Genomic DNA, 72,089 nt, shown 5'->3' with positions numbered 1-72,089 from the left:
TTCATCAGGAAATACTTGTGAGGTATTTTCAAATGGGAGGGCAGACATCAAATATCTATTCAGGTTGTGGCTGTTGAATGAAAATTCATCTCATTATTACTGAATTCTCTTAGTCTAGAAGGAAATCAGAATGACAATTTAACTTCATTCTTCCTTACCTGCATCAATAAAGATTATTTTAAGTGCAAATCTCCAAAACTAAAGAGATCCCTCCTTCCTCATAGAACTTTCCCATGCACTCATCACAAAGGAAAACACTGGACACATTCATTGTTAATACAGGTTTGGAGAGTCGTTTTTATGCTCCCCTCTCATCAACCCCACTACCATCTGTCTTTGGGGCCTAGATTCTCCCCAAACAGGGATGGGGATGAAAAGGAGAATTTTTCTCCAGTAAAGTAATCAACAATTCAGTTAGTACTCTACTGAAACCACCATGGTAATAATTGATTCAGTAGAGTACTAACTGAATTGTTAGTTGATCTAGTTGAAAACAGACTAATATCTAGGCATTTTTCAAAAACATTTCAGATTTCCAGAGTTTATTTAGCTTTTGTTGGAATTTAAATTTGTTTTAATGTTTAATTTAGAGAGAGAGAGAGAGAGAGAGAGAGAGAGAGAGAGAGCGCACGCGCAGGGGAGGGGCAGAGAGAGAGGAGACACAGAATCTAAAGCAGGCTCCAGGCTCCAAGCTGTCAGCATAGAGCCTGATGCAATGTGGGGCTCGAACTCACAAGCTCACGACCTGAGCTGAAATCGGACACTTAACTGACACAGCCACCCTTAGCTGTGCCCTTAGCTTTTGTCGAAATTTAAAAGAATGATTTTTGCCCAATGGACAGCTAGCTCTCTTCTCTTTCATGTTATCCCAAGTTCCAGGGCCTGGAGAGCTCATGTTTACCTTCAAAAAAAACAAAACAAAACAAAACTTGTTGGACACTTTCTGTTTTTCACAAACCAAGGAACAGCCTGACACTTTATAGTACTAATAATTCTTACACGGGGCGCCTGGGTGGCGCAGTCGGTTAAGCGTCCGACTTCAGCCAGGTCACGATCTCACGGTCCGTGAGTTCGAGCCCCGCGTCAGGCTCTGGGCTGATGGCTCGGAAACTGGAGCCTGTTTCCGATTCTGTGTCTCCCTCTCTCTCTGCCCCTCCCCCGTTCATGCTCTGTCTCTCTCTACTGTCTCTCTAGTTTGGGTTCTTGCATGTAAAATACAATAAATAAATGAACAAACAAACAAACAAAAATAATAATAATTCTTACAAATGGTTTCTGACATTTCCTTTTATTTTGAGCAGTGCGAGAGTGTTCTTTTTCCAATCTAAGAAGCAGCGTAAGCACACCATCACCATATGATGCATGGTACATACTGGGGATTCGTGAGGGCAAAATGGGGCGCTGCTCCAGTCTTTACTCACATCATTTGGTGTGCTCCAACTTACAGGATTAAAGCTAGAGATGTTTGTCTTAAACAAAGGTATACATTCATAGATATTAACACTCTGCAAATAATTGAGAAAAGTTCAGAGACTCCTTGAGTCCTACTCTTCAATCCCAGGTTCAAAACCCACATTCACAAATAAGATTTTCTGGCTTCAAATCTCAGGTCCACCTCTTATGGGCTATGGATCCTGGGAAGTTACTTAACCTCTCCAGGCTTTCCGTTTTATCTATCAAAGGTGATCCTATTAGTACTAGCCTCAAAGTGTTGTGGTGAGGATTTAGAAAAAGCGCCTGGCACATGATATCTGCTTACAAATTTTAGCTGTTGCTGGCTGCTGTCACATATTTCCTTTTTAAAATCTTCCTGTTAAAATTCTGCCACAGCTCCTTGTGCCTACAGAACAGAGTCCAAGCAAACTGTCATTAAATCCCTCTAAAATAAGATCCTGATGTACTTTTCCAGTCTTATCTTACAATGCTCTGCACTCACCCATCCCGCTCCTTGCAGTACTTATCCCCTGTACCTTCTTGCCTCGGCATCTTTGCTTATACTGTCCTCTCTCTTTGGAACCACCCTAATCGTGTTCCTCTGCCCTGCTACCTACCTACTCCCAAGTGTACCCTTTCCAGGTTCATGTTAAATTCAAGCTCTTGTATAGAAGTGAGCAGGCTAGAAATAACCTCATTCTTTTTTGTGCTACCACAGCACTACCTGTAATAAGTGTACGTTTTATCCTGTTTTACAGAAATGTGCTTTCATGTCCTTCCCTCCCACTAGACAAAAGCCCCTGTGTTCTGCTTATCTTTTCTTTTCATGCTCCAAAGCCCCTGGCCCTGTTTCTTGGACATAGTAGCTCCGTGATAAATATTTGGTGAAATGAATGGTTAATCTGCAGGAAATAACAGCAACAGATAATATCTGAAATTGCACGTTGTTTCCTCTCATATAAAATTTAACTAGCTTCTACTTTAATTAAATCTAGTTCCTGGATATTTATACTGGGGGCCAGGGAGCATGGTGTAGTGTAGATGTTTCCTGAGTGGAAAAGCTCAGTTTTACCCATCAGACAAAGCTAGTTAACAAGAGAACTGTCACATCTTTCTATTTGTCTGAGTACAAACTGATATCCTATCCTCTCTTTTTTACTTAAAACGATTTTTTTTTAAGTCTTCGTATTTCCGAATCCTCCAGACAATGTCTAAATTCATTCACCCACTCAACTACATTTACGGAACATAACATGCTACAGGCTGAGAGGCTATGCACAAAGATGATTCGATAGACCTTTCCCTTAAAGAGCTCGTACTTGTAGGGGGGATGGGCATCTTGCCAGACACAGCACAGGGGAAGATCTGGGAGGAGCAGACAACATTGGCAACGACACTGTGCAAAAGCCAAAAGTCCTAAAGGGCATGCGTGGGAGACAGTGAAAAGTCTAGTTCCGCCGCCGAGCACAGGATGATGTCCTTCAGTGCAAGGGTAAGAGACAGAAGCTGGAAATGCAGGGATGGAGCCAGATCACTAAGGAGTTTTGAATTGTATCTTACGAGGAGAATGAAATTCTGAAGCAAGACACTGAGATGATTAAATCATGTTCTAGAAAGGCTTCTGATAACAGCAGTGTGGAAGGGGGACTGAAGAGGAGAGAAGTTGGTAGCAGGAATATGAGCAAAAAAGCCAAGAAAGAAACTGCTCCGTGGTGAGATGGAAGAAGGAATCAAATGCTGATTTAGCCCTTAAGTAGTCTTCTCAGTATGGTTGGCAGTACTCCTATTCCGCTCTCAGCCCAGCTGCAATATCCCCCATGCTACCCCAGCTCCTAGACTCTACTTCCTCTGACATTTAGTAAGCATTTACATGAGTTAATTTAATAAATGCAGGAGGCAGGAAGTTAGCTAAGCTGAAAAGATGCATCAGATTCCAAAGGTGCCCTGAAGTAGACTGTCAGATAATACCAAGCAGATTTCTCCTCGCTCTTTCCTTCATTCGTTCATTTTAGTACTCATTCACCCACTGGGGTTCCACTATGTGCTGGCCATTATTACCTTTCATGTCAAGGACACGGGGATACACAAGCCATTGCTCCTTTTCTCTACATGTTCAAAGCCTGGCTATAGTGTTGTCACTTGTTCAACAATAGGAATCACCAATTGGGCAAGTTGTCCTTAACAGTCTTCATATTAGCAGAGGCTGTTTAAAAATGTGTTCTGGATAGTGGTCACAGTACCAACTTGAAACTTATTTTTACCTTAAATGATTGGTTTGGTACACACTCTGTAGAGCTGGACTAAAAAGGGTTCCCGCCACAATAATTGGGATTACTTTTCTCATGTCACACAGTAGATATTGTGGATTTGCCCACTAACAAAAATGTATTTGTAAACCCAAAATCAGTACTCGTGGTGTTTTCATGGGCATTCCTGGACAAGCACAGAGCAGTAAAAAATTTGAGTTGCCTGTGAACACGGTCCCAGCTGAAGGTGAATAAGGCAATGCTCTCCCTTCTTATTTCAGATCAGCATTCATATTACAAACAAGTGTTTATAGGGCTGAGGTGCTGTCTAGTGTTCCCAAGTGAAAGAGGCTGTGACGTGCCTTGCAGAGAAAAACGGATGTGTTAGATAAGCTTTGTTTAGGCATATGTTATAGCACTGTTGATTGCGAGTTCATTGTTAATGAATCAACAATATTAAATAGGTGCCTTAAAGAGATGAAGACTATACATTGATCAACTGAGAAAATGTGACAGAAGCTCACAGGAACCTAAACTTATATACCCACCAGGGCCAATGGCTCAGTATTTGCTAATTCAGTATTTGCGGTGACCTTATAGAATGTAACTACCACAAATAACGAGAATCGACTGTATCGTGTTAAAGAGTGCAAAGAACCAACCACACATAACACATTGATTTTTTTCAGCTCTACCTTCTGAGGACCCAGGAGGACCCCCAAGTGAGGAAGCAGAAATCGCTTTCTGAATCCTACAACATTCCATTAGAATTACTCGGTATTTTCTATTCCTCTAAAATCACTCCACACAGACTCACAGAGAAGTGTTGCTGCTTGTGCTGGCTAACAAGGGGAGGAAAGAGAAAGGGTCAACAGGCCAGGAGGCACTGTGGGTCAACGCAAACAGGTGTTTTGGCTGTCGCTCTGCTCTTCTTGGGACAAGTCTTATGTCTGAAGGCCCACTACTCCTTGAAGGCCACTTATTTCCTGCTTGATACTTCTTTTTTTCACTCTCCCAAGAACACAGAAAGCTCCGTCTCTGGGTGCCAGGCTTCTGAAAAGGGGTGTTCTGTGCCAGACCTCAGTCAAGACCAATTCAGACTATGAAGAACCAAAAGGCCCACCTCTCTAAGCAAATAATCCATTCTTTAATTTTTTTTTTTAATTTTTTTTTTTTAATGTTTATTTATTTTGGACAGAGAGAGAGACAGAGCATGAGCGGGGGAGGGGCAGAGAGAGTGGGAGACACAGAATCCGAAGCAGGCTCTAGGCTCTGAGCTGTCAGCACAGAGCCCGACGTGGGGCTCGAACTCACAGACCATGAGATCATGACCTGAGCCAAAGTCGGATGCTCAACTGACTGAGCCACCCAGGTGCCCCCCATTCTTTAATTTCTAAAAATTTACAGACAGTAAGACCATTTAAATCTTACAAATCAGGAGCACCTGGGTGGCTCAGTCGGTTGAGGTTCCGACTTCAGCTCAGGTCATGATCTCACAGCTCATGAGTTCGAGCCCCGCATCACACTCTGTGCAGACAGCTCAGAGCCCAGAGCCTGCTTCAGATTCTGTCTGAAGATTCTGTCTCCCTCTCTCTCTCTGCCCCTTGCCTGCTCACACTCTGTCTCTGCCTCTCAAAAATAAATAAACATTGAAAAAATAAAATCTCACAAATCATCCAAAACTTTTGCAAATGCCCAGGATTCATGTTTCCCACTGTAAAGGCTAATCTCCTCAAGCAGGAAACAACTTCTGGAAATTGGTGTACTGGAAACTAGCTTCCCTGCTCCAGGAATTCCTTGCATTAGAACCAGAAGCATTAATGGACAGAGTTCCATCCTGTGTCTGTCTCTACCCCCCAAGGTTGACATCAAGTTTATTTGTTAAACAAAACAGTCATCCAAGTTCAGACCTATTGAAAAGCTTCCAAGCAAGATGAGAGGCCACGGCCAGGAGGAGGAACAGCTAATCAGAAATCAAGGGCAGGAAAAGCTGGACCCAAAATAAATATAGTACAAAATGCCCAGAATAGCCCAGAAAGACAGCTGATGACCTTTTCTTCTAAAATCTCTTAATATCCCAGTATCAAATAGCCACGTACCTAAAACCAAGCACATAACGACTACCATGAAGGTAAGGAATAAAGTGAAAACAAATATAAAAATAAGAAAAGCTGATGGTACAGTGACAACTCGTGTTTTGAAAGACAAACTAAAACACAGACAACAAATATAATTATTGCATGGTACTGAGGAGTCCGTCATTGGCGAGGGATTATACCGGAGTTTGAGGTAATAGCAAGTTGTTGAAGCTATCTCAAGCTCTGAGAGCTACCATAATTTCTTAAGAGACAGCATGTATTATTTTTTGCCTAAAGACTAAATGGGTCCTGCTACAGTGGCTGTAAATTACCACACCCCTAATTTAAGTGTCCTCTAGGTTGAACAAGCTCTGGGCTGTGACTCTTCAGGGGGAAGGCAGCATTTGGGTATTCCAGGAACACAGAACACACCCTGGGGACACAACCTCATTTCTTTGACTATGATGCACAAAGCCTCCAGCTACTGCTAAATAATAGATTTAAGAATGACTGAAATCCTTTCTCCCACTTCCTTGCCCCCTAAGCCATGGAGAGCCTTGGCTAATTGAAATTCTGATGCCAGAACCATGCATTTCAAAAAATGCCATAATATTAAACCATAGATCCACTAAATGAGATCCACTAAAATTCCCTTGGACCTTCTTCCTTCTTAAAAAACTGCTGAAACTATATGCCTAAAGTGCCGTCCGAAGTGCTAAGTTCTTCTAATTAAACAAACACATAGCACTTAAAAGAACCACCTGTCCAGTTATAGAGCCAATGCATGTGCACACACACACACACACACCCTCCACATGATTTGGTTATTTATTTGCAAAATGTGTAAACATTTCCTTTCTCTCCACGTTACACCCATGCATATCTGTATTAAGAAGGGGAAAAAAAAATCAGTCACTGACTGCCAATTTCCTAACGGGGTGGGGAAAAAACAAAGCAACTGAGAATAAAGACTGCTAAGGCTTAGCAAATAGCTTCAAGCTACCCTCCAACTCCATTGCACCTCACACACAAAGGAAGCCTCTGCTTAAAGGAATAGTTCTAAAACCCCAACCACATCTCCCTTGGATTGTAAAGGAGATCCTAGTTACTTGGTAAAAGAGGGAGAGATCACTAGAGGGGGAAAAAAATGGAAATCAAAATCTTTTAATGGAAATTCATTTACATATTGTCTCAAGTTATAACGGACCAATAAAACACAAAACACATATGTGACACATGATTCCAAATAAGATTGCCAATCCCAAGCAGTATTTTGAGAATTACCCAGGAGGTAGAAAACATCAACACCATATGATAAAGTGAACAAGACTACCAGGGTATGGAGAAAGAGAGCCCAAAGGGCCAGAGCTACGGGGGCTGCTTTTCTTTAGGGGCAACATCATCTCAGCGACTACAAAATGCCTGTTCAGAAACCACTACATGACAAGGTGCAGCGATTATATAAGCAGGCCTGAGTAATAAAGTGCACAGTCCCACGGCCTTCCTCAGCCTGAAGAAGACAGGGCAGTAACAAAGCCAGATGAGAGGCCCCACCTCATTCCTGTGCCTGGGTCCATCCAGCCTCCAAAGTGGCATAACCAGACAGCTTTCACCACCACCATCCCGTGACCTCAAGAACCATGAGCACAATGTAGAGAGAAGGGTGTTGCCTGGGCTCTGAGACAAATGATACTTCTTGTTTGCCAGTTGCCAGAACATCTAAATGCCGGAAAGTACAAACATCCCAAAGTTTTTGGTTTAATTCTTTCCTATATGCCCTCCTGCATCAGCTGCATGTAGATACCCCTGGGTATAAGAGGATCGAGGTCGGAACTTAAAAGTAATAATTAAGTAGGGGCGCCTGGGTGGCTCAGTCGGATGAGTGTCCAACTCTTGATTTCAGCTCAGGTGTCAAGATCTCACAGTTCATGGGATCGACCCCCACATCGGCTTGGCTCCAACAATGCGGAGCCTGCTTGGGATATTCTCTCTCTCTCTCTCTCTCTCTCTCTCTCTCTCTCTCTCTCTTCCTCCCCCACTCACACTCTTGTCTCTCTCAAAATAAATAAATAAACTTAAAAAAATAAGTAATAACACTATTTGGTACTTATTTGATTAATTTAATTAATCTAATATTTAATTTCTATGACAATTATTCAATGTTTTTTAGTAAATATTTGCTTTGACATCAGGAACAACAAAACAAACCCAATTTTGGGGGCAGGGTGACACTCCCAAAGATGTAATGTGGGAAGTGGGAATTTAAATAGAGATATGAGAGAAAGCCAAATACAGCTTTCATAATCTAGCTATGCCATATATTTAAATACATGTCTTATATATTTGTGTAGTTGATATATATATACACCCTTTCATGAATAGAGCATGTGTATTAGAGCTTGTTAAAGCAAATGCTGCTGTGAAAATAAATGTAGATATATTCTTACAACCTTAAATCAGTTACCTCACTTTAGTCATTTAATGTTTTATCTGATATGGATAGTAACTATTTGGTGAACTTAGGTCATATCTTAAAACTGCTCCTTCATCTACTATCGTAAGTACCAACATATGCTGTCAAAGGATTCTGACTTGGAATGAACCTGTCAAAGAATCTAGCATTTAGAAAAATATAAATATTGGGGCGCTGGGGTGGCTCAGTCAGTTGAGCAACCGACTCTTGATTTTGGCTCAGGTCAATGATCTCACACTGAGCGTGAAGTCTGCTTAAGATTTCTCTCTCCCTCTGCCCCTCTCCCCTGCTCGCATACTCTCCCTAAAAAAAAAAAATACACTCCCAAACTAGGTATGACATTTAGAGGATTCACAGAACTCCCCTCTGCCTCAAAGTACCAATCTAAACTATTCCTGATTTTACAGATGAGGAAACAGAGGCCCATGGCAAATGATATAGCAGAAGTGCCAAAGCTAGTACTAGAAAAATCAGAAGTAGAATTTCAGAGTTTTGGGTAAATTGTTCTCCTGGCTCAAATCACTCTAAAAGTTTTTTCAGAACTTTGATTCATTTGTTTGATCATAATCTCACCGAGGTCAGGGGCGTCTGAGTGGCTCAGCTGGCTGAGCGTCCGACTCTTGATTTCGGCTCAGGTCATGATCTCATGGCTTGTGAGTTCAAGCCCCACATCGGGCTCCACATTGACAGCGAGGGGCCTGCTTGGGCTTCTGTCTCTCTCCCTCTCTTTCTGTCCCTCCCCTGCTCAAGCTATTTCTCCCTCTCTCAAAATAAACAAACTTAAAATAAATTTTTTTTTATAAAAATAATCTCACCGAGGGCAAAATCAAGCTTAATCGATACCATATGTCTTAATAGCTAGTACAGAATCACTAATGGGTGAAAAGACGTGGCCAACCACAACCAGTTGGGAAGCATACCCTATACTGGGTGTGGTGGTATGTAGTAAGTCACCCACAGAGCCTCTCACCACAGTCCCCTGGTAAATAAGGACACCTTATTTACATTTGCAAAATGCCTGCCAAGAATTGAGAGTCCAACAAAAATTCTGATTTTCCTTTGTCCGAAATGACCCAACTTCCCCATGAATCTCAGCTCCACTGGCTTCTTCTTGAATTAACCGAGTAAAGGAGTTCCAACAACCAACAGTGTCTTCACTGACTCACCCTGGGGAGGGCCTGGCCAAGAACACATGGACAAATGTTTCCTTTCATCTTTCCTCTGATTTCAGTTTAAGGCGAGGCAAGTCGGAAAATACTTATTAGTGTTCACCATACTTAAAAAAGAAACTAGCTAGTCTTTTGTTTTTAAAAAAATCACCTGAAAACTCTTATGAAGTCTCAGCTACTGAGTCAAACAGGCAACATCCATAAGAAGATTCCGAAAAATAGTAAGAATAATGGCTGTCATTATTGGGTGTACAACACACCCAAATGCACACTGCAGACATTATGGCAGTAAACTGTCACAGCAAACCTATTAGGTAAGCACATTAATATCCCTACTTTACAGAGGAAAGAGCTAACCTGGGGAGATGGTCGGAAGAGGCAGGAGCTGTGACCTGAACACAGAATGGTCACACGGCAAGACCCTCACACCCACACCCCACATTTGTTTGAAAATACATTTGTTTCCTAGTTTGGTAATTCTATTGAGTAAGTCCGGGTCGGCTCAAGATTCATACAGTAGGAACTGGTTTTTCAAAGCTTCCTCAAAACAAAATTAGACTTAAAAAGAAATTTGGCCAACATTAGAATAAATTCGTTCAGAAAATGCTTTGAGAGCTCCTTCTGAGATTCAGCCTGCCTGCCTGCAACAATAGTTCTTTTTTTTTTTTTTAAGTTTATTTATTTTTGAGAAGAGGGGAGGGAGGTGGGTGGGGGAGGGGCAGAGCGACATAATCCCAAGCAGCTTTCCCCCTGATGTGGGGCTCGATCCCATGAACCATGAGATCGTGACCTGAGCCAAGACCAAGAGTCAGAAGCTTAAGCGACTGAGCCACCCAGGCGCCCCTCATTATTTATTTCTTTATTCATCTCCCCAAACTCTTCAGTCTCACAATACAGATTCTTCCCCTGGGTTGTCAGTTTTTAAGGCCCTTGATCAGGTTGATGAGATCTCCTAATCATTTCTAGGGTAGCCGAGCCATCTCTCTTTTCTGGATTTACGGCCTCTTCCCCTCTGTAACCATTTCCTGGACCCAACCAAAGCCCTTCTCTGCCAGGAGAGCAAGCCTTACCACACCACACACGTATCAAGGAAGGCTTCCACCTGGCCACACTCTCAATCTACAAGAGCAATATACAAAAGCATCTTTATCTGTTTCCGACTAGCATGTTTGGACCATCAGGCTGAGCCAGACAAATCACCTGGCTACCTAAAAACAACTTGTCTGCTTTCAAAGACATTTATTTAGTTCAACATCACTCCCCAGATCTGCAGAATCTAAATCACTGAGTAGTCTCTGAACAAAATACAAACACCAGAAGATATGTGCAAAAATATTCATCAAAGCACTATTCGTTATTCATCCAAACTGGATAGCACCTAAATGTCCAGCAACTTTAAAAGAGATATATAGGGGCGCCTGGGTGGCTCAGTCGGTTGGGCATCCGACTTCGGCTCAGGTCATGATCTCGCGGTCTGTGAGTTGGAGCCCCGCGTCGGGCTCTGTGCTGACAGCTCAGAGCCTGGAGCCTGTTTCAGATTCTGTGTCTCCCTCTCTCTCTGACCCTCCCCCATTCATGCTGTCTCTCCCTGTCTCAAAAATAAACGTTAAATTAAAAAAAAAAAAAAAAAAGAGAGATATAATTGAATACCATTAAGAGCAAGGAAAATGAAATAAAACAAACTTATGCAATACTGTAGAAGAATTTCACAAATACAGTAAGAAAAATAAGCCAGACACAAAAGAATATATAGTACATGATTCTATTCACACGAATTTTTTCAACAGGCAAACTTATCAATGGCATTAGAAATCATGGAATCAGTTACCTCCAGGAACATTAGAAGAGGAGGGTTCTGGGGTGCCGGCAATTTTCTGTTAATCTGAGTGCTGTGGCAAAGGTGTGTCCATTTTGTGACAATTATTCCCTCAAGCCATCCACTTATGATTTGTGCACTTTCCTTCGTAATTTATTTCCATAAAGAGCTGACTGAAAGAGACCCCAGAGAACGTCTGGTCTGCTCTCCTCAGTTGGCATAAATAAAAGTAACTGTTTCCCATGTATGTTAACTATCTCAAGGACACACAGGAAATCCATGGAAGGTCTGGGACTAGACATTTTATCTCTTAACTCCCCATCTAGGTACCAAAGCTACCTCTCAAAAGTGGGAGGATGTTTCTCTAATTTCCTTCCTTGTGCTATGGCCAAACTTTAGAAGGATTAGGCTCATATTCCTGTTAAGAATACAACCCAGAAGGTTCTAGTCTCCTACCAAAAGCAGTGCCAAGAAAAGCATTTTAAACACCATTTACATAGGATATGGCCAATCAAAAAATGTCAGCACCAAATTCACACAGTGGGTTTTGCCACTTAACAGTTGTGTGCCGGTCAGCAAACTCCCTACCCTTCTCTGAACCTTAGTATCCTCATGCAGATCACTGAAATGTTAACTCCAACCTTGCAAGATTGCCATGACAATATAAGATCATAGTATCAGAGCAGTGCCTGGCACGTTGCAAACACTGGAAAAAGTATTTGTTAAATGAATACTGATTGCATTGAATGAATCAAGTACCTATCACTTGGAAGATGCTCAACAAATAGCTAAGTATTATTATTACTGAACAAGAATAACGGGGAGGAAGAGAGTAAATAAGCTTATGTGAAAACACCTCATGTTTCTAAACGTACAGGGTCATTAAGGGGTTGACCAAATTCTCACTGGCTTCAATACAGCACTGAGATGGTCTGTGGGACAAAGAGCCATCAAGGATTGAGAAGAGGGTGGTGCTTTTTCTGTGCTAGCAGGTCTGTGTTTTTCTTCTCGCTGCCAACCAGATTTGCTCACTGACTGCCATAACACATCTAAATTCTACAATCACCTATGTTAGTCATAGCACTTTTAGAATTGAAAAACTTTTCCAGAGGGGGGTGGGTCATCAATTGTCACAGACTTAATGAGTAGACGGACACAGTTGAGTAACTTTACTACTGGGAAAAAATTTACACACTCAATATACAGAAAGGTAATTACAGGCTTTACAAGTGTTGGAAATAAACAATGCAGAGGAGAAAGTTTACTCACATTTTTAAAAGCAAGTTTAATAGTGATTTTTTTTCTTCAGCTCTTCAAATTTTCCATGTACTTCTTAGCAAACTGATCCATAAAATTCTTCTATACTGAAAAGAAACAAATATAAAAAAGATAAAATTAATTTCAAATTATAGCACACCAGAAAAAAAATACAGCCTATAAGATGGTCAAGTATTGTATAAGCAAAGAGCATCAAACTAGATAACACATGTGTAATTAAAAACATGAAAATGTGTTAAGGACCAACAGATTTAACTAACTTCCTTCCAGTTCTTTCTTTGCTTCCTCCCCCTTTTTTCCTCCCCTTGCCCCCAGCATTCCCTTCTCCTTCTTCCTTACTTCCCCAGTTGCTGGACAACCTCAAATATTCCTTGAAGCCTGAGTTTCAGCAGAAAACCACCATCATTCATTTTTATAGCACAAAGTACCTGGCACATGTTAGGTACTCTATGAATGTTTGTTGAGTAAATGAACAAATCATAACTTGACAATATTTGGTGGCTAAGGTTAAAAAAAAAAAGGAAATTATTTTCTTGTCCAACGAGACCAATCAATATGCAGACAATATGGCAGAAACATATATACCGTTTTCTAGGCTTGCAATTAGACTTGACTGATTTCCTTACCTCCTGTAAATAACAAATACTTAGAAAAAAAATTTCCAGTACTATATGTATGGGCATGTATATCCTCACCATTACAGTAATAACATATTTTGGTCGTTAAGGAATATTTAGGAATAGAAGTTCCTTTAGAGGTGCTCACTACTCAAATGAGAAAGCAAAAGTATCTCCAAGTTAAATACCAGATATGTTACCTTACATGTGTTTCTCAAATCTATATATGGTCAGAGCCAGTCCCGGATAAAATTATGAAGGAGCAGTGTGGTTCCTTCCTTCTTTAATCTGTCCTTTTGAGGAGCCAGTGACCCCAGATGTTTAAGGAAGGAAGGAAAGAATAGGATCAGATCTGTGGCTCAAACAGCTTAACGCATATCCTTCCTAAGGACATTTGCATTTGAAAAAGACCTTCAAAAGAGGCAGGTGCTTAACACGGAAATAAAATGCATTACTGACAACAGAATTTCAGGTATGAATGGGGGATAGTGGCTGTCTTAAAGAAATCTCTCCACTCAGGTAAGCATCTGCCCATTCTGTCTCCCCTAAAGCTGGCTTCATGTATGACCCACACAGACACACCAATCCAGGTGAATTTTAAGCGATTAATGATGCACGCATAAGCCAGCCTAATTTTAAGACTAGTCTGTGCTCCAAAAGTAAACAGTTGTATTAGTCAACAGCTTTCCACATGAGTGTTTAGGAACCCTACTCCATAGGTGCTTCTGAGAAAGGCAGGAGTGAGCGACGTGTGGCAGCAAGTACAGCAGCTTCTCTCTTGTCTGTTGTAGACTTAGATCCAAGATTGGGGTTAGGGAAGGGGTTTCCTTGAGCGCTCATGAAAGGGCTGAAATTGATGATTACATTAGCAACTAGCACAGAAAATCCCAATGAGTTCATAACCGAACAGATATAAAATCATCATCACACCAAAATCCTGTTAGAAAACACCATTTCTAACAGGGCCTTTGTGGGGGAATGTGAGTTCTACGCGGGGTCCCAGAGCCCAGGTCAACCCGGGTCTGAGCAGGCAAGAGCCTCGCCTGTGCTTTCAAGTCCCGCCCTGCAACCAACAGCAGAAGGAAGGGATCAACAGTGAGGGACAAGACTACAGTGGGGACAACCTGAGGATGTTCCAGAGGTGGGGAAACAAAGGCCTCCAGCAGGGAGGAAGACACAGAGGGTTTCTGTGAGTCAGCTACGTCCCCAGGCCCCTTCCCAATCCCCATGAGCCTCGTTGCTAGAAATTACACGTGCAAGGTTTAGACTTCACCATAGGTCAGGGCCTATCAGGTACAAATGAGGACAGAAAAATCAGTGGAACGGGTTTAAAGAGAAGAAAAAAATACATACCTATATTCTGTAAGACCCAATTCAAAACATATAAAATAAAAAAATTTTAAAGAGAATTGTAAGCAAGTGTTCCCTGAACTTGCTCCAGACGATTCTATTCAATTGAGAAACACTGAGTATTTTCAATCCCTCCCTCTGCACAGAGCTCTGATTATTTGGCCCAACCAAGAATGAATACATAAAAACATTTATAAACATGAACCATTGGATTTTTTGAGTTTCCATCATGAGCCTTGTTTAAGTAAGTCAAAGATGTCCTTTGTTACACAGTTTTGATCGAATGCAAGAGAATGTAGTCATTTCCTCAGAAACAGACGTAAGTTATAAATATGAACTAACCAACAAAGCCACTCACAAAAAAGGTTCACTGACAAGTTTAATTTAAAAAGAACACTTTATTAAACTGAAAAGTAAGCCAGAAAAACATCCAAACCCATGCAAACAACATTCCTAGCAGAAAAACCTGTTGTGTAATGACAAGGATAATTATAAATAGCATGTTATCTGACTCACATATTTTTCCTACACAGAAATTACAAAAAAAAAAAGACAAAAAACCAAACAACAGTCTGTATTTGTGTTCTTTTAATAAAACAACCCTTATCATCCTGCCCAAATCACAGATTTCAAATTCTAAGAAAAATCCTCCAGGCCATTACATCAGCAACTTCTATACATCTCTTTGAGATGGGAAAACACATTTATTACTATTGGTGACTTTCTAAATCCTTTAGATCTTCTCAAGCATGACCATCACAACTGAGAATAACACATTAAACATAATCATTTGGAGGCGAAGTTATTGTTTATTATAATAATACCTGGGTTGTAGTTTGAGGTGTTAGGGTTCAGAGCCTACAGCCAAGAAAGAATTCTTGAGATTCGGTGCAAAAAGGTGATTTTATTAAAGCACAGGGACAGAACCCATGGGCAGAAAGAGCTGCACTGGAATTGGGTCAGGTGACTGGTTATATAGCTTCAAGTTGGGAGGGGGTAAGCCTCCTCCAAAGAATTTGGAAACAAGGTTTCCAGGACCTTGAGGGGGCTAGCTATTGCTTGGAAAAGGTCATTTACTACTGTTTAGTAAAAACTCGGTCCCTTTGATTACTCAAAAGGTCTCATCTGAGGGCCTTCAGATGTATATCAGGGGGCCATAAGCTTGCAGTAAGACTGCCAACATATATGGGGAGGGGAAGGGGAAGGCGGGCAGACATAAAAGAAGTTTCCAAAGGATTTTTTTATATGTTCAAGTAGACAGACTTACAGGATGCTGAGGGTCAGGATAATGTTAAGTTCAGATTCCCTTTTGCCCCTAGCAAAGTGTCATCAAGGCACCTGAGCTTGCAGAGGAATGTCACTCTGCCTGTCTCAAGAACTTGTCAATGGGCTGTAGGGAAATTTGTTTTTTCTTCTGCCTTCCTTTCCCACAGCAATACCTATTTCATAGATTAAAACTAAATGGAATGCAAAGTCTCTATTCAGGTATAACTTAAGCATCTGAAGCATAGGTCTACACAAACAGTCTGCAACCTGTTTTTTTTTTTTTTTTTAATTTTTTTTTCCCAACATTTATTTATTTTTAAGACAGAGACAGAGCATGAACGGGGGAGGGGCAGAGAGAGAGGGAGACACAGAATCGGAAACAGGCTCCAGGCTCTGAGCCATCAGCCCCGAGCCTGACGCGGGGCTCGAACTCGCGGACCGCGAGATCGTGACCTGGCTGAAGTCGGACGCTTAACCGACTGCGCCACCCAGGCGCCCCTGCAACCTGTTTTTATAAATAAAGTTTTACTGGAACACAGCCATACCTTATCAATTACAGCTTCTGCAAGACACAATGACAGAGCTGAGTAGTTGTAGAAGAGACTGTAAGTCCTGCAAAGTATAAAATACTTATTAACTGATCTGTCCCCTTAAGAAAAAATTTCCTGACCTCTGGTCTCTATATCAGTATAGTACAGTCGACCAGTTAAATACACTCAGTTGACTAAATCTTGAAATAAGAAACACTAATCCTGGTTTAACCATCTTGCTAGATAACTACCTAAGTCACTTGATCTTTAGCTGCTTTAATTTTCTCATTTACAATAATAGATATATTTTTTGGGAATTTATGTACTAGGGACCATTCTAAGGGCTTTACTTTTAGTAAATGAACAATGAATTCATTCATTTAATTCTGGCAAAAATGCTCAAAGTAAATGATTACCTCCATATTACAGATGAGGAAACTGAGGTAGGGGAGTTAAATAATTTGCCCAAAGTCCATTGCTATTGAGCGGAAAAATCAGGATCAGAACTTGGGCAATTTGGGTACAGAGCTGGTATTATTAATCTCTGTGCTATACTGATAATAATTTTAAAAGTTACAGATAATAAAAAGAAATCTCAACAGGTTTGTAGGTTAGAAATGTTAGGAAAAGGCAGTAAAGTATACCTCTGCACAGTTTAGGATAAGGTACCTAAAATAAGGTACTTATTTACATACATCATATATATATATCATATATATATATCAGATATATATCAGATATATCACATATCATATATATCAGGTATATATCACATATATATATCATAAATATATATATATCATATATACATATATCATAAATATATATATTTATATAATGGACTTCCACAGATTTGCAAGAATCTTCTGATTCTAAGATTAGGCTTACCATGGGGGTATGGGGAATATAAAAATCCAAAATACCTTTTTTTTTTAACCAAGGTAATCAAAGAACCAAACTGACCAATGTCTATCTTCCCCTTGGTAAGCTAAGGCCTGTCTAGACACTTTAGGACTTTCAAAAAGACTTCTGAATAAAGACTTACCAGGGACCCTAAATCTTCCAAATTTGTTCCCATCTAGTCTCATCCTGTGCTTGGTTTCCCAAGTCTTGGGAAAAGGCAGAGCAAACATCCACATAAATTATGGAAAGACTTCTTCACAGCCTGGCAAGAACAACTGTGTCCAGATACCAATCGCTGCATGGATCAGGAAGACGTCCCCTAGTGAATCATCCCCACCACTTCCTGAAGTTCACCAGGATGTCTGGAGGAAATGTGTCACCTAAATGTAACCCAGTGCTCTTTTGTACTGAAAGACAGGTTTACACAATCCAAATAAAACAAAGGGAAAATATATGTACTGCCAAGTTACTCATCACCAACTTCACATTTAGATAGAGATGGTCATAGCCATCTTTTCAGTCAGGCTAGTCTTTCATTGGCTCACAGTGTCTACAGAGTCAAGACCAAATCCTTGACTTTGACATTCAAGACCTTTCTCATCTTATCCCTTAGCTACTTTTCAAATCTTACCCCCTTTTATTTTCAGTCTTTCATGTAACAAGGATAGCCTGTTTCTCCCTCTCACATCACCTCTATTCCTGCTTCTGAGCCATACTCACTCTGTACTCCTTTTTCTCTTCTTTTTTTTTTTTAATTTTTTTTTCAACGTTTTATTTTATTTTTGGGACAGAGAGAGACAGAGCATGAACGGACGAGGGGCAGAGAGAGAAGGAGACACAGAATCGGAAACAGGCTCCAGGCTCTGAGCCATCAGCCCAGAGCCCGACGCGGGGCTCGAACTCACGGACCGCGAGATCGTGACCTGGCTGAAGTCGGACGCTTAACCGACTGCGCCACCCAGGCACCCCTCCATTTTCTCTTCTATTATCAACACCACATCCACGGCAAAGGCCAAATCTCTGTGCTCAATATTGTGGGATATAATTTGTACTTCATGTGAGTACTGGATCCCCAGAATCCCAGGGGAAAGAGGTACTCAAAAGACTAAAGTAAAGCTGTATATTAAAGGTGTGAAAGTGCTACAGGACATAGATTACAGGATCCAAAATGACTTTACAGAGAGCCTAAAGTTGCAGGGGTACCCAAATGGGATAAAGGTTTACACCACGCACTTCAGAGCTGTTTAGGCCTATGTCCAAAATCCTGGCTCCCTGTGACTGGAAACAGAGTGCAGGCGTTACAATCAAACAAGTTAGTTTGATGCCTAACCATGCTCAAAACCGTATTTGTAGCCAATTCTCCTGTCTTGCTCAATCAAATCTCTCGTATTCTCCTTTTCTCACTGCCAACGGGATTGAGTGTTTCGACCTATTCATTCATTTGGGCATTTAATCACATATTGATTTTCACTGTTTAAATATTCCAGAAGTGCATTTTGCCTCCTCAAGAAGACTTTGTTATCAAAGAATGGATTCTTTCAAATAGACCCTTGGCATTTTCAAATTTTAGGTTCAAGGTCCCTGACAAGTAGTACTAGCTTAGCTGAGAAGCAATTTAAATCATAAGGGTGGGCTGTCTGGGTAGTTACATAGGGCCAGTCAACCATAAACATCCGTATTCCAGCACAGCTTTGTGTTCTGCCTATAAAGTAACTCATATGAACAGACTTAAAACTTATTTCTTTCTGGGATGCTCAGAAAAAAAAGCTCAAGGCTAGGGCTAATGATAGAAGTAAAGATCAAGTTAAGCGGTACAAGAAAGGGAAGGCTCTTAACCAAAAAAATAGACACTAAAGAGTTGAAGAAATTACATGTTGTAGTATATTTGCAAATCTGAGGTTGGACAAATGGCTTGGAATCCATCCTTATGCTCTAAAAGGGTTCAGTGTACATCATACAGTGTTCTCACAATACCGAGCACCACGCGGTAAATACTAGCTGAGTGGATAATCTGATAATCTCTGATGTGCCAAAATCTTCAGTGAACCCATTTTCTAAGCCAACATCAAATTCAATGTAGTCAGATTTCCAGTAGGGTTCCAAGATCTCAGTATTTGCAGTGTGTACTGCCTTATTACATCAAATAAAGCCCACATGGTTTTAAATTAACATGTTGCTTCACAATCATATTTGTAGCGTTTAGTAATGGCTTGCCTTTTTTTTTTTTTTTATTTTAACATTTTCATGCACAGCTTTCTTGGCCAACACTGGCAAATTATTTTTTTGCTTCCCACAGAAAGATTCTAACTCAAAGATTCTAAGCAATTTTGGAATTCAAAAGTTGTTATTCTTTGAAAGTTTTGACTGAGTTGATTGAAATGACTAAGGCCTGCCATGAAGTTTTATATAAAAATAAACATGCACAGTTGCTTGCGACATGAGACAGTGGGGCGAGGGTGAAGGAATGAACATGGCTCAGTTTCCTAACACACCAACTGTCCTTTGTTGCAAACACTTTTTCATACAAAAACTATCATGGGCTGAAGTTAAATTTTACATAACAATATATTCCAACTTTACATAACAAATATTATGGGCTATAATGTGAATTTTACCCAACAATATATTTTAAACAGTTGACTTCAATTAAATTTTGGGCAGGAAGTTTAAAGTAGACATTCCCATTACTTACACATTTCTTGGAGCCTAAGCATAGTTTTATAGAAATCAGAGATTGCTGATTATAGTCAGTCATGTCTTCAGTGGGAAAAATATTCTATAAATGTTCTGAAATATGTTCTATCCCTATTGAAGGTGTAGGAGAAACAACTGCACGGCCCTAAAATCTTGGCCCCCATACCCAAGAAATGTTATAGAACCAAGTACTTCTACCTATATCATTAACTAACATGTTACCGCAAATATCACTCAAAAAATCACTCTGATCCCACAAGCATTCTTAAAGAGCATTCTGAACTAATGTGAATTTGTATAGTAATTGTTTGAATACAAACAATGACTTCAGTCCATTGGTATATAACACGTTATCATGGCAGTAGAACTCTGTGAACCAACATACCCCAGGGCGCTCATCATAGCTCTGGAAAGTAGGCTGGCCTCTAATGAACTCTGTCACTGCTGACCCAGCAGAACAGTAAGGACTCTTTCCCTTAAATTGCCCCACGTAGAATCAATCTATTTTCATTGTCAGACTAGGGCCATGATCTCTGCATCACGTGTATTTTAGAAATACATGTGGGTTGACCGACATGTCCTAAGAATTAAGCTAGTGAATTATAAGAAATTATTAAAAGAAAAAAACCTCTCTCTCTTTCTTGGCCTGCTTTCTTATTGTAACAGAGCCACATTGGAAGACGCTTTTTTCCAGGGTAGAATGGCACTGGCAATGGTTTACAAAAGCCCGAAAAGTCTTTTAGCCTTTGACCTAGCGTGTCATATTATTTAAGCTAAAGTAAATAAATTGGGCAAATGAGCAAATAATTTATATATATAATATTCACAATATTATTTATAAGAAAAAAATGGCAACCATTTAAATGTCTAACAATAGTGCCACTGAGGTACATCCATCAAACAGACTATTAAGCAGGCCAAAGTTGTAGAGGTGATTACCAATGGTTAATGACACAGGACATTCATGATGTATTAGTTGATCCATTTTTTGTTTTTTTTTTAATTTTTTTTTCAACGTTTATTTATTTTTGGGACAGAGAGAGACAGAGCACGAACGGGGGAGGGGCAGAGAGAGAGGGAGACACAGAATCTGAAACAGGCTCCAGGCTCTGAGCCATCAGCCCAGAGCCCGACGCGGGGCTCGAACTCACGGACCGCAAGATCGTGACCTGGCTGAAGTCGGACGCTTAACCGACTGCGCCACCCAGGCGCCCCAGTTGATCCATTTTTTGTAAACATACACATTAAACGTCAGGAAGGATACTGTCTATGGTTTTCAACACCTTCTCCTTCATCACTGAGCCTACAGTAGTCTACCAGTCCACATCTTTAGACAGGGGTGAGGTGTGTGGGATGAAGAGAGAGGTACACACGTTTTTTCAAAACTTCCCCCACACCCAGGGTCCCTGCTGGGTCTTCTGCCTTTCTCTGGATACACGATCATACTCCAACCTGCTCACAGTGGTATTCTCTGCAAGGCAGAATTTCAGATGAATGTGATTATTTTCCTGTTTTGCTTATCTATATTTTATAATTTTCTTTTTAATTTTTTTAACGTTTTATTTATTTTTGAGAGAGACAGAGTGTGAGTGGGGGAAGGGCAGAGAGAGACGGAGTCACAGAATCTGAAGCAGGCTCCAGGCTCCAAGCTGTCCGCACAGAGCCCGATGCGGGGCTCGAACTCACAAACCGTGAGATCATGACCTGAGCTGAAGTCGGACGCTTAACCGACGGAGCCACCCAGGCACCCCTATGTTTTATAATTTTACAATAAAGAGTATTTCTGCCAAAGGGAGCATGATGACTAACAGTGTAGAATATGGGACAGATCAGCCTGGGTTTAAATTTTTGGCTACATGATCAAATTACTTAACCTAAGTTTCCCATTTGACAAATGGGCAAAATAATATTACAGCAGTCTTTTTATTAGAGAAGTTAATAGAAACTCCATATTGGATAAAGGAAATGATTATTATGTACTATATAATACAAATTTAAGTGTTTACACCTTAAAGAAAAAAATAAATCCAAACCCCAGTCTCATGGGGAAAAAAAATACCAACAAAAACATGGGAAAAATTTTATTTGCAATGGTAACAAAAATGCCTATTTAGCAGCCCCAAGTTGCCATTTTACATATACCAAACAAAAATGCCCAATGCTCAGTTTCAATGCTGTAGTGAAACTGCTGGTCATTCATTGTTAGCAGCACTATATTTAATATGAATCTTTTAGGAAAGCATTTAGGCTCTATTGTAGTAAGAGTAATTCCTCCAACGAATTTATCTGCAGGAAATATGTGCCTAAAGCAAAAAGTAATATGCAAAAAGATGTTCATAACAGAATCTTACATAACAGTAAGTAACTGGAAATATTTGAATATCCACTGTTAAAGGGACAGTAAACGTCATACTGAAGATCATGGAGAAACAAAATACACCTTCAAGTGAAAACAACAATTCAAAATATCTATACTCTACCCCTATATAAAACACTTAGACCTGAGCACAAGAATAACTGAGGTGATGGAGGTGCGTGGGGAATAGGGAGGAGAGGCTTCTAGACAGAGGGGCAGTGAGTACAAAAGCGGAGTTATAGCTCAACATGGCGCCCTCAACAGTTGGATAAGACACAGTCAGTGGGCCATGTCAACTATGTCCATTGCACGGTAGATAATACCAGACTTCCTATTTCTAAGGAAGGAAGACCAGATTTTACTAGTAATTTCATGAATGGATTGAAGCCAGCTAGTCACACAAAAGAGGTCTCTGAAGGAAGCCTGGGAGCTCCACTGCCATGAGGCATCCTCCATTCCTGGTGTCCTGCCAACGACTGCAAAGTATTACAGTTTACATATACCCAGGCATGTGGATGGACGGATGTTATTATAATTTAACCAAAACAATCTCCATGAAATGGACAAGTGGTTTTATAGGACCCACAGATGGATGATAGTATCAATAAGGTAATAAGCGCAAGTGAACATAAACTCGTGAATCTGATACCTCTACTTGTTCAAACCACACAACCATACAGTAGTCCTTGTCCCTCTAAAGATGACATTGTCACAGTGAGAAAGTTTTCTCAAAGAAACATGTGCATTCGGAAAATAGAACTTTGAAAATATTTCCATCGTTATGACATTTTCCTCGCAAATAATGTCACATCCATCAACTGCTCCTATCTGTACTCTCTAAAAATGTAGACACAGAATTTTCTAATCTGCCTTACAACTTACAAAATTAGGACTTTTAGTTTTTAAAGTCCTATTAAAAATAGGAAAACGCAGCATGTTCCCATTCTTTCATAAAGAAATGATTGAAGTTCTTTCTTAAAAGGGCAAATAATAGTTGCCATGTATTGAGGGCTTACTGTTTATTGGGTCAGGCACTGTTCTCAGGGCTCGATGTGTGTTAATCGCTCAGTCTTTAACACTATCCCTGATGCAGAGACTATAATTATTACAATAATCTTATTTCAGAGATACAGAGACTGAGACACAGATTATACAAATTCCAATCTGGTAAATAAACAAGACAGGATTCTAATCTACATAACTGAAGGTCTGTTCTTAACCACTCTGAATACTGCACTAGGTTACAATTTACTGGCTGATTTCAACCAAACCTTTGTGCAGCTGATGGATAAAAATGAACAAGCAGTGAAAAATGCATGTCTCCCATTTGGATCCGCATGTACTTAAAGATAAACTAACTTTTTCAATGATGACAACTGAAAAAATAAGTATATGAATAAACTGAACTTAGAAACAGCGTAATTAGTGTATCACAAAGTGGAAATAGATTTTTAAAACTAAGGCAGCAAATGCAATCATATTATTCTCACTAAAATTATCACTCAGAAAAAAAATGCCAAAAATTAGAACACTGAACATTAATGAAGCTAAAACTATTTTTCAAACATAGTTTTATGTCCTTTGAATTCCTACTTTTGTGTTTACAATATCTAATATGTTAGTGTGATAATGTATATGTTAATTATATAATAAGTACATGTACTGGAGGAGAGGCTCACAAATTTAATGACAGCAGTACCCTGGCTCAAAAGTTTAGAGATACTGCAGAAGGTTTTAAAGCAGGAGAAAACAATCAAATTTGCACTTCAAAAAGCTCTTTCTGAAGGCAACATCAGAGGATGAATTTGCCGCAGGGGTGCAGCTACTGGTTCCTGAAGGCCTGAGCTTGGCAGTGACAGGGAGAGGAAAGCTGAGAAAAGCATTTAGGACACTCATCAGTCATGAAGGAACAGAAGTCAATGATGACTCTATGGTTTCTGACTTGTGGTGACAGGGAATTCAGAAGAGAATATAAAATCAAGTGTATGTGTTGGGATGGGGGGGAAGGGGAGCAATGATAATTAAACTCTGATCGCATTGAGATCACAATGCCCTGGAACCATGGGGTGAATGCATCCGAGGTAACTGGAAAAACGGGGCTGGAAAGTTCAGGAAAGAGCCTGGGCTCATTCATGGGGAGCTTCATCTGTTTATAAGTGGTCACTGACAAGGTAAGTTTCCAGAAGCTCTGGAACACTTAACACATTTAAGAGGTTGAAAGAGATGAGCTTGGTAAAGAAACACATAGTATTGGCAGCCTTACGTTCTACAGGAATAAGTGAATAAACATAATCAAGTTACAATTAAGCTGTCATACACAACATACCATCTCATTATAAGAAAAAGTACATTTTCCCTATAAACCTTGATTTTAAATAGTCAACAAGTAAAAAGAATATAAAAGTGCCTAATGGGATTAAGAATAAAACCTCCCTAGCACCCAGAAAACACAAAAAAATAACTTCTGATGCTACTCTTGCTACATTTGATTAACTGCCTGGCCAACACTGATGATTCCTCTTTCCCATCAGGACCCTACCAGGCCTCCTTTGTCGTGATATAAAGATCGACTTTGGCTTTTTGAGGCAACTATGGATACATTCAATGTCTTCTCGTAAAGGGAAATAAAATCTCAACTGAAAGCAAACTTTACTACATTTCCATTGCCCTTCAAATTTTTTATAATGTAGAATTTCTCCATAATGATAAAAGGATATAAACTTGATCTTAGGTCTTAGTGTCCTGACGAGGATAAAACCTCAGGGAGGCTAATCAACCCTCTCTGACTTAAAAATAGTACCACATGTTGAATTTACCAGCTCTTTTTTTCCACAAGTTTTTATTATGGACAATTTTAAAGATCTACAAACATAAGTGGATTAATACAATGAATGCCATGCACCCATTACCAGCTTCAACAATCACTCCTCATGGTCAATACTGTTTCATCTATGTTCTCTCCCACCCATACCTCCCATATTACCTCAAGGCAAGTCCCAGAACCTGTATCATTTCTTCCACAAATATTTCAGTATATGTCTCTAAAAGATAACATAAAAGTTTAAGATTATTATCCTAAAATTAGTAATTAATTCTTAATGTTAGGAAAAGGAATTTCTATTTCAATACCATCACATTTCCAGTCAATGATCACATTTCCAATGGCCCTTTGAAAGTCATGTTTTATTTATTTTTTTAATTTATTTGGAGAGACAGAGATAGTGTGCACGTGTGCATATGTGAGCGGGGGAGGGGCAGAGAGAGAGAAAGAGAGAATCCCAAGTAGGCTCCATGCTGCCAGCACAGAGCCGAACATGGGGCTCAAACTCATGAAGCATGAGATCATGACCTGAGCTGAGATCAAGAGTCAGACACTTAACCAACTGAGCCACGCTGTCACCCCTAATAGTCATATTTTAAAAAACCACTTGTTTGTTTGCATTAGGATCTCATCAGGGTTTACCACTATGGTTGACTGATAGGTCTGTTAAGAATTTTTTAATCTACAGGTTTCCCCCTTCATCTCTTTTCTTTCTCCTTGAAGATTGCTAGGTTGAAGAAACTGGATTTGTCCTGCAGAGTATCCCACAGTCTGGCTGCATTGGCAGTACAATTTAACAATTTTAGTTCACCTTTAAAATTCAGGTGGTGAAATTTTTTCCTGCCTCTTGTTGATATAGATACCCCACGGTGCAGTGAACAAAACCAGCATGCTTTTCTATTCTACTGACATTAAGTAATATGGAAAACAACCTGAGAGACACTATTTAAGGATGCTATAAAATTATCTTTGGGGCAGAAACAGAAGTTGGGCCCTGGACTTCTAAAGTCATATTTAGGTCATAGGAACAGGCACAGGTAACAAATGTTCCAGACCTTCCCCTTCCAACTCCCCCTAATAGTATAAAGAGGTCAGGGTGGGCTCTAGAACAAGCAGGTTAGGGTGATTCTCAGCCCCACCACTCTCCAGCTGTGTGGTCTAAAACACACTTCCTTAACTTCCCTGTGCTTCAGGGCCCTTATCCATAAAATGCACATAACATACTCCACACCTACTGTGTGAAAATACAGCAAGCTAATTCAGAGAAGGAGCTTGGCATTCAACAAGCTCCCCCCAAAAAGTTGTCATCATGATTGTTTTTAAGTTACTGTCCCTAATTAAAAGTGAAAATCTCCCTCTCAAAACTAAAGCTCAACTTCGAGGTACCACCTCTTTTCTTCCCCCACTATGGGAAGACTCTAAATTGAGTGTTATCCTAAAGACTTTTTGCCTCACATGAGTTCCTGCCAATTTCTGTCTATAATGGTACTTCAGAAGAAAAACTACCCCTGCTGTGGGATAATACATCATCCATATTTTGCAAACAGCAGGAGAATCAGCTGTCTTTGAACAGTCAGAGAACTAATCTTCTTGGCTGTTTAAAACGCATTCAAGTGAGAGACAGATTTTTTTCCCTTAGACTACCATGTGCCAAACATGGCATTTAGCACAAGCAACTTCATGAATCCTAATCTGTTGGGTTTTAAAAGGGGAAAATCGAATGGTTTCATGTTTTAATTATTAAGAACCTGAAAGTTTTCATTTAAAGTATGTATTCAGCGCCTACTACTGGGTCACATGCTATGGGGGGTTAAAAATTAATAACAGGGCACAGCCTCTGGGAAAAAAAGTCCAGTAGGAGAGAGGAGGGGTTTACTAATGATCTATAATGTAATAGAACATAATACAATGATAAGTGTCATATGAGACAGTCAAATGAAATGCTAGGAGAAAAATCAGGTGGGAAAAATAAATGAGGGTAGATAAGGGGAGCATTTTAAGGAGGTAATAGGTAAGATGAAAGACCGGACAATGTGTAGGACTTCAATATGCCAGAAGAAGGATTGGGAGAAGCAAAAAGAGAATTTCAGACAAAGGAAACAGGAGCAGGGGGGCTGAAGGGTGGGGGCATTCAAGGAACAGCAGTAGCTCTGGCTGGAGTGTAGGATGTGTGAAAGGCAATGAGAAAGGAGGCTAAGAGGACTTAATGGGACTGGATCCTAAAAGCTCTCAATGAGCAGTGGTGAGGAAGCTGGATGGATAAGTAACCAAGAGGTTTTGAGGTTTTCTGAACCAGTGACTGGCAGTTAGAGCTGTGTTTCATATAAATTAATACAGATGCACAGAGGTGAAGGGAGACGGCCATCTGTATCCTAATTCAGAAGTCAGGCACCTCCGAGTCAAGTCAAGAAGAAAGCAAGCTACAAATACCAGCTATACTTTGGACAGAGAAAATAGGACTTGGTGACTCAAATGACAGACCTGAAAAAGAACTCAAAGTCAGCTCCAAAGCTTTGAACCTAAATGTCTGAAAAAATAGTGGCACCGTTAATGAAACTGTAAGTCAGTTCAAAGAGCTGGGATTGGAAAGCAGTGACACAATGAATCCCATTGGAATATGCTGACTTTGATGTCCCAGCAGAACACACACACCAGGCCACCATAACCAACAGCAAAAGTGTGCAGAGAGGGCCAGTGAGAGAGTCTTGGAGAAGTAATACGCATAGGATACCTCTCCTCACTTCATGTCACCACACAGGCATTTTATCATCTCACATCCTCACAAGAAGGGGGGTACAGCACGGGAAGAATTTTGAGACCACATTCATTTAACTTATTACAACATATTGTCATAATTGTCCTATTTTATTATCAGTGGTTGTAATTAATCTCTCACCGTGCCAAATTTATAAGTTAAACTTTAACCATAAGTATGTACATACAGGGGAAAAAATAGCATATACAGGGTTCAGTACTATCTGTGGTTTCAGGCAACTACTTGAGGTCTTGGAATACATACCCTGTGGATAAGAAGCACCTACTGTGTTAGGTTTTCTAGGAAAGGACATTCTGAATATTTTAATGCAAATAAAAGGGAGTGGAGAGGAAACAACTGAACACCTGCTTGGGATTCTCTCTCCCCCTCTCTCTGCCCCTCTCCCTGAGGCAAGAAAGAAAATGAGTGGCCCTGGAGACAATAAATGGTGGCCAGTGAAAATACTGAAATATGAAATACATTGGGGGGTGGGGAGGGAAGGAAAGCGGAGCTTGAAAACCACGATGACTAGGTGTCATATTTGTTTTGTCGGCCTATAGAGAGTTTCAAACACTGTGACTGAGACTTGCAGAGATTTCACCTAGAAAATCAGAGATCTGATTCTTCTAGAGAACACAGAACATGGGCCAACTGGGCCCCAGCTTCCATAGGCCAACAATTGCTGCTACCCACACCTGAGGCGTGGCTGGCACCCTGCGGTTCACCACAGTCCCAGCCTGCCACCACATCCATTTTAGTCATTTCAATGGCTCCTGTAGGCAACGGCTTTGTGACCCCTGACCCACATCTTTTCAACAAAAGAAGGCGATGATGTCATCCTTACAAAGTCAGTCGGGGAGTATAGACTGAGACTTGAAAACTGTGAAAAAATATTGTAATAGTCATGGAAGGAAATGGGTTAGGAAGTCCACGGGAGATGAATTGTTATCTATTAGTCTGATGAAAGGGAGCAGTGATTCATCACTTTGCCTGGCAGTGCCCTACAGCCTGGACACAGAGGTCACGGGGCAGTCCTGGTATTAGGCAGGAAGATTAAGTCTGGGGTGCTGGGGAGACCTCGGTGAGAAGACTGGCTAGGACCTACCCTTGGGTGGGGGAAAGGGAGGTCCGATGGTGCTGGTGGCCTGGGAGAACAAAGACACATCATGGGAGCAAAGAGAGACCTGGAAGGTAAGGTAAGGGTTTTCCCAGAATTTTTCTGGCAGGAACTTGGAAGTATCATCTGTATAAAAACATTAGAGGACAGACAGACATCAGAGGCTAAGTGGAAGAACTGAGAGACTTGGGAAGGAAAGTAAAAGCAAGTATAAATAGTGCAAAAGGGAAAAGTTAGCCTTGCAAAAATTTACCTTTAGTGGATCTTCACCTCCCTGCTGTTCAACTCCTAGAAATTACATGGAATAGATTTCCACTTATGGAAAGGAAAAAAACAAAAACAAAACCAGTGAAACATGACCAGACTTCATAAATCATAATGAAGTAAGTTCAGAGAATTATATTTTTGTGAAATGAGGCATATCAATGTTAAAGACGACAATTTTTAAACTACACACTTGACTTCCCTTCAAATATCCGCAGGTACGATTTTGAAGATAAAAAGTACACTCATTCTGGGTGCCTGAGTGGCTTAGTCGGTTAAACGTCTGACTCTTGATTTGGGCTCAGGTCATGATCTCACTGTGACATGGAGCCCCATGTCGGGCTCTGCACTGACAGTGCGGAGCCTGCTTGGAATTCTCTCTCCCCCTCTCTCTCTGCCCCTCCCTCACTTTCGCTCAAAATAAACATGTAAAAGTAATACAGTCATTCTTTGTCCTTAAACACAGAGGATTGTATACATTATCTTGAGTTTTAAAAAAGGAAGGAGATCAGAAGTTCAACATTTAACAAATTCACAATGTCTCACACAGCAAATGCATGTAAAAAGGGAAGAAACCCAGTGTTCATGACCTGCCCAGTGCCTGAACCTTTAGGGTCTGTATATTCCTTAAGTCCCTTTATGTTTAAAAGAAACACACACACACACACCCCAAAATGTTAAATGCAGAGAATAATTCTAGAGGGTTACACCCAGACCAGTAGTCTGGCAGCTCTGGGCAGAGAACAGTAATGGGTGGAGGTGCCATGACAGAGCACAGTGGGGGACCTTAAGCCTCCACCTTCAATGCCAGTTACTTATTTCTACAGTGAGAATGCATTTCCAAATTTAAAAAAAAATTTTAAACTTTAATAAAATGAAGCTAAAGCAACCTTTCTAATAATCAAAGAAATGGAAATCAAAACAAGACCCTTTCTGGGGCGCCTGGGTGGCTCAGTGGGTTAAGCACCCCACTTCGACTCAGGTCATGATCTCGCAGTTCGTGGGTTCGAGCCCCGCATCGGGCTCTGTGCTGACAGCTCAGAGCCTGGAGCCTGCTTCAGATTCTGGGTCTCCTTCTCTCTCTGCCCCTCCTCCACTCACACTCTGTCTCTCTCCCTCTCAAAAAATAAACATTAAAAAATTAAAAAAAAAAAAAAAAAACCAACACGACCCTTTCACGGGCTTGAAAGCCTACCGTACAATATTTGCAAAGGCGTGGGAAAACAGGAAGTCTAACAGTGTTGCTGCAGTTGTTCTTCTCTGACAGATAATGCAAGCCCATGGCACAAAATTTAGAAGGTACAAAGGACCTCTTCTCAAAATTGAGTCTCCTTCCCTCCCCTATGCACCAGACACTCAGTTCCCCTCCTTGGAACCAACTACTGGTAAGAGTTTCCTGGGTGTCCTTCAGAGGACCCACTAAATCACGGGAGGGAGTGTAAAACAATACCCTTTATTGAATGACAGTTTAGCAGCATCTATCAACATTTAAAATACACACATACCTGTTGCCTAGCAACTCCATCTATGTGCCTACATGCTCACTGCAACATTTTAGAGGTAATGAGTAACTAGACACCATTTAAATGTAAATAAAGAGAGTACACCCACCCAATGGAACACTATGTAGTCATTACAAAAATGAGAGAGGGAAAAGAGGACGCTGCTAAACAAAATACCAATATGAAAGCATTTTTATAAACCAACCAAAATTTCTGGATATACGTATGTGTGTTTGGCCATTGTCATGTCTGGGAGGATATTCAAACCATTTCTGTTAATTACAGACCATTAGAAATGAGAAAGGAGTGACAGAAAAGAGAAGGCTTTCATTTTTTAATACTATATTACTATGTGGATTTCACAATGAAGACAGACTGCTTTGGTGACTTAAGAGTTTTAAGAATTGGGGTGCCTGGGTGGCTCAGTCAGTTAAGTGCCCAACTCTCAGTTTCAGCTCAGGTCATGATGTCACTCTTTGTTATTAAGTTCGAGCCCCACGTCCAGCTGCGTGCTGATGGTGTGGAGCCTGCTTCGGATGTCCTCCCCCTCTCTCTCTGCCCCTACCCCACTTGTGCTCTCTCCTTCTCTCTCTCTCAAAATAAACAAACTTAAAAAAGAAAATATTAAATGCTCAACATCACTCATCATCAGGGAAACACAAATCAAAACCACAATGAGATACCACCTTACACTTGTCAGAATGGCTAATAACTCGGGCAAAAACAGATGTTGGCGAGGACACAGAGAAAGAGGATCTCTTTTGCATTTCTGGTGGCAGTGCAAGCTGGTGCAGCCACTCTGGAAAACAGTATGGAGGTTCCTCAAAAAACTAAAAATAGAACTACCCTATGACCCAGCAATTGCACTACTAGGCATTTATCCAAGGGATACACGTATGCTGTTTCGAAGGGACACATGCACCCCCATGTTTATAGCAGCACTATCAACAATAGCCAAAGTATGGAAAGAGCCCAAATGTCCATCGAGGGATGAGTGGATAAAGATGTGGTAGATATATACAATGGAGTATTACTCAGCAATCAAAAAGAATGAAATCTTGCCATTTGCAGCTACGTGGATGGAACTGGAGGGTATTATGTTAAGCGCAATTAGTCAGAGAAAGACAAATATCATGTGACTTCATTCATATGAAGACTTTAAGATACAAAACAGATGAGCATAAGGGGAGGGAAGCAAAAATAATATATAAACAGGAAGGGGGACAAAACAGAAGAGACTCTTAAATATGGAGAACAAACAGAGGGTTGCTGGAGGGGTTGAGGGAGGGGGGATGGTTAAATGGGCAAGGGGCATTAAGGAATCTACTCCTGAAATCACTGTTGCACTATATGCTAACTTGGATGTAAATTAAAAAATGAATAATTTATTAAAAAAAAGAATTTTAAGAATTAAAATAAAGCTAACAGAAATCCATATTGCATAGATGAAGCTGGCATCTGTAACAACATCCTGCGTGTATGTTATTAAAAAGACAAAGATACGGTAGGTGCACACTTGAATATCCAAGGACTGGCCCAGTGAACGAATGCACGATTATACAAAGGATGAATGGGAATCCTGTGTGCAGAGGAGTGCAAGAGTCCCAGAGCTGGTGAGGGAGGCAAGAATGGCCTAGCCACCCATAACATGCAAGTTTCTTTCTCTTCTTATAGACCCAGATTCAACTTCCATGAAGTGACTAAAAATATTGGGGGTGGACAAAGAAAGGTGACAGGCATGGCAAGAAAGACATCTAATAAAAGTATTCTTTGGGGCACCTAGTTGGCTCAGACTGTAGAGTGAGTACACACAACTCTTGACCTCAAGGTTGTAAGTTCGAGCCCCATGCAGATATCACTCAAAAATAAAATCTTAAAAGAAAAAAAAAGGGGGGGGGTGGTATTCTTGAACACAGGAATTCCAAAAGATCTCCAGGAATCTTCCTAAGTCCACTTTCTAAATTTTAGCCAGAAGCCAAACTTCCTTCCTGAAAAGGTGGGCATCAAGTGTAGAAGATAAACTTTAATCCAAGAACATGCAGTACATTTGTCACGAGGACGTGCAGCAGAGATGAAAAGGCTGACAAGGCAGAGTTAGACTACTAGAATGTATCAGTGTCCCTCTATCTCCAGTGCTGATCAAGGGAAAGGATGCATTCACTGATTCCATGGAAGTTTCCCAGTCTTGCCGGCAGATAAACCCCTGAAAAGCAGAATGCCCAACAAGGCAACATTCATTCAGAATCGGATGAAGGTTGGTAAATGTCTTTTCCGCAGCTATGCCCCAACGCTCTTCAGATGTTGGTCTTCTCTCTCACACTCCCTGGATTAGTTTTCTGTTGCTGCCACAACAAATGACCACAGATTTAGCTGCCTAAATACCATTTATTTGTTATCTCACAGTTTCTGTGGGTCAGCAGTCTATGGCCCAGCTGGGTCCCCGCTCCAAGCTTCACAGGCAGAAATCAATGTGGTGGCAGGGCTGTGTTCCTTTCTGGAATCTCTGGAGATGAGCTCATTCAGATTGTTGGCAGCATTAATCCCATGTGGCTGTAAGACTGAGATCCCCTTTTCCTTGTTGGCTGTGGGCTGTGGGCTGGGGGTTGGCCACTTGGCTTGCAGCCTCCTTCAAAGTCGGCAATAGCAAGTGAGCCCCCTTCATGTTCCTCCCCGTGGGTCCCCCTCCCTCCACTGCCTCCCTCTCTGCCCCATCTCTCTGACTGAATCTTCAGCTTTCCAAGGCTTATTAATTACTTACCTTGGGTTCACCTGGATAATTAAGGCTACCCTCCCTATCTTAAGGTCAGCTGACTACTGATCTTCACTCCATCTGCAAAGCTCCTACACAGCAATACCCAGATTAGTGTTTGCCAGAACAACCAGGAGACAGGCAGGGCATCCTAGGAGGGCGTCTTTAGAATGACGCCTACCACGTTCGTTTATACTCTGAAGTGGAAAAAATAATGACCCAAGGGTTCCAATCTACCTGGATTTTTCAGAGTATGATAATGAACTGGCACTGGTTTTACATGAATTATTTTGATCAAACCTACAAATAACTCTGAATAAATATTATTACAAACACCTTTATAATCAACAAAACTATGGCTTAGAAGTTAAGTGAGAACACAAGAGCTGGAAGTAGAATCAGAATGAAATCTGGTTTCAGCTATCTAAAATAGCTCATTTCCTTTGATATTTCAGAAAGCATGGCACAATTGTGACTTTAAAAAAGGAGTGGCTGCAGGGCGCATGGATGGCTCAGTTGGCTAAACGTCTGACGTCGGTTCAGGTCACGATCTCACGGTCCGGAGTTCGAGCCCCACATGGGGTTCTTTGCTGACGCCCAGAGCCTGGAGCCTGCATCAGATTCTGTGTCTCTGTCTCTCTCTGCCCCTCCCCCATTCACGCTCTGTCTTGCTCTCAAAAAAATGAATAAACATTAAAAATAAACAAAAATAAAAAAGGAGTGGCTTAGTAAGGATACTGATAAGGATACTGATACTTAACAGGACTTAGTAACTAGGTGGCTCTATAAGTCAAAGATGGAGGACAAAATAAAATCAAGCCCAGCTACCACTTAAAGGACAAACTGAGGATTAAGAATTAATTTAGGGGGGGTCACCTGGGTGGCTCAGTCGGGTAAGCATCTGACTTCAACTCAAGTCATGATGTCGCAGTCCATGGGTTCGAGCCCTGCATCGGGCTCTGTGCTGACAGCTCGGAGCCTGAAGCCTGCTTTAGATTCTGTGTCTCCCTCTCTCTCTGACCCTCCCCTCCTTGCTGTTTCTCAAGAATAAATGTTTTAAAAAAAAATTTTTTTTAAAGAAATTAATTTAGGGGCCCCTGGTTGGCTCAGTCGGTTAAGCGTCTGACTCTTGATTTGGGCTCAGGTCGTGATCTTTCTGTTCGTGAGATCGAGCCCCACATCAGGCTCTGTGCTGATAGAGTGGAGCCTGCTTGAGATTCTCTCTCTCCCACTCTCTCTGCCCCTTTCCCACTCATGCTCTCTCTCTCTCCCTCTCTCTCTCTCTCTCAGAAATAAACACTAAAAAATTAATGTAAAACTTATTCAAAATTTAAAAATTACAAAATAGCCATATAATGGGATACTAGTCCTAACGCTAAGGAGGCCGCAAAATACCGTGTATATGACTGTGCATGTGTCTGTGCACAGGCATGTATATATGCTCACACACACACACTCACTTCCACTTACTTTTTATTCAACAAATAGTTATGCAGCATCTCCTAAGTATCAGACAGTTGTTAGTTGCTAGGCATAAAGCAATAAACAAAGCCAAGTCCTGCCTAGAAACAGCAAATAAATAAACAAGTGAAAATATAAGAGACAGTGATAATTCCATGCAGAGAAGAAAGCAGAGTGAGGGAAGAGGGAGCTCAGAAAGGAGGGATGTTATAAGCTGGTCAAGGAAAGCTGCATTGATGTAGTGCCAGCAGAACACAGTCCTCAAGAAAACGAGTGAGCCATTCAATTCTACAGGCAGAAGGAACAGAAATTGCAAATGCCCTGGGGCAGGAGTAGCTAGCAGAATTAGAGGAAAAGAAAGGAGGCCATTGTGGCTGCAACAAAATAAAGGAGGAGGGGAGGAGCTGGAGGAGAGGTCAGGAAGTTAGGGAAGGTGGGGGTGGGAGAAGATGCAGGAATTATGTGTCACTGTAAAGACTTTGGATGGGATTTCCTACTGAGGAAGATGAAACCTCATCAGAGAGTTCTGCACAAAAGAAAAATGGCACCATTTTTCCACAAATAAAGAACTGAAGTTCAAAACACCATATCTAGTAATAATTACCTCCCTACGATGAGATGATTATTTACAGACTTCCATTTTCCAGTTGTACTTATTATTTTCAAAGAAAAGTTTTGGTGCATAGGATCTCAAGTTAGTTTTTAAGGGTTCCAAAGTGAACCTCACAGTGGCTCTCGTGGGACAGAATGGTTAGGTTCTCCAGCTCTGGACCAGGAGGGCTGGATTTGGTTACTGATTCCGTGCCCATTCAAGTTGCCTGATGACTATCCATCTCACTACACTTAGCTTCACACTGAGGTACTAATGCCCGCCTCATCTGACTGTCTACAGGTAAGTCAAACCCTCACACAGTACTCAGCTCATAAGAGCACCCCCCCCACCACCTCCCGCAGAATGGTATCTGTATTACCTCCAACCATGTTCCAACCAGATCTGCTTTAAGGAACAGCTAATATGTTAGGAGTAATTGAGAGCATGCATTGGGCACAGACCATGTGTTAACCTGGGCTGTTTCCTTTCATCTACTCTCTGCAAGCTGCTCTCAAGGATGATACCAGGGTAATCTAACTTAATACCAAAAACCCAGACTGACAGAATCCATTTGGCAACAAACACCAAATCAAACCAGCAAGACAAACAGACTCACTTTGCGTTCAATTCATCCTTAAGGTTTTGTGAACTCATCTCTGAGGCAAATCTTTCCATTCCTCTCAAGTTTTTCAGACAAGATTTAAAAAACAGCCAATAGTTTGAACTGAAAATGCAGGATAACAGACAGCTACTTGAAAACCGAGGGGAAAACCTCAGATTTTCCAAGACTGACAAAAACAATAACATCATTTTACACAAGAACAAACTTCTGACTACAAAATTTGAAAACACTCAAATACACAGAAATTTCCACGTATAATACATACCTATCATGTCAACACAGATTCTCTTGGCAGATAAAGAATATTACACAGACTTTATTCTATCACTACAGAAAGCCTCAGTCACTGTCATCCGACATTCTAGTTTAAATGGCGATTTTAGTGCTTTGTTTTCTGAGGAGGAGGAATAAACAACTTTACCATCTCCTGGTCTATGTGTCTGCTCTAGACAATGTCAACTTGGCCCAATTACATTTCTTTCTCATGTAGGGAAATAGCAGGGTTTGTACCACACTGGTGCTGTATGTGTGCAGAGAAATTTCACCATTTAATTTTCATGTCTGGAAGGAAAGGAGCTTATAATCATGCTGCGAGGTATAACTATAATTAGGTTTCAAATACCACAGGTATCCCTATGATCCAATTTAAAAATAACAGAGAGTTCTGGTACTGTATTATTGGGTTGGCTTTTTTTTTTCCCCCTTGAACCATCACATTCCTCAAACCTCAGGAATCACGAGAAAACCTTATCGCTGAAAAAGTGTTTTTAATTAAAAAAAAAAAAACTAACACAAACTGTTATTAATATTTAGCACCAATAACAATTTCATACATACTTGTAGATGCTTAAAAATCATCATTATGGCTGAGTTATACCCAGCAAAATAGGTTAATGGCAAGTTTAAATTAATAAGCTTAACTTTATTACCTCTGGTGATGCTAATAAGATTTTACAATAACACAGCTTCCTAACTGTGAGGCCACACGGTGTACATTATACATGCTCCTTTACACTTATATTTTGCAGAAGATGAAACACTTATACAAATTTATAGGTCTTACTCAAGTCTAAGCAGCAGTTTTGTGTTTGTGTGTTTTTTGTGGGAGGAAGGGGAGGAGTATATACTCAAATGTTTTTCCCCAACCACATTCAAAAATTGAGTAAGAGGGGCGCCTGGGTGGCGCAGTCGGTTAAGCGTCCGACTTCAGCCAGGTCACGATCTCGCGGTCCGTGAGTTCGAGCCCCGCGTCAGGCTCTGGGCTGATGGCTCGGAGCCTGGAGCCTGTTTCCGATTCTGTGTCTCCCTCTCTCTCTGCCCCTCCCCCGTTCATGCTCTGTCTCTCTCTGTCCCAAAAATAAATAAAAAACGTTGAAAAAAAAAAATTAAAAATTGAGTAAGATAGTTCTTGCCCTATATAAGATAGTATGTTTGATACGTAACATGTGATATTCTATATAATTACACATATGCCCACTTTTCTATACTGCTCCCATTCTGGGAAGGAGACAGAAAATGAAAACAAGCACTCCCAATTCTTGGTTGTATGATCTGATTACTAGAAGTAGCCCTGTTCATTTTAAAATCAGTTAGTGTGGGGCGCCCAGGTGGCTCAGTCATTAAGCTGCCAACCTTGGCTCAGGTCATGATCTCGCTGTTTGTGGGTTGGAGCCTCACATCATGCTCTGTGCTAACAGCTCAGAGCCTAGAGACTGCTTCGGATTCTGTGTCTCCTTCTCTCAACCCCTCCCCTACTCACACTGGCTCGCTTGAGCTCTCTCTCTCTCAAAAATGAATAAACTTAAAAAAATTTTTTTTAAATAAATAAAATCAGTTAGTGGTTCTAAACACCAAATAATACTGAAAACACCAGGAAAGCGTCTAGAGAAAAGACAAATCTACAAGACACAGAGTATGTAAGCATGCTAATCAAGCATTTGTAAAATATCAAATGCCTAATAATCTTATTCCAAAATATTTCAAGAGCCAACTTCCACTCAAACATACCCACTGCATTACAAAAATCCCATGAATGTATAAATTGTACACAAATACCCAAAGTCATACAGAGCATGGTAAGGCCTTGTTGACTCAAAAAACTGACTCCAAGAAATAAAGAAATAGAGCTTCAAATAAAATGGGATCCCTTAAATAACTGAGTAATTCCCAGCTCACAAGATTATAAGAAAACAAACAAAATTTGAGAATCTATTTGGAAATCTGTAGGGGAGAGAGAAGTTTCCTGAGCACTTAGAAATTTAAGAAGGCAGTTCACATTCCAGTAATTCCAGGTTTGTCCCCAATAAATCTGTACCACTCATTGTTCATAAAAAAAAAAAAAAAAAAAAAAAAAAACCTATGGGGGGTGGCATTTAACACTTAGATAAAATGTAATATGTCTACAGTGTTGGAAATCTTTTGTGAACTGACCTAACAGTAAAAAATAACATGAGTATATAAGCTAATATTCAAAAGAAAGAGCTCTTTTACGTAACAAATATACCCATGTAAAAATCTCTATCAAGTATCATTCTACAGATGGTTTTAAGTACTTGGTAACCACCTTCACATCTTAATTTTTCAGATTATTCCTGTTCCTTGTACAAAAGTATTAATACCATGATGTTACTCCTCAAAACTTTAGTTTGACACAAAAACACTCAGCAAGAGAAGAAAACATTTTCCTTCATGAATTCAAAAATAACTCAAGCTATGAGATTTCTAAAGCAGACTCCTTTTTCCTTTTCCTAAAATACATATGAAGCCAGTCATGGAGGATTATCAAATAACATGACTTGATGCAATTTCAGATTCTGAGATTAAACAAAATCCAAGCTACTTGGCCAAGTCAGTAAACAACTGGACAAAGCTGAGTTTTGGGGGAGGGGAGAAGTTGCCTAAAAGGGACCTTGGCGATTTTAAGACTCTTAACTCCTTTCACCCCCTTCCCTCCAAATACATATGCCAGAGCAAATGTAAAATAATCACTTCGCTTAGAAATGCAGGCCTACACAGATTAATTTATTAGCCTCCAACAATCCAACAATTCCAAGAAGTAACCAGTTTGAAATCTGAAGCAGAGAGGTTAGATGATTTATTAGTAATTCTGTAAGTCATTCTTCCAACTTGCTCTCTTCTGGTCAACGTTGGATGTTAGGGCTATGTTTGTCTAAAAGTACCATACACAAAGAAAACTGTTCCAAAGCAAGACAAATCTAGACAGAATGAAAGTTTCCTGTTCCTTCGGTAAATGATAATTCTAAATGTGGACAATATTCAAGTCTTGGAAGAAAGAAATAATCAACAGGAGATTCCATTTTGAATTCCTAACTCCTTTAAACCTAACCTCATACAAATCTTTCACAAAATCTGTGTAACTTATAATGCAAGCTAAGCCCACAACAGCTAGTCTTAAACCAATGTTCTGGGTATCATCAGGATAGCTTCTGTTTGGTGATATCTCAAAACTGGTTTTTCAGTCTGTAATAATAAATGTTACCATTGACAGAGAATGGAAATACTGTTAACGATTAAAGTCTCATAGTTCTTTCAGTATTTATGTGTTTTATTAAAACACAAATATGCTCTTTGTCATTCCCAGATGGCCATGGTAATGTCCATATTAGCCATCTGTAGGTCAAAAAACCTTATAGTTAGCCATGTAGGAAATAAAAAAACCTACACTGGACCTTTTGTTTCTCCAGCAGAAACCAGAGTGTGAACCACAACAAGATGAGCAAAAAATGAGCAAAAAATACTTTACTCTAAAAGCAATACATGTACTCAAGGAACAGTTTCAGTCAATGGGCTAATAGTTAATATCAAACTATTCTGTATTCACTATTCATAATTCAACGTAAGTTTTCACAATTTAAGTTCTAAACACTAAATGTAAGTTTAACATTGACAGTTTTTTTTTTCAATGCACAGCCTATTTCAACCATAAGGCTATTTTTTAAGTTATTCATAATTTTATGTAAAATGGTGTTCAAAAAGCTTAAAAGAATAAATACACTTGGGTCAGGAGATAGAGATCAAGACAATTAACATAAAATTGGGGCTTCCTCCTTCCCAAATAATATTTCTGAAAAAGATCTGAGTCAATGAAAATACAAGCTTGCCAACAGGTAAAAAGTTTTAATTCGGTCTTTGCAGTGCTGCATCATAGCCAAGTGACCGTTACTCTTTAGAGAAAGGGGAAAGAGTTGGGTTAAAATATCTTTTGCCTTCAATCCTGATTTACGATTTCCTCCACAGAAAAGCACAATTTCTGCCAAGCAGAGAAACACAAGGCTTAACTTTCCATTGGGGGGGGCCGGAGGGGAGGGTGGACCCGGTAGCAATCTTTTTTTGCATAAAATAATCACTTTTATGTAGCTCACTCATGCAGAACACAAAACCAAACAAAGGCATCAGGGATCTATAGTCCTGGCAGGATCTGCAATAACAAGAAACGAGAAAAGCCATGTTAAGACACATTTCCAGAGCTCTTTCAGCTTTCATCAGAAACCAGCAGTTCTACTTTCCGTGGCCTGTGCCACAGACAAGGGATGCCTTTCTTCCACCACCCTCTCTCTGAATAAAACAATTTTTTAAAAGAACCAGAAGGAACCAGCTATTTTACAAAAGCACAGAACCTTATCAAAGTCTAAATGTTTTCTGATGCATCTCAACGAACCCCCACCACCTCCTTGAAATGACTATACTCACTCGGGTACTGGAAGGGCCTGCCTTCCCTGAGTCATTTTGCCCACCTCACCCCAGCCTCATCTCCCTGGAGGACTGTCCTCAGGGATCAAACAATACAAGCTCTTCTGCTTGGCAAGCTGACAGAAGTTTTATAGTAGCAGTCCTGTCTCCTTTAACTTCCTAGGACATCAAATTCCAGTTCTTCAAAACACTCCTAATAGGTCACAATTTCCAGATCTCTGGTCATAGTATCTCCCCACCCCAAAGCTGGCAACGTTCCAACGTGGCACCATTCCTTAAAATGGAGCGGATGGGGTCTAGCACAAGAATCTCCAACACAGAGCACAAAGGGAATGTTCTCTCCAGGAAACTGGACACTAATTACATTATATCTGCTAAATGTGGTAAGGTTAACTTTCCTCAACTCTCCATTGCCACAGCATCACATTTGTGCTCAGTGACAACCCCCAAGATGCCTTCGTCAAACCAACTCATCTTCATTTTTAGGTTTTTTTTTCTGAAGTTTATTTCTTTCTGAGAGAGAGAGAACGCGCACATGAACAGGGGAGTGGCAGACAGAGAGAGAGAGAGAGAGAGAGAGAGAGAGGGAGAGAATCCCAAGCAGGCTCTGATAGCACGGAGCCTGATGAAGGGCTTGAACTCATGAACCATGAGATGATGACCTGAGCTGAAACCAAGAGTCGAATGCTGAACTGACCGAGTCACCCTGATGCCCCTTTAGTTGCTTTTTTTTTTTAATTTTTTTTTTTAACACTTATTTATTTTTGAGACAGAGAGAGGCAGAGCATGAATGGGGGAGGGTTAGAGAGAGGGAGACACAGAATCTGAAACAGGCTCCAGGCTCTGAGCTGTCAGCACAGAGCCTGACGCGGGGCTCGAACTCACGGACTGTGAGATCATGACCTGAGCTGAAGTCAGCTGCTTAACCAACTGAGCCACCCAGGCGCCCCTTTAGTTGCTTTTTTAAATATAAATTCACAACATAATTTAAGTCACAACATATAGCCCTGTGACTTAAAATAGTACCAGCTTCACTTCACCATACCATCTCATAAGGATTATTTTCTGAATTCTGTTGCCAGTGGTCTCTTCCAGCTTTGTTTCAACCATCACTCCCAATTACTGATAAAAAATGCTGAGTAAAAACTCTGTGGTGAGCACTTCGAAGTACCAAATCATTTCCTCCTAATGCACATCTTTCTTTACCGAAGAAAATATCAGTTTTCCTAAAGCAAGTATTTTAAATAGAATGAACAGCTTCACCAGGCTGAGAAATCTGGTGAATGGCAATATGTAAGGAAGGAATAATCAATTTAAAATCGTTTTTGTTAAACAGAGCATGACAGCTACCTCTACCAGCACAGACGTCTCTACTACAGTTGTCTTGATTACACCAGGCTGTGTGTTAGCTCCAGAATGGAACAGAAGTCTTAACAGGAGTGCCAGCTAATGTCTACAAGTTAACCAGATGGGAACTGTTAAATACTCTCGGGATCAAATTTGTTGAAACACTGGTATTCCCAAAAGTCACCGTCTTGTGCCCTGTTCAGTTCTATGAACAGCAGGTTTATTCGAGGCACAAGCAAGAGCTGCTTATCAATTGCCTCTTTAATTAGTTTTTTAAGTAACACACATACTTCATGGGACGCCCGGGTGGCTCAGTCATTTGAGCACCCGACTCTTGATTTCAGCTCAGGTCTTTCATGATCTCGGTTGGTGAGTTCGAGCCCCGAGTCAGGCTCTGCACTGACAGTGTGAAGCCTGCTTGGGATTCTCTCTCTCTGCCCCTCCCCCCTCAAAATAAATAAATACACATTTATATAAATAAATAACACATATAATTCAGAAAGCACTCTCTAGTTGTTCAATTTGAAGGACTGGAGAAGGGAAGAGAAGTAGGAACTATTATTTGATTTTTGGCCACAGCCAGCTCCATCTCAGCCCTATTCCAACAGAGGATCTCTCCGAAAATGTTCTCAAAGGTATGGAGAATTACTAAGGGAATCAAATGAGGGCCAGCAATGTGAAAGATGTGAATGGCACTCTCTGGAGTCGTGCACGCTGAGTCCCTGAGCATAAGGCCCAAAGTGACCAATGTACTTTTGAAGGGACCTTTTCCTTACCACAGATAAACTGTGTAGACAAGAATTGTTTTTTATTCAGCTTACAAATCACCAATTCATAGGAAACCCATTACCCATAAAGAGTTAGCCACACACCACAAAGTCTCCTTGTGGCGAACTCATCAAGCACCAGGGACTTTTCCAACACATCTCCAGCATTTTGGTGACATCCACAGAGAGAAAACTTTACTGAGCACTCTTGGGTTTCTGCAGGCTGATCCATCAAGTCAGCTCATATAAGCAAATGGGTTATCCAGCAGGAAAGCCAACGGCCTTCATCCTCTGGACAGCTAAGAGAGCAGGAAGCCAGAAAAGGCTGGAGAAGAACACTACACAACAGGTTACAAAACAGCATTCACACAGAGCCCTGAGGAGCACATTCCCCAACCCAGCTGGACTGAGTGATGACAGAGGCAGTATTGAGGGAGAGATCAGACTTGTCAGTCACCCACTCAAAGTTCTGCTCTCTTCCTATCACTGTAAGTCCAAGTTCATCTTTATTTTCAATGTCCCCCAGCCCCCCACCTAGGGCAGTGACCAGGGCCATGCCATAGCATATTAAGTTCAGTGTTACCAGATAGCCCTCAGCCAGAGGAAAGAAGAGCCTTTCACCCCTGTGAGACAGGGACTTGGAGTCACAACTAGAATCCCACCTTGGTACTGTGGGCTGAGTATGAATGCATTTTTCCTCCCCCGTCCTCAGCCCCATCTGAGGGCTCAGTCCCAACCTCAATGTTCCATCCCACAGCTGGGCATCTCTCAAAGCAACCCCAACAGTCTTTCTCTGCTCCGGGCATCCCTCCAATCAACCTATACACGGGGTCAGTGTTCCTGACCGCAGTTCAGAACCGCTTGGCTAGACACTCACTCTGGGAATGACCCTCAAGGATTATCGCAGCAAAAGGGCATCTTGACCCAAAATCAACTGCAGTTCAATTCTCCCATTGACAATAGGTCTGTCTATTCAAAAGATGTGGAAGGAAAATGTTGCTGCCTTTGAAATGCAATCTGCAGGTGATCTGAATTTAAAATATACCAGCCAGGGGCGTGCCTGGGTGGCCCAGTTGGTTAAGCGTCATTGAACTTCAGCTCAGGTCATGATCTCACGGTTCATGGGTTCAAGCCCCACATCAGGCTCTCTGCTGTCAGCACGGGAGCCTGCTTTGAGTCCTCTGCACCCTCCTCTGCCCCTCCCCCACTGGTTCTCTCTCTCTCTTCCTCTCCCTCTCCCTCCCTCCCTCTCTCTCCCTCTCTCTCAAAATAAATAAATAAACTTTAAAAAAAGAGTACCCATCTCAGTTGTCTTAGTGAAGAAGACAATATAACAGTATCCACCTCAGAATAATTGTGAAGAGTCCAATGCTCTTATGAAAGCACTGCCACATCATAAGTAGTCCATAAACACCAACTATTATTACTGCTGCCCTTTCAAGTCCTAACACATTAGCTGTTCTCCTATCTGTGCTTGTTTTATTTCCACCAACCAGATCGACAGCAAGTTCTTGTGTGTGATGGGACAAAAAAATAAAAAATAAAAAAAAATAACATAAGCTTTGAAATTAGGCAAGAATGAGCATCTAAGTTCTTCTATTTACTTCATTACTTAAAAAGATTTTTTTTCACATTCCAACACTGCTGCAATTGGAATGGGTCTTACATTCAGTGAAATTGGGGATTATCTCTGATCTGGAGCAAGTTATTTCATCTCTGTGAAACTGGTAATATCACCTTCCTCTCTCAGTGTTGTAGGAAGGCACGATAACATCATGCAAACCCCAAACACACAGCAGGCAGCCCTGGTATACCGCTTCTGGGTCCACCGTCTTGTATACAAAAGATGCTTAGGAGATGAATAAATATTTACATGTATTTAACCGAGCACCCATTATCCATGGAGATTTAAAAATAGTACCCAGACCCATTCCAAGTCAATGTGTGTGGATGTCCCTGCTGAAGCAGTCTCTAGAAAACATCAAGGGGTTTAAATACGGGAACTTTCCAGAGGTCAGTGTATGGACGTCCAGAGCCCTTGGCAAGGACCTGCAGCTGTTTTTTAATAACCCACCAGAGCCCTGGTAGTGTCTAATTCTCCACAGAAACCAAGCTCAGGTTCAAAGTGTGACAGTGGGCCAGAGAGTGTCAGCATTTTACAAATCCCGTAACAACAGTTTTAAGCTCTTACTTCATTGTGCTCTGCTAAACCCTTCACGATAATCCCATGAAATACAACCAATTTCACCCACATTCCTGTTTTCTGAGGCCCCGAGTTCAAGTCACACCTTAGTAAGTAGCAGATATCTGTGTGGTTCCAAGGCCTGTGTCCTTAACCACTATGTTCTCTCTCTCAGAGAGGTTATGCAACATCAGCTAGAGAAGGAAGCAAGATGCTCCACACTTTGAGGTCTTGCCTTCAAAACAGCCAAATAGCACCCTCCCCAGACTGGTGTCAGACCCTCCTGCTCCAGGTGAATGGAGGCAGAAGCAGGTGGATGGGTGGGGCAGTTCCCTGTAGAGTGGGTTTCCAAGCCCCTTGGTGCTGCCTCGGTCCTCAGACTGCAGTCAGCCCTAACAGGCAATGTTTTCTGTTTGACCTGTCTCCATTTCTCTTCTTCCTGACTTATTTCCCACAGCTCCAGGCAACACCCTCCAGATCACCTCTGGTTTTCCATTTTCTTGATAGAGGCTTCCTCCATCTTGTTCTTTGTTTAAATTCTGGTTCTTCAAAGTTTCTCTTCCAACATCAGTTATTTCTCCCTACACAGTACCACACTACTTGGCAAAGAAACTCTTCTTGATTCATCCTTTTCAGAAGTGAGTCATAACAAAAAGTCGTAGTTGGGAGATTCCCCGTCTGAACTTTCCAGAATGCCAGTGCACATGTGTAGGCATGTCACAAAGACAGAAAAGCCAGAGGAAGACATAGACTACATTATAACTTGCCTTGCCTGCTCCTTGCACTGTGAGATCACCGTAGGCTCTGGGGACCACACTGAGAAAGACCATCCAAGTGGAGAGTTCAAGACGACACAGTGCACGTGTTCGACAGACTCACCTCAGCCCTTCCGGTGCGGCAGAGTCACTATGCTACATTAATTTCCTTCTCATCTGAGGAAACCTTGCAAGTTTGTTTTATGCCATCTCCCATTTCCAGGCAATACGATAAACTGGCTGGCAGCTCATCGACTTGACATGCAATCACCAAATCGCCACATCCCTCCAAGAGGTGAGATGTGTGTCTAACACAGAACCTATCACCATGGCAGCTGCAGTTGTTCAGTTTCTGAATAAGGAACAGTGACCTATTTCTCTCTCCACTACACCTGTAACAGAAACAAACAGGTTAGTAACATCTCGTGTGACTCGCATTACGGAGCTCCCGAGCAAAAAGACAAAGGATACAAGGGTTACATAGGAGCTGACAGGGACTCACTGGGAAGTGAAACCCAGTGGTCAGAACACACACCTTGGCTCTGTGCCAGCCCCAAATCATCAGCCTTCCTTACCTCCAGGCCCCACAACACACTCAAACTACAGAGATGATGGGCCAGCAGAACCCACCACCTCCTTCACTCACTAGAAGATAGAAATGATGAAGAACCATGTTCACTTTTGCAGATATGACTTAATCTGAGGTTGGAAAAGACGCAGGACTTTACCCTTGCTTACCCATCCCAGTTACACCATGCCAGACAGTTTCAGATATTTGCGGAGTACAACTGGCTTTTGGAAATGCCAGAAAACTCATTCATTTTTTTCAAAGCCCATTAACTTATCCTTTGGCAACAGAACTCCTAAATTATCATCCTCAACCACACTAAGATGCCCTGTCAGGTGACCGGAACTTCAACAGAAGCTATATTCTGCCATTATTTCCCCTCCGTCCATAGGGTCCCCTAGAAAGTTCCAGGTCTGATGGTCTGTGTGCCTTAACCTGCTTGCCTGACATTTATGGTGATGAACCACCAATTCTATAAAATCAACTTGAGTTAAATATCCCAGAGACAAATTCATTTATGCACACATAAGATTACTATTCTAAACATGCAGTAATTCATATTTGGGAAAAATTACTCAAGTACAGGTCAGCCATTTCACATATACAGAAGCTGGCCCCAGCTACACCATCAACAGGTACAAATATTACCCAAGCATCTCAAAAATTTCCGAAAGGCTAGAGATCTGTTGATTTGTCATTAACAAAAGGGTATGACCTCTTCCTTCAGTTTTGCTATGGGATCCAAGTTTCTAACTTTGCAGATAAAGAGACTTACCATATATGCTGAGATTTTGGTGTTCTCTATTACTGTTTATTTTTTTAAGGGGTTAGATTCTTTGGGACAGGGGAGTGGACACTGGTGTGCTCCACTCAAATCCCAGTTTTAAAACTTTTATTTATTTATTTTGAGAGAGGCAGAGACAGAGCAAGTAGGGGAGAAGGCATAGAGAAAGGAAGAGAGAATCCCAAGCAGGCTCCATGCTGCCAGCATAGAACCCAACATGAAGCTCGAACTCACGAAACTGTGAGACCATGACCTGAGCCAAAACCAAGAGTCAGAAGCTTAACCGACTGAGCCACCCAGGCACCCCCGAACCCCATTTTTAGATCCAGTTGCACTCCTCCCCAGCTGCTGACAGCTCACAGGGAAAGCCCCCAGCCAGCCGCAGGACACTGCTTCACTCAAGGTTAAGCCACCAGAAGGGGTGCCCAGTTGCCAGCAATGGGGTGATTCAGGGATACACACGTCCAGCTCCTTGCCACCACAGGCCCATCCCAACTCGAGAGTTCCCCTTAAGCACAGCTGGGGCCTCCATTACTGCTGATCAGCTGTATTGCTGCATTGCTGATCAGCTTCTCCTCCACCAAATCCCACTGCCTTTTCCTCACCCTTAAAATCCCTCAGCACCCAACTCCTGGGCTGAGCATGCTTCCAGTGTACCTCAAAGACAGGCTGTTTTCTAAGCTCAGCAAGTTATTTTTAAAATTGTACTGAGGGAGTTACAGGTCCTAGACATGTTCCATCAAGACATGCTATCAGAGGTCCAATGAAGGCCGAAAACAATCTTTGAAAAATATGTGACTTGATTTAATAATTACAGACATTCTGATCATCAATCCCGATCACTTTCTGAACACCAAGCCGATACAGTCAACAGGGACAGGAGTTAAATAATGCCCAGGAGTATCACAGTTCACAAGTAAAGAAGGTGAGACACTGCCAGGCTAGTGACTTGCACGTCACAGCATCACGTGGCACTGAAAACTGACACGAGAGCACGGATGCCAGGTCTGATGTTTGCAACCTTAGCCAATGGAGTACGCCCCTCCCCACATAAGGCACACTTGCTTCATAACCTCAAATCCTAGGAAATCATTCTAAAGCTACTTAAAAAGAACAGTTCTACATGTAAGTATGACATTAAGTCCTAAACACCTTATCCCCAGTATTTCAAACTTTTAATAACAGAGAACTCTTAGAGCTGACAGGTTATTGATGACTTTGTAGTATTTGCTGCATCCCCAAGAAAGCAGACGGCAGACAGGCCTGAGCAAGAATCAAGAGCTACTGCTACAGCGTCGAACAGGAGACAGTACCACTTCCCAGAAAACCCTGAGGAACCATCTACCAGTCACTCAGGCCCCCTAGCCCAGTATAGGGCCCAGAATGGCATTAGGGATGTCACAAAAGTAGAAGTCAGAGCAAAAGCAGATACCTGCACAGTGTCTGTTATCTTATCACCAAAGGTTTGGGTTCAGAAGGTTAAAAATGAAGATAATGTTCTCCATGTGAAAATCTCAACTTAAAATCACACTCCTGCTTAATGTTTTATAGCTTTTTACACATTGTCTCCTTTGACCCTCACAGCTCTCCGTGTAAGGGCAGGGCTGGTATGATTACCTCACTTTTATGACTTACCCGGGATCACACACCTGATCAATGTTGGGATTAGATTGCCAGATTCTTGGTTCAAGATCCTTTCCCATAAAATCTACCCATTTGCAATTTTCCTATGTATTTCTCCAGGATTGTGTGCAAAGCCCCCAAGACTCTGTCTCCCTCCTCCATCGGCCTTTCTGGCTTCCACCTTCATAACTACAGATCTGTTCCATAGGAACATGGATTATCAACAGCAGGTGGTCCTGAACAGGGCCACAAACCACCCTCCAAGGTCTCTCTTTCTCAAGGACTTGAAACAACGCAGATACTCTGTTGGTACCACAACTTCTAAAGTCTAGCTGACAAGAGGCTAAGGAGATCAAGTTATATGACCACAAGGGTTCAGTATCTCTGACTAACCTGGTTCCTATCAGTCGAATACACAAGAGGGCACTGGGGCGGGGAGAGCGAAGAAAAGGCTTTATATTAAAAGGCTCACCACTTTCTTAGACACAGTCATTGTTCTTAGGAAAGCCTTCCACCCTGGTCAGCAGGCTTTGCTACCGTCATTTGAGACACTTGGTGGGTTTTATTCTTGCCAACTTGGCATTCTGTTTCTGCAACGCAAAAATGCTTGTACTGAAGAGATCGATGGGGATTTTCAACGTTTTCAGGAACATCAGGAACAGAAGCAAGCGTCTCTCTGCCTCAGGTGGATGCATTACAGCTTGTGGGAGTGCTAATGAGAGCTAATTACTCTATTTACTCCATAAGCCAGCCAGCCAGCCAGCCAGCCAGCCAGCCAGCCAGCCAGCCAGCCAGCCAGCAACAAGAAATGCCTGGTAAAACTCGCTGGGTTCTCAGGCTTTGTTTCAAAGGGCTGGTGCCAAAACGATCTGGCTGATCCGCAATGGGCTCAGGGCTGCCCAACTGGATTGTTATCTTGTGATCACAAAGCACAATCTTTAGTCCTTTGTATCCTGTTAATTAATAGTCACATCAGCACCAATTTTATTCTTCCAGATTTAATCTACTCTCTCCACCATTATCAACACTCCCACCTCTGCCCCCAAATGTCCACTCTGGCTACAAATTAAGAAATCAAACATTAGGCCCAGAATTTTAGGAAAACAACTGCCTACTGACCATTAAAGTGGAGCATAGCATTTTACAATGTCCTACACTCACTTTGCAATAGTCATGAGATTTGGCCAACAGTGCACTCACTTTGATCCTTGAACTCTAGATATAAGAGGGAACTCAGAAATCATGTAAATTTCACTTAATCATTGATACTTAACTGTATCCATGTGTTATGTAAAGCATATACATATGGCATGAATTATATAAAAATGCAACTAATTTATGACTCTAATTTATGTAACTTATATAAATTACATTAAAAAGAAGCTTTCCCATCCTTGTCTCTCCATTCCTACCATGGCGGGGCCGGGGCGGGGGGGGGGGGGGGGGGGTGGCGGGAATGGAAAAAACATAGGACAACAGATTTAAATTTCCCAGAATAAGAACAAGGTTAGTTATTAACCCACTAAGGCCCCATTCACATTAACCTTTCCCCTTTCCAATACTAAGAGGGTGTATTGTTGAAAATGCAACTGTGGCTTCAGGAACAAAAAATAAATAAGATCCAAGAAACACTTTGAAGAAGATTGCCGAAAGGCATTATCTTTAACTCCATAGAAACAAGGCTGCATTGGATTATAATACAACTCTAAGCTAACATATATAATTACTTGGCTCAATTTATTAAAATGAAAAAGTCTGAATAAACATACAATAGAAGTTAACTGGCAAGACAGTCCTCATGTTGAAACTCTTTAGGCAGAAAGAGGCTTTCTGCCTCTTTAGTGGAGGCTTTTTAGGTGGATGACCAAATCTAGCATAAGGACCAATCAAATCCAACTCACTTTGTACAGGGTCTGAAAAATGAGATTTAATTAACAACTGGTATCCAGAGTTATTTAGCAACTTTCTCTTTTCTCGTGATTTTCTACAACTTTCTTTTTAAGACTACTTTGTTACCTGAATGTTTATAATAACAGGGGACAAGTAACAACTCCATGAAAGATGCCAAAAATCTCAACTATGTGTAAAGGAATGACTGGGTTATGGCCCTTCCAAAAAACGGTCCGTGCTTTTACATAAACATGTAGACAAAACATGTTTTGTTTTGGCTGTGAGTACAGGACTAAGCTGGAGATTCATCACAAAGTTCTCCAAGCAGAAGGATTTCAGAGAGGCAGGTGATATCCACAACAGGGAAGAACATCTACTCAATAGGAAAATAAGCAGGCCAGATAAACAAATGTTTCTTGCACTGAAATATAAATAATATTTACTAAAATTTCACAAGTCTGAGAAGGTTTGCCAGTTATTCTGAAATGCTGGTAACAAAAAAGAACAGTAGCATTTTGAGCCTTGAGACTAGGAAGCAATCATTACCGAGCACCCACAATTAGTGAGCCAGGTACTGTTCTAGGAGTCTTGTATAGATTATCTCAACTTAAACTTTCCAACATCCCTGCAAGGTAGACATTGTTGTTTCCATTTACAGACAAGGAAACCAAGGCTCAGGCTGGTCAAGTAGCAAAGTCACAATATTAAGACATGACTCTCCTGGAATCCCATCCAAGCTATGCCTGATTCCAAAACCTAAAGTTGCTGCTACCTTCTGCCCAATAGCACCACCGAGAAATCACAACCAGAAATCATAATGACAGAACTGTTTCAGAAGCACAGAGGATCAGCTCTGGAGTCAGAAGCTCCAGATTTTAATTATGCTTCTATTGAGTGGTGGTTTCCTCCAAATTAATGGAGATGAAAATAGTACTTAACCTCATAAGGTTGAGGTGAGAAGCATATAAAAAAGCCGTAGTGAAAGCGTTTTGCAAAAGAAGCAAGCACTATTTGTTATGATTACCTTCCTCTTCAAGCTTCAGCTGGTGAACTGCACCTAGGGAGCCCCTCACAGGCCAGGGAGTGACCTTGATGAGGCTGAGCAACACAGAGCCTGGAGCCAAAGAGAATAAAACTTCAGGGGTAAGGAGTGGGGGGGGGGGGGGGGGACTTTGGCCAGCCTCTGCTCAGTATACCTTCTCAGGCACTAGACAAATAAAATAATTGTTGTGGGCCAACTCTGTGCCAGGCACAGCCACCGTTTGCTCAGCAAGCTGCTGGCCCCGGTGACTCAGCCAGGTGAGAACTGTGGAAGCCCCTGCCTTCAGGAAAGCTCGCTTCCACCCTGTGGGAAAGGAAATTAAAACAAAACCAAACAAGCCACGGCCCAACATGAGCCTCAACCTTTCTCATCAACTTTCCCTACTCACACATACCCAACCCACTCACACAGAGACGTGGAGTGTTTTCCATGGTACACAATGGGTGCCCATATAAGACCAAGTTCTTGAAGCCCATTTATCCTCATTAAGAAACTCTATAGCAGTCTACAGTGGGGAGAGAATTTTAAAACACTGACAAGTCAGTATAATCACGTCCAAAATACAAAGGGTTCATTTCAATATAGACAAAAGAAGGTGAAAGATGGTGGAAAAGAAAATCAAGATTTGACTACATAAAAATTTTCTATTTCTATATGACTAAAAACAAAATTGAAAGACAAACCAAATAGAAAATTGAAGGGAAAAAAACGAAGTCAAAATATTTATAATAACAATGATAAAAGGTAAATAAGGATTAAGTAAAACACATAGTTTACGGCAAACAAGAAAGATACTAATTCCCAATAATAAATAATAAGCAGGCAAAGTTCATGAAGTATTAACAGGAAATACAGTCAACAGTCGTATAAACATGTTTGATCTCATTAATATCAAATAAAAAAGAAAAGAAAAACAAAAGTCTTTTCTCCTAGAAAATTGCCAAATATTATTAAAATGAGAAATCATTCTGCTAATGGCAGCAAAACTTAGTACAAACTTTACTGGCAACCAATAGCAATATCAACCAAGATACTCATATGCATGCACATCCTTTGGTTCTACTTCTGGTCATCTATGACAAAGATAAAAAGGATCTGGAGGCACTAGGGTGGCTAAGTCAGTTAAACATCCGACTTCGGCTCAGGTCTTAATCTCACAGTTCATGAGTTCCAGCCCCGCATCAGGCTCGGCACTGAGCGCTTGCTTTGGATCCTCTGTCTCCCTCCTATCTCTCTCTTGCACTCTCGCTGCTCTCTCAAAAATAAACATTAAAAAAAGATAAAAAATGATCTATACAGAAAATGCTGACTGCATAAAGACACTCATCAAATACTGAAAACAGCCTCCTCAATGGGATTAAATCAATCAAGAAACATCCCTATATAGGATACTTTACAGTCTTTAGAGATAGTATTTACAGGGGTGCCTGGGTGGCTCAGTTGGTCAAGCGTCCGACTTCGGCTCAGGTCACGATCTCATGGTCCGTGAACTCAAACCCTGCATCGGGCTCTGTGCTGACAGCTCAGAGCCTGGAACCTGCTTCAGATTGTGTCTCCCTCTCTCTCTCTGCCCCTCCCCTGCTCCCACTCTGTCTCTCTCTCAAAAATAAACAAACATAAAAAAATGTTTTAAAAAAAGAAATAATATTTACACTTATTTTTGTAGGGTGGGGAAGGGCAAATAAAACAATGTTAAATAAAATACAGGGGGGACACAAATCACATACTCAATATTTCAAATATGGGGAAAAGTACAAATAAAAAAATGTAAAGAAACACAGCAACTATAGTTGTACCTTTGTGTGGTAGGATTACTGAAGACTTTTTTTTTTTTTTAACTGTGTCTTTATGGTTGTTCTATGCTACTAAAATCGTCCATAAGGTGCATTATTACTTTTGAAGTCACAAAAGATTTAAATAACCATCTCCCCTGCAAATCTACAACAAACAATTGATGGAAATCCAACAACCTTCCAAACCACTCCCACCAATACCCAAACACTGTGCAGTGGGCAGGTAAGACAGTAAACAGGGGGAAGGGTGGCCTTGTTTTAAATCTAGGACTAGAAAAACATGAGGCTTGTTGATGTGAAAACAAGAACTTTTCACATCCCACTTGCCAAAACATATTTTGGAAATTCATTAACCAGAATATTTTCCATCAGAGAGAGGACTTAAACCCACACACCAAAATTATCATAGAACAAACTAGTTAAGCAAGCAGGAAGTTTACCAGGAACACCCTAAAAATTAACAATTGTTTTCACAGCTCCGATACATGCAGCCAGCTCATGTTAGCACACAGCGTAACACAAACATTCTCCAGTTGAGTCTTCTAAACAGGAGAGCATGAAATCCTTAGAACAAGGGTTTTCCTTGGCAAGGATCACAGATGCCGCTGACACAGAGCCTTTTGGGATTCACCCTCCTCAAGGCTTGATTTTACAATCTTTGAGATGGCATGCATGGTCTGGTTTCATCCTCACAAACCCACAAGGCAGGGTTTCTCACCTTCAGCACCAGCTGTCAGTTTGAGCCGGTAATTTCTGGTTACGTCCCTTGCATTGAAGGGTGTTCAGTGGCATCCCTGGACACTAGTCACTGGACATCAGTCCTCCCTCCATCCCCAGCTGTAACATGAGAAATGTTTCCTGACTCCTACGGGGTGAAATCACCCCAGCTGAAAACCAGCGGTACCAATGATAAGCTATTATTGCCCCCATTTTACAAATGAGGAAACAGACACAGCTAGGCCCATCTAACTTCAAAGCCCAAGATCCAAAACTCTATACTTGTATTTGTGCACAGGTCGGAGGCATACCTTCTAGTATTAACTGCTGCCCACCCATCTCTCCTACTTGATATCCTTTGCATCACCCCCATGGAGCCTTGTCTATGCCTTGGTGCATACTGGCTGAGTAAACCATTTCTCTTGTCACGGAAACATGTATTGACAGTAACAGACACAGCCTGGCAACAAAGGCCCAGTCACAGCCTTCGACAAGTATACAACCTATCTGAAGAAATAAGACATAAGGCAAGGATAAGCTCTTTAGAGCGTCGGTTTTGGAGAAAACCGTTTCCTCATCTGTCAAAGGGAGACCATACTAGTGCTGCCCTCCTAATTCGCTGAGACAGTGCGAATAAAGCTCCTTCCCCAAAGCACAATTTCAAAAACCAACTAGATACTGGCAATAAATAGGCACAGGCACTGGACGAATTAGAGTGTTTCAAAATCATCGGGCCGGAATGGACCCTCAAAAACAACCTGAATGTACTACCCACGTGGTGCTCGAGCATTTAAAAATCCAAAATTTTAATTACCTGCTTCCAGCAGAGTTTGAGGGCTGAGTTTCCACGCAGGCTCTCGGCAACAAGAGCTTCCTGAACTGCCTCAGTTGGGCCTAGAGGAAAGACAAGGAAAGGTTCAAGCAAAGAGCGGAGCAACAAGCGAAGCAGAAAAGGTGGGGCTGGGCTTAAAGCTCTCCAGAGGGGCAGGCCGGGTCTCAGCACAGCAGGACAGGGGAAGACAAGCTTGGAGAAAGAGGTCAAGACCAGACGAGGTCACAAGGTGACCAGTGGGGACGCTGACCAGGTGACACCGAAGAAACATTTCTCCTAAAAAAAGCAAGGGCTGCTACAAAGCATACATTCAACTTCCATTATGCAGGTGGAGAACTTAATTTCTCACACTAAAAGATCAGCTTTCCCTGAGAACAACAGACAGATGCTTGTTTTAAATCTGCATTAAGGGAAAGTGATGATTTTGCCAGAATAATGAGTCAATCTGCCCTAAAAGTAAATCCAAACGTCTTCCTTCCCAAATCCACAGGTCCTCCTGTTCTCTAAGGGCATCAGCCCAACCTAAGGAAACAAGAGCCCAGAGCAGCCAGATTGCCTGCTTTTAAAATCTGCATTTCAATTAGGTGAAATCTCCCAAACTTGAAGTACTGGCTTCAATTTCTTTAAATACTGTGTAGGTCAAACGAAACCTGTCTCCGTTCAGTCTCAACTGAAGGACCACCAGTCTTGCCATTAAAAACTCTTGCCAAGCCCACGGGAGGTCAAGTAAAGCTTTGGGGCTGGCAGGGTGGCCTCAAACCAAAGGTTTATTTTGAAGATCTGTCTGGCAAGGAGATGTACAGTACAGGGTTTTGTTGTACATCTACAAACGAGCTGCAGGGTTTGTAGAGGCCACTTTTAGGCAAACAGGCTTGAGCAATGGAATGTAGGAAGGGCCCCCAGCGACCACCTGGATGAATACAGACAGGCCCATCAGACAAGCTGCTTTTGTTCTGCCTCAGGTGAATTCTTTCACTGCCCACACCACCAGCTTCCACACAATCCCTCATCCAACAGGGAGAGATATCCCATTTAGACACCCAGGGTCTACTTCAGAGCTGATAGGGATGTAAACCAAGGCAATGGCAGAAGCAATGGAGAGTGATTCAAAAATGTATGAAAGGCAAAAATACCAGTGATGATGGCAAGGCGAGGGTCCCTAGGATACCAGACACAAACCTGACCCATTGCAACTTTGATAATGAAGGTGAGTGAATCTTTAAGACCAGAGGCATACAGGCTTAAGAGTGTGCTCTTTGACTTCTGAGAACAGAGCCGTCCTCATGAACTTGTGACCTGTGTAGTTACACAGGACCCTATGTTCAGAAAGGGTCCACACTTGGTTTAATGCTCTGCTGTCGTCATCTTGAGATTCTTTTTTTTTTTTTTTTTTAACACTTATTCATTTTTGAGACATGGAGAGAGACCAAGTGCAAGTGGGGGTGGGGTAGAGAAAGAGGGAGACACAGAATCTGAAGCAGGCTCCAGGCTCTGAGCTGTCAGCACAGAGCCCAATGTAGGGCTCAAACTCACCAACTATGAGATCATGACCCGAGCCAAAGTCAGAAGCTTAACTGTCTAAGCCACCCAGGCGCCCGTTGAGATTCTTAGTTTAACTCTGAACTTGTGTTTTATAAGGGAGGTCTGAAGGGGCAATGTGTGAGCAGAGGAGATCCCATGTAATATGTGTGGCTGCCATTTTTACACCGTGTTTGCAATACCTCAAGAGCACAGAATTTCTGTAGATTCATGATGCATGGGATATTAGCAAGACTAGGTCAAGGTAGCTGTGTTACCAATGTAACCAAATGAGCAGGCAGGTGAATGCTGACAGCTCCCAGAAGCTGTGCTTTCCATTCAAAGAAACCACAACTTGCTCAGCACACAGAAACAAAGCAATGTCTTTCTAAGAAATACAAACAACCAAAGAATCCTATCATATCCTTTTTTATTACTTCCCACTATTAGCCAACCATGTACACCGAAAATAATAGCACAGAAGGAAAAGGAGAGATAGGGCAACCCATGGTTCTCCTTCCTTTCAGTCCTTCCTTCAAGCCAGCCCCTTTCTTCTGTAAGACAAAGCCTGATAGAATGCATGTATCAAGCAGTGAAATAAAAAAGTAGTCAGATAAGGGGCACCTGGGTTAAGCATCGACCTCTTGGTTTCCTCTCAGGTCATGATCACGTAGTTTATTAGATAGAGATCCAGTTCAAGCCTCACGGCCGGCTCTGTGCTGAGAGCACAGAGGTTGTTTGTGATTCTCTCTCTCTCTCTCTCTCTCTCTCTCTCTCTCTCTCTCTCTCAAAATAAATAAATAAACTTAAAAGAAAAAAAGCAGCAGTGAGTTAGTTTTGAACAGTGTTTCCACGTTCTGGTAAGAACAATACACATGTGCATGTACAAATTACAAAATATGAAGTGTGTGATTTCAGTAATTCTGCAGATGTGTCAAATGCTCTTAAATTCTTTTTGTTAATGTTTATTTGTTTCTGAGAGACAGACAAAGCACAAGCAGGGGAGGGGCAGAGATAGAGACACAGAATTCAAAGCAGACTCCAGGCTCTGAGCTGTCAGCACAGAGCCCAACGCAGGGCTCCAACTCACAAGCCATGAAATCTGAGCCGAAGTCAGATGCTTAACGAACTGAGCTACCCAGGCGCCCTTCAAATACTCTTATATTTACACTTAACGCTGGCTGTACCATATAAGAAATAAAAATCATGCTAATAATTTAAATTTTTAATTTTCCTTCACTTAGAATGCTATTAAATAGCAAGCACGAGAACAAGTCAAGAAAGTATAGAAGAAAAGGAAAAGCTTTTCATGTTAGTACCTTTAACATGGATTTTTCCCCCTGCTTTTTGAACGAGGGGCCACACATTTTCATTTTACACAGGGCTCCAAAAATTATGTGGCCAGCCCCACTGAGAACCATTGAACTCAGGAACACCATACCTATCTAAAATGCTACACACACCTGGGTAAGTTCCTCCCGGTATCCTTCAATTTTAGTATATGTGCTGCCGAAGTGAGCACTCCTGATATCCTTCAGAGCAAACCCAGAAATATCCAAGGCTGGACTGATGGGCGTGCTCCATTAGTTCCATGCTCCTAATTACCAAATCCCTTTGGTCCTTTCCCCCCACCCCCTCAGGTCATTACGACAACAAATCTCCTGAGATACTACAACTCAGCATTGTTTCCGACTAAAGATCACTCTAAAATCCATCCGTTAAACCAAAGACTATAGAAGACCGTAACCACAAGCAGCATCCAACACAGACACCTTCTACAGGGTATTTTGCCATGCTTTGGCGGGTCAGTTCTGACCAAACTCAGGCTGTTTCTCACCACTCGGAGCACTTGGGTTTCCCCAGGGAAGTGGTTCTGTGAACAATGAAGTCTGGTGGTCTAAAAATTCCTCCTTCAAATACAGTCAAGTTTTCCTTTGTCTCATTTCATTCTCCTCTTCTTTTTGTAGCCACCACTTTCCACTTCAATAAATTACTTTCCTGCCTGGAGACACATCCCGACAAATGTGTCAGCTTGTATTGTTTAGATGAGAGACTTCGGTCATTCTTTCAAATTTTTCCTCTGCACCAATAATCCCCAAGAGCCAGCCTCTCAGGAGCCTAAGTCGCCTGTCTATGAATTTCCTTTCACTGATTCCTATTACACTGAAAAAAATGCAGACTGCCTGCGGTGAACTTACTCAACTCTTATCGCTTCCAATCACATTTTTTTCTGTTTCCCCCATCCTTTCTTCCATCCTATCTGAAGAAAGTTCTTATGGAGTTCAAGGCTAACCAGGCATTCGCCCCCCTGATTTTTAATCCATCTGTGGCCCCCTCCCCTAGACTTTGTACTCATTCCCCCCCCTTGCTTTTGCTGCTTTCACACTACCCCCTGTACCTGTGCCTGCCTCAAGCCAAGCTGTCGCAGCGTGCTTCTCCTCGTCCGATTCCTTGAAAGTCTGGGCTAATGGGCCACCTGCAGCTCATCTCCTCCCTTGTAATAGCCAGGTTTTTGCACTCTGGATTCCATCTCTACTGGGCTAATGAAAATATAGTAAAACCTTGGTTCACAGCATAAATCGTTCTGGAAACATGCTTGTAATCCAAAGCACTAGTATTTAAGAGTGAATTTCAAGAACCATTGGCTCAGCTGTGATCATGTGACACTTGGCATCACATACGACTCATAGGGCAAGACACTGCTCACTTACCAAATTAACATGTATTAGAGGTGTGCCTGGGTGGCCCAGTCGGTTGAGCATCTGACTTCGCTTCAGGTCATGGTCTCACAGTTCATGAGTTCAAGCCCCATATCAGGCTCTGTGCTGACAGCTCAGATCCTGGAGCCTGCTTCAGATTCTGTGTCTCCCTCTCTCTCTGCCCCTCCCCTGCTTGTGCTCGGTCTCTCTCTCTCTCAAAAATAAGTAAACGTTAAAAAAATGTAAAAACAAATTATTAGAAATGTTTGCTCATCTTGCAGAACACTTGCAGAACAAGTTACCCGCAATCTAAGGTTTTACTGTACACTCGCCAAGTTCACAAATGACCTGGTAGCTGGACCAGTGGCAGTTGACCCGTCCTTGTAACGGGTCTGTTGTGCCAGATGGCAAGGACAGTTCCCTTGTGTAGGGTGTGCTTCTTCCCTTTGCTGTCACCATCTTCCCCTTCTCTGGTGGTTTGCGCTCTATCTCCTTTATAAATTTTCTTTAGCCTCATCATGCCTCAACGCCAAGAGTTCCTTGACGGTTTGTACTTTGCTTCTCTTTTTATTCTGCATCTTCTTTAAAATAGGTGAAGGGGGTAGGGGATAAGAGGTACAAACTTCCAGTTACAAAATAAATAAGTCACAGAGATTAGAAGTGTAGCAGAGGGAACATGGTCAATAACGTTGCAATAACACTGTATGGTGACAGGTGGTACCTACATCTAGTGTGGTGAGAGCACTGCAGAATGTACAGAATTGTCGAATCATTATGTCATGCACCTGAAAATGATAGAATGCTGTATGTCATCTTTCATTAAAAAATTTAAATAAAAAATAAAAAAATTGGGAACATTTGACATATTGTACACAGCCTAACAAATAGCAATAACTAAATTTTTAATTTTGCCTTTTATTTCTTTCTGAAGTATTTTATGGTTTGTTGTGCTTCAGCAAATTATTGGCATCACTCTAGGATTTCCAAAAATAAATCAAATGCAAGATGAACTGTACTCATTATTTATCCATAACAGAGGACATCTTTTCTTGACATTAAAAACTTCCATGGCCTTGGGGCGCCTGGGTGGCGCAGTCGGTTAAGCGTCCGACTTCAGCCAGGTCACGATCTCGCGGTCCGGGAGTTCGAGCCCCGCGTCAGGCTCTGGGCTGATGGCTCAGAGCCTGGAGCCTGTTTCCAATTCTGTGTCTCCCTCTCTCTCTGCCCCTCCCCCGTTCAAGCTCTGTCTCTCTCTGTCTCAAAAATAAATAAACGTTGAAAAAAAGAAATTTTTTAAATAAAAAAAAAATAAAAATAAAAAAACTTCCATGGCCTAGAAATAATTTATCAACACTAGACTCAAATAAACTTCAGTATACCATACCCTGTCAAGGTTCCTTGTCCCATATTTTCTAGTCATTTAAAAATATTGGACTATAAACAATAATAAATATACATAAAGTGTAAAAAAGAAGAGTTCCCTGAAGGCTCTGTACTTGCTTCCCTTTTTATTCTACATCATCTTCTGTAGTGAGTTCATCTACCTTTAATTGTTGTGTAACAGCTCCATGGAAATGATTCATCAATCTAGGATTCTGCCTAAACTCCAAACCTAAATTTCAAATTCTTAACACCTTTGTGTAGATACATCAACTAACAGTTCTTAATGGCTTCTGACAATGCCAAGTCCAGAAATAAGCCAGAGGCAATAACATGAAGTGGTTGAATATTCTGACCCTAGAGACTGTACCTACCTGCATTTAACACGGAGTCCAACACAAACAATCTAGGGAAATTCATCTAGCCTCTCTGTGCCTCAGGCTCCTCATCTGTAATGTAGGAATAACAGTGTCTTTTCTTAGGGCTGATGTAGGGATTAAATCTAAGTTAAAATATTTAAGGTACTTAGAACAGTGCTTGCGCTGTGTAAGTAGGAGCTATTATTACTCTTGCTGCTGTCGTTCCAAAAACCTAATGAGACAGGTACTGTTACTTTACCCATTTATATAATGAGAAGACAGAGATAGGTTATTGTGGGTCATGATGGAATCTCAAATTGCAGGTGTCCAATTCTTAATTCATCCTATTTCCCATTAAAATTCAACTTTCACTTGTATGCCTTTCTTGACTGAAGGTGTTCTGCCCTTCTCCCCACCCCTCACCACTTATATTCTAGTCACATTCAACATACTATTTCCAAAGTCACCTTTATAACATAATTCTCATAATTCTCCCCACCTGTAAAAGAATCTCATTTTAAAGCATAACCTTGTCACTCTCTTAAAAACCCTCTAAGAGGTGACTCCATTATATCTTACCTCTCTTAATATTGATCTCTGGATCTTACCTTTCTCTAAAATTCATCTCACTACATTCTACCTTTGCTCCAAACCCCAGTGGGCTCATCTCCCCCTTCTACCGCCTCAAAATCTCCTACTCCTCCTTCAGGGACCATTCAAATCCCACCTCCTCTAGCAGGACCCCACCAAACCCAACCTTTCATTTGAGTGACTCATGCAACTCATAGATAGCACACTCTTCCCATACCTACCTCCAAAAGGCCTAATGAATCAATTTTTTAAACTTTAATACTTCCTATATCTCAAGAGTAATGTGTGTTGTAAAATAAACAGTATGCTTTAAAAAAAAATTAAAACCCCTTTCATCTTCCCTGCCATGCTAATCGACATCCCATAAATTACCTCCTAATTTAACAATTTTTCATGCATTGACAAATATAAACTATACATGTGTGCTTGGTTGTTTTTCTTAATATACAATAGACATCTAGTCAACATATTTTTTTTCAACCATTTTAACAGCTAAATACTAGTCTAAATCGATTTTGTATTATGGTTATGTGAAAGGAGGGCCTTCTCCTTTCTGCCCCCATCTCCTATACGTGAATATTCCCAAGGATAAAGGCCATGTTTTGTCCTTACATCTTCAAGAGGACCTCACACCAAGGCCAAGAATTGCTTACACACATGTAATATCCTATTTCATCCTCACAACCACCCAGTTATTCCCATTTCACAGAAGACAAAAATCACACAGCCAATAAGGACATGGGCTTTTAATCTACATCTGTCTGACTCTGGAGCCAAACACCTTTCTTTGATGACCTAGGCTATAACTAATAAATTTCTCATAAGGACATCCTCTGCCTTTTCACCCCATGTTGGGACACAGAAAAGCTCCAAATATTCTGGTGTAGGCAGGTGGCACTGAGGATAAGAGATGGGCGCTGGAACGAACTGTGAGCACGAAGAGTTCAGTGGCTGCAGGTGTAAAGCTAACGGCCCATTCAGTACTTCAATCTGTGTTTACTGAGAACCTACTCCAAGTTGAATTTCTTGCCTCTTCAGGCTCCCCATTACACTCTCCCTCAGCAGCGGCTGCCACCATTTGTTAAAAATGTATATGCCAAATGTGCCACTATTAATTCTATTAATAATTTCTCATTATTTCTCAATTATTTCTAAAAATTCTGTGAGACAAATATCAGTACCACCATACTAAAGATGGAAGAACTGAGACTCAGAGAAGTTACTTGCCAATATTAGAATGTAATAAATAGTAGGTCACCTGGGTGGCTCAGTCAGTAAGCGTCTGACTTCAGCTCAGGTCATGATCTCACAGTTTGTGAGTTCGAGCCTCGCATCGGGCTCAATGCTGACAGCTGGAATGCTGACAGGTTCCAGTGCATGGAACCTGCTTCAGATTCTCTGTCTCCCTCTCTCTCTGCCCCTCGCCCGTTCACACTCTTTCTGTCTCTCTCTCTCTCAAAAATAAACAAACATTAAGAAAAAATTTTAAAAAGATTGTAATAAATAGCAAAGCCAGGATTGAAGCTGAGGGTCAATTTGCTCCAGTCTGACCCCTCTCTGGTCATACAGAATGCTGCCTTTCAATTCGTAGAGAAAAGATGAACTATGACTTTTTAAAATTTAGACTCAGGATTACATTTGGCCACAAGTAAGAGACCCAATTTCTGTGGTCTAACCAAATAGAGATTTTATTCTTCTCACAAAAAGTCAAGAAATGGGCAGACACGGTCTGGTACAGCAGTTCCAAAATGCCATCAGCTTCTCAGCCTGCTTAACCCTTAAGCTACTAGTCTGTGGTCACAAGATGGTTTCTCCACTTCGAAAATAGCCTTTGTGTTCCAGGGAGAAAAACATACAAAGAGCAAAAGGCAAACTCACAGAGGCCATCCCCTTGTAAGAGCTTTGAATGTGGTGGGGAGCCCTACCCACCTACTTCTGTCTCATTGGCCACGACTACTAGCACTTAGACACCCTGCAAGGGAAAAATTAAGTTTTTGTTTTTTGGGTTTTTTTCTTTTATGGTGGTAAATTAAACAAAATGAGTTTAGCTGTAGGGAAGAGGTGGGTAGGAAGGATTCTGGTTGGCATCTAGCTGTGTCTGCCCCAGAGGGTGATGTAGATAGAGCACAAGTCACGCTAGAGAATCAGGTATTCTGGAGAGAAAAAAGCAATGAAAGAACCTTAACTCCGTGCTGAGAAGCTGCCTGAGAAGCTGACTTTGTGCAAAGTCACAAACTGCTGGGAGCGGGGGCTGGAAGAACGCGAAAGCATCCAAAGCAGCTGATCCAGAGGAAAAACACGGAGACCCAGGTGACTTCACACAAATCATCCTGACCAACTCACAGGTTCAACCAGAGTCTCTCCTGAGTCCTCGCCGCTTCCCTTCCTCCCACTCACTCACTTCCTGGAGTCAATACAGATGGGAACCTACAGGCTCAGACTCTTCTATCATTCATAAGAAGAAATAGAGCGTGTGCAAATTCCGATTCAAACAAAATAAAACTCTCTACGATGTGTTGTTATAAGCAGCAGCATCTTTAGAGAAAGATAATGGTTGCAGAAACATCATTTATGCAACTGTGGCCACAACAACAAGTTATATTAAGAAAGCGGGCCATAGACTTTTCGCCTCAGTTTCACTTTCTCGTAAAGAAAGCAAACTCAATAAACTTTCCTCACAAAAACCTGATAAAACCCTATAGTAGCAAGATGACATTTGTGCAAAACGCTATAGTGAGAAAGGTGATAAAGGGCCAGCAAAAAAGGGACTAGATCCTGTGAGCTAGATCCTACGTACAGAGAGACAAAATAATGTAAGCATATTTAGTGATACAGTAGTTTTACATTCATAGCACGAAAGAATTAATGCACTTCCCAATGGGCCTACCTACTTCTTCCCAAGAACCACCTTGCTTGCCTAAAGAACTGAGCCACATATGAATGGGCTTGGCAATGAAAACAGCATCTTTACTCTCTCTTACCAGGTAAAATTAAGTTTGCCCTTGTTAACAAACACACACAAGGGATCAGCACACCTGCTCTCTCAAACTTGCGTCTGTTTTTTTATGTCAAATGCTTGATTTCCCTAAATTAAAGGAGAGGTGAAAACAACTAGACATAAAACCCACAGCCAGCCCCGGACATGACAGGATTTGATCTTCCTCCTCCAGGATTCATATTTGAGACATAAGCCTTTGCCAGAATGAGTGATACTGAATGCAATTCGAGTCTGTACAATTTCTTCAGTCATGGACATTTTTAGGTACACCACTGTACAGAAACCACCAAATGATCTTTCTATTCTGAACGCATTACATTTGCCAAAAAAAACTAGGATTTGCATGTGGGCCAGTCAAAATGTGAGTCACAGCAAGTTCTAGGGAGACACATAACCAAAGTCCAGTCACAAACTGTGACAACACACCCATCGGGACCACTCGGAGTCCAAACCCACATCTCAGAACTAGAAGCTCTTCAACGGGTCCAGACAGGTACACATTTCACTCAGATCCTCCTCTCCCCTACAAAAGTGCCTAACAAGTGTGCAAACTTAAAACTTCCAGACGGGCCCGTTTTTTAATCTAAAATCCAGTTGTTTGGTGTTTTAGATCCTTCAAAATGGAAAAAAGTACTGAAGCAAAAGTAATCCTCACCACTTGGCCTTTTGAAACATTATCAACTTACACCAAACTGACATCAATGACTATATTTAAAATAAACAGTGCAAAATAGAAGAGTCTTTGTTTTTTTGTAGGGTGGGTAGGTTCAGTTAAGTTGTTTTAGGCCATTACCTCCAATTACTAAAGCATCAGTCTTTGTGGTTGTAATATACATGGCTGAAGCTGTAGGCTTTTTGACTAGGAAGAAGGTTCTGACGTGCACTGTGACGAGTTTAGTTTAAGAAACAAATGCAACCACACAAGCCCAGAGCAGTTTTTGGATAGTGTCCATTTTTGGACAATTTGATGACTGATTTAACAGTGAAATTATCAACCTTTCGTTGAAGGGAACTGCTGGCCAGAAGACAGACACTTTGTTCCATTTATCCCCAAACAACACCCAGTGTCACTGATCTTAACAGCTTTGCCTCTCATACTTACACCCATCTGTTCAACCATGGTTAAAAAATAATAATAAATCCTAGCTCCCTGAAATATTCCACAATTGGCTGCTCAACTGTGACTATTTTTCTTCTTAATTTCAGAACTAATAGGGCTTTCTAGGGAAATCTCTGGGAATAAAAAGGGCATCATTATGCAATATCTCTTGCCTACGGCTCCACCTTGAAGCAGTATTTTAAAAAGAATCGAGATACACGCCCTAATGTGAATGAATAGTCATTAATTTGCTCATTCACTCAATGTTTTGAAAAGGTAATTCAAATCAGGTCAGAAACATGTAATAATATCTTTGAAAAGACAGAATCAGATGAATGAGGTCTCTTTCAGGTTAACAGTTTGAACAATGTGCTATTTGGGAATTAGGAACATTTTTAAATGGGAGATGAAAAACTGAAAAAGTTAATTTTAATGTAACAAATTACCAAAGGAATCTAAATTGACTATAAAAATACAAATATTTCCTATTTTTGGAAATTATGTTTTAAAAAGGAGTCAGCTAGGGGGGCCTGGGTGGCTCAGTCGAGCGTCTAGCTTCAGCTCAGGTCATGATCTCACGGTTCATGAGTTCGAGCCCCGCTTCGAGCTGTGTTCTGACAGCTCAGAGCCTGGAGCCTGCTTCGGATGGTGTCTCCCTCTCTCTCTGCTCCTCCCCTGCTCACACTGTCTCTCAAAAATAAATAAAACATTGAAAAAAAATTTTTTTTTTTTAAAAAAGGAATCAGCTAGTAACAGTGAAAAAGTGACCTTGTTCTGATTTATCTTATGCTGGGACAGTGAGTGACAAAAAGACTACATACATAAGCAGTTAAACTCTCCCTCACTGAACTTGTTTCCAAAAAAACTTGTTTCAATGATGCCCTTGAAATTAGGCACTATTGATCTGGAACTACATTGCACCCTGCATTTCAAGTTAACATTTGTCCACAAAGGCCAGATTATCCTTTTTTTTTTTTTTTAAGCAGCTATCAGAATTATGATAGATGCTGGTTGAAGAGAATTTAACCAAAACCTGATCCTACCCTTCTCAGTAACTCAAATATCTTTCAAATTTTGTCCTTTGAAAGTACTGTATTTTACTATACTACATATGCCTTATAAACACAGAGAAAGAGAAACAAATATTGGTTAAAACTAAGTACACAAAATTAGTGTTATTACTCAAACTATGAATGAAATTTAAAGTGCTGGCATATTCAAGTCCCGAAGCTAGGACCTGCTTCTTGGAAAGAAAACATAAATCTGAATTTGGCACATCAGGACAACATCGTAAAGATACTCCTTACTGGACTGGTTATTACAAACTGCAATTTGAACACTATCAACCAAGGCTCCAGTGAGCTCACATTAGTCCACAGGAATTCTGCATTACCTCCTCCTTCCTGCTGAAAAAGTACAGTGGAAAATACAGTATGTTTTATGTACTCCCTATAGAACATATATTGAAAAGACTTACCACCACTATCTCAGAGCCACTAAGCAATTGCTATTTCTTAGCCCCAAAACACAAACCAAAATTAAAATGTTCTGACCTTTTCAGTAAAACACGCCTTCCCTTTGCAAAAAGCCTGCTCCTGATCCACCCTGTACTAATTTTTTCAAGAACTAAGAATAACACAGATCTAGGTGTTTTAGAAACAAAAGCAAAACAAACCACTTCTTTCTAGCTCTGACACCTGACTGTCATCTGGCTAGAAAGATGGAGAACCCCATCTATGAAGTCCTGTGTTCCCTATTTCTCTACTTGGATTTACTAAATTAATTCAGCTTCTTTCTTTCCTCGCCTCCTGGAAATGCCCTTTCATTCAAGGCACCTGGGATGCAGTTTTTGACTCACAATGAAGTTCACACCTGACCTGGCAACAGAAGGATCCTCACTGCTGAGGAACAGTGGTGAATGAAAAGGGAAACTGGACTCAGAGGTCTCAGCCCATATGGTTGTTGTGTTTTTTTTCCCCCTCCAAAAGAAAGAGACTTAAGCACTGATAAGTGAGGTTCTCAAACAGTTTATGGAATTCTCTTCCCAGAAAGCCAGTCACAGCCAATTAGCTACCTGGGCACAGACAAGATCTCCAAGCAGGAAAAAGGGTTTCAAACAGGAAATAAACAAAAATTAGAATTCTCTATTGCCACTTCTCAAAATACCTTTTCCTCCCAACGGCCAATTGCTTTTCCTAAATACCAAACTTGGACACTAAATTGAGTTCTTCCTCTACTGCTCTCTGCACTTCTTACTGAAAGGATTTGTTTTGGTCCCACATGCTGAAAAATCCACGCTCCTATAATTAAGCGTTTGTCACGCCTTCCACACTATTTCCCTGTTCAAACTCTCTTCTGTAAAAATGATCCTTGAAAACGCAACTACCAGCCCTCATCCTTTTCTCAAGCAGCCACAGAAAACAGATCTCAAGATCCTCAGCAGCCTTCCTAACCCCTCCAGATCAGAAAGTTGGCAACGAAAGGGATTCTCGGTTAATATGTCAGAGTGAAAGGAGATGGGAGTTTTAGAAGTGTGCCCCCAAGAGACGAGTTTTCCCACAGCTCATAATTAATACACCCCAAGTGAATTTCTCACATCCTGTCCTGACTGGACTCAATAAAGGGATTTTTTATGTTGATACATAAGAATATTAAGAATAACAATGATATTCTTTCATTTAGGTCAACATGTAACAGGCCACAAGGAAACTAAAAAATACACAAAACTTTCGTTCTCTCTCAAAAAGCACAATTTTGGGGTCGAAATGTCATAAACTTTTTGTCACATATTTAAATACAACCCCCCCCCCCCCCACCATACACACACACTTCTCTAACTGGGGTTCTCAAGTATTACTGGGAGACTAGGGTGTGGGGGGTCTAAGGACACAGACAATACCTTACATGTCCATCCTGTAGGTATTTTTCACATTTAAGCTAGTTGGGAGCCCTAGGAGTTAAGCCCCCCACCCCACCCTACCCCCAGAAAAGTTCCCGTTCCCCCTGGGAAACAGGAGTGAGTTGGAAAGGAAATCGACCCGGGGAAGAGGAGGAGCGGCTGCAACACCCAGCTGCAACCGCACAACGGTGCCACTTCCCTCCGGTCTGTGAGAGGAGCCAAACGCCCTTACCTGGGGAGTGGAGAGCCGCCGGCGCCAGTTCCAAAAGTTCTGGTTCACCTTCCGTCCGAGTTCAAAGCTCCAGCACGGTGGCCCCGCCGCAGGCTCCCAGCCCGAACCCTTTCCCGTCCCGCTCCCGCCTTCCCCACCCTCTCGGCCCTACACCATGTCAGGAATCCGGGCAGGCACAGAGCTAGGAGCTGACATCACTCCCAGTTCCAGGTACCTCCCCCTCCCACCTCCCACTCGCCTTCTCTCCTCCCTCCCTGCGGGAATTAGCCAAAGAGAGTTCGCAAGGGGGTGGGGTCGGCCGCGCCCGGGCGCCCGCTCATTGGGCCCGGAGACCGTCACTCAGAGGAGTCAACTAATTTTATACATTCCTCGCTGAGCTAGACCACGGCTGGGAGTGGGTGGTGGTGGGAAAAAAAAAAAAAAAAAAATGCTGCCTTTGCTGCTATCTCTAAGAAAAGGGGGTAAATGGTATGGGCTAGAACCTTGCGGATCGTGTTTTAAACTTCTCCTGGGGTATTTACTACGTCCCAGATCGGAAACGAAACTAACCCACCCCAGCCCCCTTTTTAAGGAAAAACAATTGCCTCTGTGTCACGGGCAAGTACGAGTCCCGCAGCGCGTGGAGCAGAAAATGGCTAGCTTTAAGTCATGCAAATAAAGGAAAACGGCAGCTCACTGTTCATCCCTTTCATCTTGGGACTGCTGGGTGTTCCCTTAGATGGGGAATTTAGAACTTCAAAAGCTCCGGAAAGGTTTGGACGAGAAAACCGCGCGACCCAGCTCTGAATTGTTATCCGGTGGCGTTATCAGCCATGTGCTGCTGCTTTTGCTTTTAGCGGTGAAAATCACACCACACGAGCTTCGGACACACACAAAAAAATGAATCTTTGAAGTAAGAAAAATTACTATTTACCTTTTTAAGTACCTTAAGGCTGTTGCTTTCATGCACTATTGAAAAGGGAGGGGAGGAGGGGAATCTCACAATTGAGTTCAACAAACCACATGAGAATAATTACTATTGAATGGAGCCAATTGCAGTGGCTGAGCTATCAATTAAGAATTAACTAACATTTACCCTTGACGGATATCGTGCTGTATAATCCCCTTGGCTAACAGAACAGAATGATTCTCGGGAGATGGTTCTTTCAGTTTGCCTAATATCTGATCCAAGACAGAACTGAATGGTGAACTGTGGCTCTATTTGTATGAGATATAGATAGCACAGTATCCATTATCTTCTGGAAGTACAATGAATTAAGTATTGGCTTTCTGTTGGTTTGTATTGTTTGCTTTTTGATTGATGACAACATCTACATTATTCTGCCGAAAATTGTAGATAGATGCACAGAGTCAAACACTGTGCCTCATTTAATCCTCACAACCAATCTGCAAAGTGTCATTAGCCCCACCTTAACATAAGGAATCAAAGGCTCAGCAAGATTATATAGAAGTAAATTACTCCAGAACATCCGGAACTGGGCTTGAAACCAAGAACCATTTGACTCCCAAACCATTTTCTCCCTTTATAGTAGTGATTGCCCACAACAGACACTCATTCAGACACTATAATGCTGAAAAAATCCACAGACCCAGACTTCTGTCACAGATCCACTTTCCATTATACCATTGTGCTGTTTGTCAGACCTATAGTATTCCAACCTCATAGCGTATTTCTGACTTCATTTTTCCCCAGCTCTAAGTCTTTCTATGCATCCATCACCACCAAATGAGTTTTCTAAAACACTGTTTGCTTTTGCCATTAACATCTTCTCCTCTAAATCAGACCCCCTTTCCCTACAATTCTTAGCTCGCCATTCAAAACTCTCCCTAACCTGGCCTCTATTTACCTTTCCCACCTTATCTCCCATTTCACTCCTGGGAAACCCTCTGCTATATTCCAGCTGGTCTACTCACAGATCGCTGCTTGATTCTTACCTTCTGGCCTACCTGGAATACCAGCTCTTCTTTGTGTTAACTCTTGCCCTTTCCTCAAAGCCTAACTAAAGTTGTAGTCCTCACTGTGTGAGGAAAAAGGGCTGGGGGTCCGTTGCGCAGTTCTGGCACTTACTTACTGTGTAACTGGGCAAGGCACTGAAGCATCCATCAGAAACCTTGGTAACGACACCTTTATACAGTGGGGCTGATAATACATCAAAGGTTATTGTAAGGGTTATTGAGATTGTACAGAGATATAAACATATGGGTAATTATGTCCAGTTTTATGTATTTCCTTATCTTCCCACAGGATTAAGCAAGCTCCATGCTTAATCCTCTTTGTATTCCTTACACGTTATTCAAAGACTCAAAAATATGGGACTACAGAAAAATGGATCATCATATCGCTCCTAACCCCCGTCCATTCCTTAATGCACCCAAACCACCAATAATCTCACAGCCGGAAATCATAACTATCCCTGCCCCTTCAGTCAGGGACACACTTGTCGGTGGTGCCTGTTGCCTGCTTTGTTCCCCAAATGCTTTCCAACAGTGGCTGGGTGGCTACCAGTCATTCTTCCAGCCCCAGTCCTAGGATGGCTGCATCCTGGCTCACATGCTACAACCAGCAGCAGATGGGGGAGGGAATGTCCCACCCCCATAGGGATGGCTGGATGGAATAACAGGAAGTCGCCTCCCATCCCCTCTGCAGCTGGAGTGATAACAGCTGCCATCAGAGTCCAGAAAACAAAACAGTCAAGAGGAAAGCTGAAAACAGGCCCAGGCTGGAACAGTAGTGTTCAAACCAAGGGTTCCAGAGTGGGTGAGGAAGGAACCAATGGGCAAGTTCAGCCTCCTTCTCCCTGCACCCCTCCTCTCTCTGTTCTATCTACATTTAGGCTTCACCATAATGCTTCATTTACCAAAAAAAAAAAAAAAAAAAAAGGACATATGTATAGCACTGGCCTCTGGCTATCTTGGAGAAGCCCCAAAGGATAACAGCAATGTAGCAGAAGTGAAATAGGATGCATGAGGAACAGATACCCAGACTTTACCCATTATCCTGGATTCTAGCTGGCTTCATGGAAAAGTCCATCTACAACTCCTGTGGTTTCAACACTAATGAGCTCTGCAGGTCTAGATATCTATTTCCTGCCTAGTTATTCCTATGGTTAGCCTTACCTTTAATACCTATAAATTGTGCCAGATGCTAACACTATGGGGTACGGGTAGGGAGAGGAATACTTTGAAAGTGGGAGAAACCTGCAGGGAGTAA

General features: G+C 41.5%; 1 long non-coding RNA gene across 1 annotated transcript; it reads right to left on the bottom strand.

The window, feature by feature from the left end:
- Positions 1–12,522: 12,522 nt before the first annotated feature.
- Positions 12,523–68,965, bottom strand: LOC124501428 (uncharacterized). Its single transcript, XR_006959759.1, has 3 exons — positions 68,879–68,965; positions 55,086–55,165; positions 12,523–12,580 (listed from the first exon to the last, which is right to left on the bottom strand). It is a non-coding gene; the product is annotated as an uncharacterized LOC124501428 (long non-coding RNA).
- Positions 68,966–72,089: the final 3,124 nt, after the last annotated feature.

This window comes from Lynx rufus, unplaced genomic scaffold (genome assembly GCF_022079265.1).
Source record: "Lynx rufus isolate CCGP_SWC_20201006 ecotype Redwood Valley unplaced genomic scaffold, mLynRuf1.p SCAF_7, whole genome shotgun sequence".
Taxonomy (NCBI): domain Eukaryota; kingdom Metazoa; phylum Chordata; class Mammalia; order Carnivora; family Felidae; genus Lynx; species Lynx rufus.
This window is presented reverse-complemented; position numbering and strand designations above follow the sequence as displayed.